Raw genomic sequence first — 72,089 nt, forward strand, 5'->3', positions numbered from 1 at the left:
GAGCTGCAGGAGAAAGCACACTCTCGCAAATACTTGTACATTTTGTTCTACCATAAGAAATCATTTTGGCCAAAGAAGAATCTGGAAATAGAGTGTTTCCTGGCTATTAAGAGTGTGATGGTGCTTAACCCTATGATAGACTGAAGTAATTTCAATTGCTGATATATTGTCCTGTTCCTCGGAAGATTTTTCACGAAAAAGCTCGAAACCGCTTGCGATGATTCTCTATTCAATATCAGCTTAAGTATTCTGAGTTAAATAGAAAGGAAACGAGTTCGAAGTGTGCTTTTCTTACTTCACGAGCGCGGAGGTGGCTAGTTAGAAATTGAAGAACCACGCGTTTCGGCTTGTGTGCTTGCCTCGGCAAAATTGTTAATCTTTCAACGTAATATTCAGAGTTTGCTGAATTAGCAGCGGTATTGTAAAACGTGGTGAGGTTAGTTACGTTTAGAGAGCCTCGTAGTTAGTTACTTGTTAGTATCTCTTTTTAGTTTCTTATTTTTATTTTACCGCCGGGTCAGTGTAGTTTGTGAGCATCAAGAGCACGCAATTGTAATTTCTAAAGTTGAATAAAAAGGGACTTAAACCCTTCTCAAGACTGTCTAATTTCCAGTTTCAGCAGTCACCACTTTGTTGCGTGCAGGTTGGAGGCGCGCAACTTTACAGCCTTTTCTCACTCATTACAGTTGAGTGTGGAAGGAATGTATTAAAAATGTAGTTCCATAGTAAAAAAAGGAATGTAGTTCCATAGTGCATGGAAGAAAGCTTTTGTCGTTCTGATGGCTAGGACAGAAAAAGACCAAAAGAATCCCTCCAACCACTGAATCTATTTCACATACAGTGTGTGTGTGTGAGACTTGTTTGAAAATGTTAAATTGGTGCCTAGTACATTATGTGGAGCAACATAATTTTGTCTTTTCAGAGTGATTTCTGTGAAGGTAAAAGACCTATTGATAATATGGTCCCTTTGGAATCTTCGATTTGTAAAGCTTTTATTAAAAGAAACTGTATGCCCCCAATTTTTAAACATAAAAAATGCATATGATTAAGCATGAAGATACAGCAGTTTTGGTGACCTTAATGCCAGTGGCTTATGCTATAACCTACTAGTTTTCATATAAAAAAAAAAAAAAATACATTTCAAGTAAAGGTATGTTTACAACATTGGGAATATGCAGAATTTGCCTATGATTTTGAAAACTACATGTTTCAGATGAAGAGTGAAAAATGACCTGCAGCATTTCTTCTGTAGGAGATTAAAAACAACGAAATGCAAATGTTTTATAACGGTGAATACAATGTCTCAGCAAGATGACTAAGCTCAGTCGGTAGCCTCGTGGGCCATCTGCCGATTAGAGGTGGGTCAAACACAGTCTGTTGCAGTGGAAGCATTAGGAGTTTCTTAAAGTGTCGTTTTCAGACTATGAAAATGGTTTTTAGAAACTAAAAATGTTCATCAAAAATCAGGACAAAGTTGTTCACCTGCAACAACACAAAATGAGGATTTGTATTTAATACCAACAGCCAAAAGAAACCACACTATGAATGCAACTTTCTTGCAACAGCACTTTCAGGGGCTACGAGTACCAGAGTTTTGTCTCGAACTGTTTGAAACAGACTTTACTATCTTGGTTTATATGCTCGCAGAACTGTGGCCTGTGTTTCGTTGACACAGGGCCACCATGCTACCTGCAGAAGGTGGGCACAAGAGCATCTCAACTGGGGATGTGTTGAGTGGAGCAATATGCTCTTCGTGAGTTCCACTTTAGTGTACAACTTGGCAATAGGTGTGTTCTCATCTGGAGAGAACCTGGTACAAGGAATACTGCATTTGTGCATGAAAGTGTCCGATTTAACAGAATGATGGTCTAGGCCAGTGTTTCTATAAATGGCTGCACCGACCTGCATATTAATCATGAATGGAGCAGTAATGGCTTAGTGATACAGGGGTGAGATCCTCAGATGTTTTGCGGTGCTTTGCAGTGCAGTAATCGAGGATAAATTCATTCTTATGGATGATACCTCCAGGCTACATTGTGCACAGCTGGTAGAGCCCTTGGCACCTAAATATTGCATATATGCATTTGCTATGGCAATGCTCATACTTAGCATTGCCATAGCAAAGCTCATTGCCATAGCTCATACTTAGCATTGCCATAGCAAAATCCGGAAAAGGGAAAAAAGATTCTGGGAGAAGGAAAAAAAGTTTTTTTTTCGGTCACAGGTAAAAAAAAAAACTCTGCCTCCTTAATCTCGTTTAAAAGTATTTTTTGAGCTGCAGGAGAAAGCACACTCTCGCAAATACTTGTACATTTTGTTCTACCATAAGAAATCATTTTGGCCAAAGAAGAATCTGGAAATAGAGTGTTTCCTGGCTATTAAGAGTGTGATGGTGCTTAACCCTATGATAGACTGAAGTAATTTCAATTGCTGATATATTGTCCTGTTCCTCGGAAGATTTTTCACGAAAAAGCTCGAAACCGCTTGCGATGATTCTCTATTCAATATTAACAACTGTTGTTTCTTGCTTTGGAATTGTACAGTTAAAGCTCTAACATCCTCGTGTTATTGCTATTAACCCTGCAATGGAGGAGCCGGTGTTCAGAGTATGCCAATGCCATCTTTTGGGCTGTAATTTTTAGACAACCTCTTCCTGAGCTTTCTCCCTTCCTCTAGCCTCCTAGAAACATTCCGTGAGTGCAATGCATCTGGTATTTCTGGTCAGTCTGGTTTTCGCCTTCCTTCCGAAAGCAGTTATTGTGAACATGTCGCATAGGTGAACGCAGTATGCCGCTCCTCCAAGTATGTACAGAAAGAATATTGTACCTCCTGAAGATTATTTGCAAGTTTTAGAAGAAGTCTCAGTTGATGAAGACTCCGACAATTTGGATAACGCATCTGATATCGATGAATCAGAAGTCATCGAACATTCTGATCATGAAAGTGACTCAGAAATTGAGGGAAATGTTTCTAAACATCCTCATTTTCCTTCCTCAAATGATGTTTCCCCAACAAATGACGATTTTAGTGATGTTGAAAATGACATGAGAGATTTAAAATATGAGGACTTTTTTGTAAAAACGATTTACAAAAAGAAGAAAGTTGGAGGAAAGTTCCTGAAAGAAGCAAAGGAAACTTATAAGTGGAATAAGTTCCTCTCAAGAGCAAATTCGCTAGAATGCCTTGGAAAAATTTGATAAAAAAAATATGCCCAAGTGCCGAAACTTGTGCCCGATATAAATGACGAACTTTCTGATTTCCAGAAAATCTTAAATACAAATATGATTGATGCTATCGTACAATATTCAAATATTTATCTGAAATGTAACAAGACTGTAGATGATCTCCAAAACATCTCAAAGAGAAGCATGTATGGTTCTAATAGAGCAGAAATGTTGGCCTTTTTAGGAATTTTATTCTTGGGGTGCAAAAAAATGTCAAAGCTCAATTTTGGAGGAAGCATGAGCAAAAGACAGTACTGCAATTGAAATTTTGCAAGGAGTCATGGATCTCAAGCGATTCAGAAACCTGTGTGCTGCTATTAGATTCGAGGATAAAGGCAGAAGGTACATGGGAAGAAAAACTGATAACCTTGGCTGCACTAAGAGCATTTTTTTCAATCTTTCGATCAGAGCTGTCAAAACCAGGTGATGAACTCTCAATCGACGAGAAGTTGGAACCCTTTCACGAGAGATGCTCTTTTATTCAATTCATCCCCAACAAGCTCGCAAAGTACGGTCTGAAAATTTTTGCAGTTGTTGACTCACGAACGTTTTATACATTGAAGCTTGAAATTTACTGTGGCAATCAAACTCCAGGACCTTACGAGGATTCTAATTCAAGTATTGACATTGTCAAAAGGCTAATTGGTGCGTACGAAGGTTCCAAACGTAACCTGACGACTGATAATTGGTATACAAGCTACCTGCTAGCTCAATATCTTTTTACCAAAGGCATAACACTTGTGGTCACGCTGAAAAAAATAAAAAGGAAATTCCAAATGAATTTCAGCCATCATTGAAGAGAAGTCGGCAATTCACTGTTTGGTTTTCAAAATGATATGACAATTGTTTCATGTGCAACGAAAAAATAAGTGTGTAATACTGCTCAGTACTTTACACGATGATGACAAAATTGACCAGGAAACGAATAAACCTCAAATAATCCTGGATTATAACAAATGTAAAGGTGGAATTGACACCGTATACCAACTTTGAAGTAATTTCACTGTTGCCCAAAAAACCAAGAGGTGGACAATGGCGATATTTTTTGCACTGCTAAACTAAGCGGGCATAAATTCGCAAGTGCTCTTGAACTTCGCCAAACCTGATGTAACCATCAAGTTTAGAAGATATTTTTTGAAAACTCTAGTTACATCTTTGATGAAACCACGTCTTCAGAATCGTCTGAAAATGCCATTTCTCCTGTCACATTCCAAAGCTATTATTAGAAGGCTGGTAACAACAGAAGCGGACAAGACGGCCGAAAGGGACGAGGAACCACCTGCAAAAAAAGATCAAAGAACGCTGCGCTAAATGCGGTAGAATGAATAATAATTACACTACCATAAAATGGTTCGAGTGTTTTAAGTTTACCTGCAAAAATCATCTGGGCAAGACAGTACAACTTTGCAAAACCTGCTGCAGTGAACAGGAACAATCTGAAGAGGATTAAAGTAGCAAAAGCTTTTCAATTTTTTCATTTGTGAAATTTATTTACTGAACTTTTCTTTTCAGAATATTTATAATTTGTAAATTTAATTTATGATTTTATAATTTTCATACAGAAAGTAATGCAGAATACTATTTAACTTTAAACTACATTTCAAGTGCATTCCACTTTTTGAATTAATTAAAAATTCGTAGTTTCCATCTTTACTGCTTTTTTTCCTGTTTTTCTTCTTCTTCTATCATTTTTACTATGACAAATCACCTTATTAATGCCATGTCTAAGATTAAATAGTTTCAAACACGAAGCAGAGGCTCGAAAAACGACCTGGTGTACTTCATACTCCGCCCCTCTAAAATTGTACCATACGCCAGCCCCTCCAGCTGAGGGTTAACCGTTTTCGGACATATTTTACATTCTGTGTTAAAGTTGTCTCTCTTCATAAGCTAATCAAATTGAGTTAACCACTTGTCTTGAAACGACGTCGAATATTTTGTCTTTTTTTGTTGCACTTGTTCATTTGCAGAATCAGAATCATTTTTCCCACTAGACAGTAGTATGAAAGCATTTAAATAATTTCAAAATATGCACTTGTTTGTGGATAGCTAGCTAATTGCAGACTAAATGAAAGAACGGATTGAAAATGAGCGAGTGAGAGGAGATGAGGGCGCTTGCACGAGATACGCCAGCATGAAACTGCTATTTATCCCTCAAGGCGCTTACTCACCGCTCACCGTAGATCACTGCTGCAAAGAATATGTATTGACATAGACGTTCTTTGGCTGCTGTGCACGGTTGTATGATTTTCGATGCTTTCAACCATTTCGTCCATGCACATTGTGTCATTATTTTCGAGAAGCTTGATATTCCGGCAGAGTAATATTTATTTTAAATTCCTTCCGGGAGCCAGGAGATTTTAATTTCCATGACTCAATTCTGGGAGAGGTGGAAACCCTACTGATACTCTGTGATATAGATAAGACGATTGTGTTAATGGCTGTTGTAATTAAGGGTTATAATGCAACAACTGAATTAGGTCTACCGAATTTTTTTTAATTTAATTTAAATGGACCTGAATTAATGTTATTGCTATTTCGTACTGAACATGAAAATTTTAATCCACAACTTAATTTTTTAAAGTATTTTGATGTAAAACAAACTAATTAAAATGGTGAATTTTTTTCCATAGTTATTTGTTTTATTGAAATATGTTAACGAATTTTGTTTCTAGGATAGGCTTGATTCATTGAGAGTGCTGAGAACCTATGGTATTCATATGAATATGTATGAATTAATTTTTATATTATTAAGTATTATGCAAATCTTGCTGATTTTGACATAACTAAATAAATTCATCACACTTTAAATAATGATTTAAACTGCTTTAGTATTCTTTCCACCAAAAAATTTTTAACATTAGTGAAAACTTGGGGAAAAATTAGGTATATTATGATTCCTGATTCTGAAATAAACATCTATAACATTCTTTCAAAATTATTTTCTTGCAAGTCACAAAATAACTTCTATTATTCTTGTATAAAATGTATTAGAGAACAACAGATGTAAAGGAGCACATCAGTTTTAAAATCAAAAAGAATTCCAGTCTAAAATATTTTATACTACCATTAATTTAAGGTAATTTCTCCATGCATTTTGAGATACTTGACGCAAGTCTCTTTTTCATAGAGTTGTTGCAAATGAATTATTTTTGTAAATTACATTTTTAACTTGATTAAGTATGTGGCTAAAAGGAACAGCTGAAGTAGTTCATTTTTTAAAACTCGGTGACTTTAAAATAAAATTGGCAAAACTTCTGTAAAGAATATTGAATTAAATTAGTACAGTCAAAAGTCGTTAACCCGGACTCGTCGGGACTTCGGCGATTCCGGATTATCGATTTTTCCGGATTATAGATCATCAGTTTAAATCTGGTAAGATGGCATGCAGAAATTATAAAATTAAAAATATGAAAACGTAATTTATGAAATAAAGAACAATTATGATCTAAAGGGTATCAAAATTTACAAAAAAAAAAAAAAAAAGAGATTTATAGTTATTTTTTTACTTTATTGAACATTTCTTTCAATGTAAGTTGTTTAAGTTGCTTTGTTTTTTATGTGATAATACTTTCTCTTTAATTGTATAAACAGACATAATTTCTTGTTCAGTTACAAAGTTCCGCTGTTCAAGTCCTATAATTGCTGTGTCGAGAATACTGACTAATTTGTCAATCGAAATTCTTTCATTTTCGAAGAAAGTGACCTCTGTGTCACTTTCTTCGCTGTATACTTGCCAACCTATGACAGTCAAAAATCAGGAGATTTTTCACAATGTTAAAAAGACTTAAAATGATAAAAAGGTGCTACTTTGGTAGACGGTTGCACGGATTTTGGCCATTTTTTTGGGGGGGGGCGAGCGATACGACTTATGGTAAATCCATTGCTAGACATGTTATTTATGGTAACCGATACTTTGTTGTCATTTTATTTACAAAATAATGCGTTTTATTATGCATAAATTCCGTGTTTTAAATTTTATTTATGACTTCTAAATAATAAAAATGAATTTAATTTTGCATTTTTATTTTAAATAAAAATTTTATTGTTTATGATATTTTATCGAATTTTATGTTGTGAATGATGTAATAAATGACGTCACATTATTTTAAAAGTAATTGGTCTTAATATCTATAAATTTAATCTAATGTTTTAAACATTATTTACGGCTGTTAAATATTAAAATACAATTTAATTTTGCATTTTTTAATATGATTTTATTATGAATGATTATTTAAATAATTTTAATTCTATGTTTAATAATTAGCTAGTAAGTTTTAATAATTAGCTATGCTATATTAAAGCCTGTCGAATGTCCTTCTAAAGTGGGGACAGAAAGTAAACTGCACAATTTCTGAAGACTCTGGATTAAAAAAAGAAACAACACTTGGATACAGTTTTGAATTGGTATTATTGCTTCCATCCGTAGAGAGGCAGAACGGAGCTGTTTTAATGCAATCAATAACTGAAGATTTATTTTTCAAACCTATTTCTTTAACAATTGAACCTGTTTTGGTCCTTGCACTTGAGTATTTCTTAGCGATTTCACTATCGGGAAACATTTTTCTAAATAAAGCTGCAGCGTGATCCGATGCATTCAGTGGCAAGTTGTGCTCCAGTAAAAAGGCCTGACATTCTGCATTAATCACTTTTTGGTCTTTTGTTTCCGAAGAAAAATTTAATTTTTCGTTTTCTTCAAAACAACTCATGTTGTCCTTGTGTTTTTGTGTACGCACATGTTTGAGAACATCTGCCCATCCACCATGTGAAATCGAAAACGACAGATGGTACACATCGCAAATTTATTACATTTCCTTGAGGAAATAATGGAAGGAAAGTCAACTGTGTACGATTTTTGAAACGTGCACGAGTATTTCACCTTTCTCGCAGACATAACAAAAGATGATAATTTCTAAAACTATTTCCTAAACGCATGTGTACTCACACAACTCAGGAAAAGATGAACGAAATAACATCCAAATAACGGCCAACGGCCTTGAGCTTGCCTTGTGCTCATTGGCTAATATATGCCAGATGACACGCAGTAGAGCTCGTTGCCCCATTGGAGAACTGGACAACGACGTTTCTGGATACGTATGCTGTTACTCACAAAGCAGAAATTCTCATCTGATTCACAAAGTTTTGTTTTAGATATAACCTAGAAAAAATTCAGTTGCTTTCAGACGTCCAAAATCACTTTTTTTTTTTTTTTTTTTGTTTATATAACGAAGTATTAAGCCAAGTTCCATAAAAATCGTGAGAAATATTAAGAATAAGAAAAAGTCGGGAGAAATATATTGTAAATCGGGTTGGCGGGAGAGCGGTCGAAAATTAGGAGTCTCCCGCTAAATCGGGAGAGTTGGGTCGGAAGCGAATTATAATGCTGAGGAATTTGATTTAAATCATGTCAAAGACGGAGTACATCGAGATGAAATACTACATTTAGTAAGGAATTATAAGCCAAATAAAATAAAAACATCTGCCCTGAAGATGAGGATAGTGCTGACAGATCAACTTCCAGTTCATTGCGCGCCGTGACATTTCCCCCCCCACACACACACACACGCAGAGCAGCGTGAAATTGATAAACAGATTTAGGAATGATTAGATAAACAAATCCATTATCCTTTATCCATTTTTTGCAGCAATTCCACTTTTTGTTTAATGGACTTCGAGACTTATGCTAGTATGAAACATACTTTCACTTTGTGGATAATTTACATATTAGTAAGTATATATCAGAAATTCTATTTGACATAATCGAAAGTTCAAGCTTTCTTTTATAAAATTGTTCTGACAGTCTGCAAAAAATAATAAGCCGGATCAAATTCGAAGATTAAGGAACAACGCAATCTGCAACATTAACTGAAATAGATAATTAGAGAATTTTAGCTTAGCTTATACCGTCTGTTATACATTAAACGCGCATTCGTAAACATATTTTGATACACACAATTTTATATACACAATGAGAGCTCCAGTCAATTAAAAATTACGAAGTAAATCTTAAACACTTAAGCATGATTTAATTCACAATAATAAAAGAAGGCATTATCTTTGTTGTTGTGAAGCTAAGTTTCTCTAGATTGGCAACAAATCCACTATTCTGCTGTTTCAAATGTAAACAAGCAATGGCCGCCATAAAAAAAATTATTAGGCTTAGCGACATTTAAACAACTTTAAAATTGTTGATAATTCTAAAACTATTACATACAGATTTACTAAAGGCATAAAAAAACTTAACTGGAAGATAAGAACAACATAATTCAATCATTTTTAAAGCAAAAAATGTACAATTTGCAAACATAAGAGTAAAGAAACTGAGATCACTGAGCCGGGTAACAGAGTGGATATATATGTATATAAATATATTTATATACGTTTGGTGTGGTCGATTGCAACCAAAATACGAGGTGTACATCTACATGTTATAGCAGTCTTATATACAAAATTTCAATGTTCTGAGGCTACTTGTTTTAGAGTTATACGTACATACTTTCATGCAGACGCCATGAAAAATTCTCTTCAGAATTCATTTTAAAGCAGTTTTATAATTTTTTGGAGGAAAAGATTCTTTTATTCTGTCTTTACGTACAGATACCAAGCAAAAACATCGTTAAATTGCATTCGATAGCGGTCAAAATTGATACTTTTGTTGAAATATACTGCCCGAAACTTTTCGCGATTACAATACTTCCTTTTTACTTTGAACCAGGAAGTAAAAATAGTGAAAAAAATGTCAAGATCAACTCTACATATTTTCTAAACACATTTTATACCCAATTTTCAAGAAATACGTTCTCTTCACACACAGTGTGATCAATCAGTAGAACTGCATCAAGACACAGCAAGCATCAACACATCAAAATCTACTGTTTATTTCTTGGAAAAAATGGAACAAGAAAGGGAATCAAGGCCACAACCTTCACTCAGTTTTCTACTAAATCTCCTGATCTGTCACCAATGCATTTTTGCACTTTTGGACTTTTAAAAAGCGAGTTGTCCAAATTTCAACCTACGACCTCCTTAGACTTTGGAAAGTTGTTTGTGAGCAATGGGATAAAATAAGTCTTTCGATACAATACATTTACTGTCCTTGAAATTAGTGTAGAAAGATAGTAAAGAATGAAGGTTATGAAATGGAACATTTAAAACATAAAAATTACAGGTAAAATATTTCTGTAATTATAATGAAAATCGTCTAAAAATGTCTAAACTGCCTCTGTACACCCCCCCCTAAAAGGACTGTTCATATCTTCAGAGCCTAGACTTGATAAGGCCCTAAGCTATTTGAGACACGGGGCCCTTTATCAGTCTGTTATATATTTTAATATTCTTTATACTATACTTTAATTTTGGGAGGGCTTCAAGAAAGTGAGGGCCCTAAACTATAGCTTGTGTAGCTTATATGTAAATCCGACTCTGCATATCTTAGTAACACAAGTCTTAAGTTTGACCAAATCTAGCATGATATGCCATCAATTTTATTATTTTATAAATACTATTTTTACTGAACACAAGTAGCCATTGTTTAGCCCTGAAAAACAGAATATCTTTTCATTTTCATCATCATTACTATTTTTCACTTGCTAAAGATTGTCTTCTTCTGGCTGCAGTCATAACTTACAAAACATTTCTTCAGTATCACATGAGGAACAATTATAGTGCAACTGTTATGGTTAAGTAACTGCCTTATGTATCTTCACATCTAGAACAGGAAGACTGTTGTACTGCAGAAGAAACAGATTTCCAAAATTTATGATAAAAGATTTTTCTTCAATCAAAGCTCAAACCTGAGCTACAAATATGACCAGTAACCCAACCAACTCCCTTACAAGTACAATGAATGAATGACTGATAAAATCCTCACATTTAAATTCTGCATAATGCCTATGGAAGGTCTGAGAATATGCACTACAAATTATCAGTTGTTTCCTTGTCATATATTCCAAATGCATATCATAATGCATTTGGAACATATGTAAAGGTTCAGAACTTCTTTACATATGTTCCAAATGCAGTTTAATTCTAAGCATTAAAGCTCCTTCACACTTTATATTAAAATACAGATAATCTTGATAAATATCAAGATATTTAAGTAAGAAAATTATGCTTTTTAGTATGTGAATGCACTCTTGAGAAATTCCATTTTCGGAAGTATAATTTTTTGTTATTTTCAACCAATAAGTATACAGTTTGAAATTTCAACCGAAAGACTATAAAATATTTATTCCAATTAAAACTTTATCATAAATTTAATGTGGGAGAATTTGTTTACATATAATAATATATATATAATATGTACAGTCAAAAGTCGTTAATTCGGACACCCATAATCCGGAATGATCTATAATCCGGACCTCAAAGGTACAAACTTTCTGCACATGCGTCGCGTAAGACCTTTACGGCTGCGAATATGCGTGTGCGTTTTTATGCCTTTAGTAAATCTGTATCAATAGTTTTAGAATTATCAACAATTTTAAAGTTGTTTAAATGTCGCTAAGCCTAATAATTTTTTTGATGGCGGCCATTGCTTGTTTACATTTGAAACAGCAGAATAGTGGATTTGTTGCCAATCTAGAGAAACTTAGCTTCACAACAACAAAGATAATACCTTCATTTGTTATTGCGAATTAAATCATGCTTAATCCTTTCTGGAATTTTTTCGAGGAAATAAGTGTTTAAGATTTACTTCGTAATTTTTAATACAGATATTTTGAGTTTTTATGCATTTTTGCCTTGTCGCAAAGTGAGAACTGAATTAATTGAATGAGAAATACTCAATTTTCTTTGAAAAACTGTTTCTTTTTTGTTTTGTTTACTTAATTTCTTTTATACATCATTCTAGCTTTATTATAGTATTTAAATAGAACATGTGGCAACAATTAGATAATTCTTTAAATGATATAGATTTTGTGCATTCTGAGTTATATGTCTGAATAATTACAAATGCGCCTTGGTTCGTACGAAACTGCACTCTTCACAATAACTTAAAAATTAAACCCACGGATTCTGAAATTCTAAAAGCTTCTCGTAACTTTTTTATGAAATGTGACAATCATCCTAAGAATATCATCAAAAAACTAGGAAATTATGATTTCACAGTTGAACAACGCCAAAAGAGGCCCCGCACTATTCACCATAATAGTCGGTGGTAATGTATATATTTTCGTTTTCTTCTTATTTAGCCAAGATTTTACTTCATTTTCTTTACATATTCATTACTTATCAAATTACAATGCGCTATGGACTTTGTTCCTGCCAAAGCAGGTAGACTTTGTATGTAAATAGTTTTTACGCTTGTGAAACATTTCAATGTACTGCAAATTGTGTTTTTCATCATTTCACTTTCCAATTATTGCTTATCAGAAGAATAATTTTTATGAAATTTTAAAAATGCCTTACAATACATCCTACAAGAGATGGCACAATGAGAGCTCCAGTCAACTAAAATGCTTTTCATCCCTACTAATAGATGGCGCCACATGAGCGCCTTATTTGTTCAAGTTTACTTATTCTACGGGCAGTGGCACAGGAGACTCCATCGCTAGTAATCTCTTGAGTTCTAGCACAGCATGTGCACAAGTACTTCCATATTATTGGATACATCTTACTTGATTCCTCAAGCATTTAAAAGTCAAGTATAATATATTGGTAAAGGCAGTTAATGGTCGATTGCCTCTTACTAAGTGATAAGACATAGTTATAATATGAACGAAATATAATACTGTTAAGTGAGCCTAGTGCCAGAGTGTCTCATGGTAAACAAATAGAGGGAATTTTAAAGAATGCATTTATTCTATTGTGGTTTATCCGCTGCCGGCAATGTAGAGTTAATTCAATCCAATAAGTTTAAATGAAATGCTTCAACATCTACTCAGCAGAAAACGAGAAAAAATGAGGTTCTGAATTGGAAAAACAAGGATATATGTTTGATGAATACAGTCCATAATAACTGGACGATTGATGTTGGAACACCGAAAAGAACTGTAAAAAAACCAATAATTGTAAGATTACAACAACAAAATGGGAGGAGTGGACTGCCTGGAACAGATGTTATCAAATTGTCCTGCAGTTAGAAATAAGCAGAGATGATATTATTTTTCCGTTAAGCTTTATTTCCTTATAATTTTACTTAATATTCATTGACATTCATCCACTACGAAAGTTATGTATGGGAAGTTATGATGTACAGAGAAAACAACATTACACGCTACCGAAAAACAAAACAGACGGCCGTCGGGGGAGGGGGATTTTCGCGGACAGGAGAGGACCGCAAAAGGGTTAATCAGGATCATTTTCATAAAATATCAAATTTTGCCTTCGTTGCTAAATACCAGTGCCTTTTCGGAGAATCATTATACTGAGGCGATTATTCTTTGATACTGTTTATGTGACTAAGTCAGGAAACTAGATCTTAAATAATAACAGTATTTTAAATGAGTATGGTATTTTAAATGTATATCCTGTTTAATGCATGTATTATGCTGTGTCTAATGTTGTGTAATGTGGAAAATATCTTAGAAATTTAATGAAAACATTGTAAGCATCGAAAAGCTAAAATATTGCTAAAAAGCTAGCATATTAGTTTTGTTTAAAAAAATGTATTGAAGTTGCATTTTGCTTTTTCAGACTTTCAAACATCCTGAAATTTAATATTGTAACTGTCAAGGAAAAGTGGAATTCTAATTTTAAATATAATTGAAAATATTAAAGTTTTAGAGCTTTTAATTTGAAAAGATTAATCTCTAAATTTCTTTTCAGCATTTTTAAGTGAACACTTATGTTTAATTTAATCTTAAAATAATCAGTGCAAACAAAATTTGTATATTAGTTGACTTAAAAGATATGTCACTTTTGCTTATGGCAACGATTCTCAACTGGTGGTATGCAATAGAAAAATAGGTGGTACACACACACACGCAAAATAAATAAATAAATAAAGTATTTTTAACTATTAAATTAAAAAATCTCGTGGAAAAAAAAGAACAATTGATAGAAATTTTCTGCGATCGAACTCTAACTGAAGATTTCAAAAATAACACGCTTTGAACTGAACTGAAAAAAAAAATTAAAGCCATTTCAATGAAAGCTATTAAATTTTTATTCCCTTTTTGAACAACCTATTTGTGTGAACAAGGATTTTTTTTCCATGTTATGTTAAAAAAAAAAAAAAAAAAAAAATACGGAACAAAATTAAAAGTGGACCCTAATTTACGGTTAAAGTTAAGTGAAAAAAATTTATCTCTCTTAAACACGTCCAAATTTCACATAAATTTTAGAATTAAAGTATTATAACTTAAATTTTGATGATTAAAATGGTAACTAATTTTTAATATAATATTTTTCATATGTGCATGTTTAAATACAAATAGCCACTAGATTGTGCAAATGGAAAACTATTTTTGTTTAGTATAGTTCAGATTTTGTTTAATATATTCAGAAATTGAAAAATAATCATTGTAAAATGTAGTGTTGCTACTAAAGCTCTTCAATTTTTATTTAGATGCTTCATGTTAGTCAAAAGGTTGAGAACCACTGGCTTATGATACAACTTTCATTCAGAATATTAAAGAATATCACTAGAGTGAAGAAAACCACATTTACCTAAATTATCAGTGCAGTAATATAAAACTAAATAAAATTTAATTTTTCGGAAAAGTTTGAATACTTTTTTATTTCCCATTAATACAAAGTAATTAAACGCGAAAAGTTAGCTTTCTTCAGTAGAAATTTCGTTTTAGGGTATGCCATCCCCCTTTTATAGTTGGTTTATATACCTGGACATCATGTCTTTTTATGCATTTATTAGTTTATATTAATTCATTTTATCGTATAAAAAGCATTTTATGATGTAAACGCGTGTGTTCTTTATCGCAATTGATGTTATTTTAAATCTCGTTCGTAGCTTTCGTCATTTCATTCTGGAATAATGATCTTTGGTCCCCCAGAAAAATTTCTCTTCATGTTTGTCCTGGCTTTCTTTCATTCCCGAAATGCGATAGAGTCGCGAATCGGGGAACTTCCCCTTTAATTTTATTCTCCATCCTGTCTTTTTAATTTTTTTCTTTTTTTGGTTATTTCCTATACGTGGGGTCGCCAGATGGTTTTCTGCTGGCAGCTGTTCTTTCATATGGGCCTCTCTCTTCGGTGTTGTGTGTAAAGTTTTAGATGCTTGCTTGTTTGCGGCTGAAAAAATAACATAAAAGAATTTATAATTACTCATTTTATAATTTTTGTCGAGAGAAGTATTGCTAGAAATAATGGATCTGAGGTAATTTAATTTATACTTTATTTGTAAAAGTTTTAGCGGCTAAAATTGATCATTGCTTATTTGATGTGATTCCCGAGCTATTTTGAAAATAATTCGATTTCTATAATTATTCTACAAAGTCCAGCTTGTGGATTTTATTAAATAGTATTTAATTCTTTTAATAATAAGTTTGTCTTAAATTATGAGGTAGTTTTGTGATCAAATTAAATTTAAAAATTTAAGATGGTTAAAACTGAAAATAATTTCATTAATTTAAAAATGTAATGCATGTCTTGGTTTTACTGAATAAAATAGTATATATCTGTTATTACTTGTATTAATTATGACATGCTGGGTTAATGATAAGATGAATTAATAATGCATCTCAGAGTTTAGAGCTTTTTCCAAACATATTTTATTTTTGTAGATTTATTTTTAATCATATGCATTGCAAAGCTATACTGAATTGTGAGACCTTTTCAATTTATGTTGTATTATATATTTTAATCTCCTCTAGTATACTTTTTTGTTGGAAGAAATTTGAGGCTTATTCATGAATGAATGCTAGAAGTAAGATATTAATTTAAATACTTAACCCCTTAGTCATCACACCCATCTCTTATATGGGCAGCCAGTTCGAATAACTTTTGTTACTCTGTTATCTCATGCGGGCTGTGCTTTTGCAATAAAAGGTAATGAGAATTCCAAATTTTGTCATGCCCATTATCAGTTCTATTTACAAAGTAGATGGCAGCAGAGTACTTGTAATATGACTAAATAGCAGTATTGTGTAGATTTAGAAAAATTTTGTCATAGAAGATCATTTTGTTCCTCTGAATCTTTGCTGACCAATGAACTTAATTATTTGAGAGCAGTTGCAATTTACCGTGGATTTTCTCCCGTGATTATTGATAAAGCGGTTAAAAAATTTTTGGATTCCCATCAAATAAGACATTCCACTGCTAGAAATAATATTAATGACCTTGTTGTGCTTCCATTTTATCCTTCTGTTAGCGATAAAATTGCACAGATTCTCCAGAAATTCAATTTTCAAGTCGGTTTCTCCCCTATTAAAAAAAATTCATCCTTCGATTCTAAAAGATTGCGTTTCTGTCTTGAATTCTTGGGGAATTTATAGTATATCGTGTCAGTGTGGTTTAAGATATATTGGCCAAACAAAAAGAGCGTTGAAGTTTCGTATCAAGGAACATGAATCTTATGTCAGAAAAGGTGAAATTAACAAGTCTTCAATAGCATATCATAGTTGGACATTTAATCATAATTTTGACTTTGGGTCTGCAAAAATTATCCAAAAGGCTTCTTCCATAGGTGTATTGGATTTTCTTGAGGCTTTTTATATTCACAAAGATATTTAGCATGTTTAGTTAATGATTTGAAGTCCAATCCAGTTCTTCCTAATGCCTTTAAAAATTCTACTTTCTTAATTCAGTTATTTTTGCCGATAGATGGCGTTACCTCCTCGCGTTCGGTACTACCAGAGGGTATAAAAATCCGTTCAGTGGTTGCTTTCCATTATTCGAAGTTCAGATTTTGAGCGTGATGGTGCAGTTGCCCTTCGCTCCCTATTTTTAACTTCGCTAATTTTTCTTGTCCTTTGTGTTACATGTTTGATCAGATAGCCTGGCTCAGTAAAAGTAGGCGGCCAGTGTAACTCTGATTAAAAATCTAGTTATAACCATGTGCAGTGCTGATAAGGACCACGTGTTTCTGAGACTCCTTTCCCTTTATTTTTCTTCTTTCTAGGTATTTCTTTCTCCTGATGAGGAGAGATCTTTAGCTGCCCTCGAAATCGATTGAGTGTTTCAATATACTTACGCTAAATACAAGGTTGTTTTTACGATTTTGATTAGATGTTTTGAAAGGATGCAGTTTCAGTGCTCATCATTTTTTCATGTTTAATATTTATAAAATGAGTAGCTCAAGTGAACAAGAGTATTTGTCTTGAAGATTTGGGTGTCTTTTTTTTTTCAGATGCTTTTGATTCTGAAGTATCAGAATTTGAAAAGAGTTTTAATAATGATGATCAGGGCTGTATAGTGTAATAGGGAAAATGACTGACTCCGACGCCTGGAATTTTATGGTTTGTGTATTTAATTACGGCAAAGCACACTAGGGCTATCTGCCTAAGGGAAGGGATGCCTTTGTGGAGGACTTTCTAAGGAAAACTGGCTCGTATACACGTTACACATGGGGAAAACGACGAAAACAGCCATGCAGCCAACCCAGTTCGCGTGATTCGAACCTCGGACCGAACTACCAGTGTTCGGCGACTTTACTGCTCGGCCGCTGGTGGGGCCGGAATTTTAATGACTCCGACTCCCTCATATATATATATATATGTAAACATATATACATGGGTTACAGCTTATTTTTTTAATATAAAAGAAGTAATAGGTGCTGCAGGAAAAAAAATTGATGGCATAGCAAATTATTTATATTAATTAGCATTTATTATGAAATGGAAAAATTGGCATTAGTTATTTCTAAGAAATGGTATAGCTTCAGTAAAATTTTCTTTGTTGGAGGGCCATAGATCCAATTTGATAAACTTCAGAGCTGAGGAGTCTTTCCACACTAACTTGAGTCGGAGGAAGAGCTCTTACTGTTAGGGCTACTTCTTTTAACTTTTCAGGATAGATTTTTATAACTTCTAAAAGAGGTGTCTTGCAAGTGCAATCATATTTCTCTATTTCTTTATAGGCCATGTAGAAATCTTGTTTGTATTTTTTCATTTTTATATTTAAAGACTTGTTTTTTATTTGCTTTGCCTTAGCCTTTTCAATATTATCCAAAAATATTTCTCAAAATCTAATTGATCAAGGGAAAAGGATGATAGAGACTCACTTGCAATGTCTGCAGTTTGACTGTCATGATTCGAATTTTCCAATTGTTCTGAGAATAATTTCATTCTTAATGAAAGTTCATAGATGACTTTCTTTGCCTTTTTAATTTGTTCATCATCCAAGAAAATTCGGTGTTTTGGATCTCCATATATTGAACCCAGCAAGATCTCATTGTCTAGCAAACTAATTTCTCTTTTTTCATTGAAGAAGTGATTCCTTCTACAATAAACCCTCCATTTCAGAAAGAACAAACATCCCATTCCCGCCTCCTGTCAATTCTTCAGATTGTAGCTTTTTTGTGGCCATATATATGGTATAGAAAGAAGAGTTTCCAATTCTGCAAGATCATCCCACAGTCTTTCTGTTAGTAAAAGTTTTTAGTTCTAAAAACCTCTTTATCATCAAATATGTACTTCCGTATTGCATTGCTTGATCAATAATTTCTCCTTTTCCTGCTCGCTAAGAATGGCATCAATTTTAGGAGTTCTTGCTGCTATTTCTGCTTACCTAAATTTACCACTGAAATGAAGTAGCTAAATGAATCAGTTTAATCATTAATGGCAAATATCACATCCATCCTCCTCCCTTATATTTATTTATTAATAGGTCAATAAAATAGAAAATAATTATTAATTAATGTATGCAGTCCATCTATAAAAATAATAACTCAGCTTGTCATTAATTTTTTTCAATTTATTTTAATTTCATTTCAAATTCAAACTGCCCTCGGAGTCAAGAGTCGACCTGTTTTTAGTGACTCCAGCTCTGACTTCAACCCAAAATCTGCCCGACTCCGACTGCACAGCCCTGATGATGATGATCCTGTGCAACATTTACTAGTGCTGCAATGGAACGAAATTATGCTGGCTGCCTCAGATATTTGTCATATAATCAATATTGTGAATTCAAAAAATACCTGCGTATTCTGAACAATGATTCTATGATACAGAAAATCATTGTAACCCAAAACTTCACAAAATTTAGCCTATGTGTGAGCATTTGAGTAAAGTATATCAAATAACAATTAATCCTTAAAGAGCTATTACCAATAGATGAAACTTTGATGTTGTTCAAGGGACGTTTATCTTGGGTCCAGTATAATATACCCTTGAATAAAGCAAAATTTGGTATCAAAACATGCATGCTAAGCGAATCTAGTACTGGTTATGTATGGTCATTTATTATGTATACTAGGAAATTATTTAAACCTAAATTCCAATCTATCTCGGTACTTTCACAAGTTGTTATGACTTTGATGCCATTAGTGAAACAAGACTACTGCATCACCTTAGAGAGTTATTATACTTCACTAGAATTAGCTGATATCCCTTTGACTTATCAAACAGATGTGTTTGGAATTGTTAGACAAAACAAAAAGGATTTACCTTTAGCATTTAAAAATAGAAACTTAAAATCTGATGAAGTTATATCATTTAGATGTGAAAAATTCCTCCCTTTGAAATATAAGGACAAAATAGGAAGTGACAATGTTATCATTTTGTGATTCTAAAACTGTTGAGGTAATCACAAAGAGTGAAAAATTGAAAACAATGGGAGGTGTGAACCTTGTAGATCAATACCTTTCTAGTTAACATGTAACCAGAAATAGTGGAAAAAATATAAAAAAATATATTGTTTCACTTTTTTTTTTTTTTTTTTAAGACCAAACTGTTTTCAATGTTTTTCAAGTTTATAAAAAGAAGGTTAGAAAAAATTCACAAAGTTTAAACTGGGTTTAGTCAATGAAATAATTGATAAGTATAATACTTTTATCCATTTTTTAAATGAGGATGCCCATCAAATGAAGTGTTACAAAGTCGTTATTTGAACACTATTTTTTTTGGAACTTATGTCATATACAGAGAAAAAAGAAAACCCTGCGTGAGAATGTAAATGGAAAATTAATTAGGAGAGAAACGAGATATTAATTTAAAGATTTTAATGTAGGACTCTACATACCATGTTTCAAACATTAGCACACACCTAGAAAAATTAAATTTTTAAAAAAAGTATTATAGATAATAGCAGCTTCGCTGCCAGCCTTCGTCTGACTTTTAAATGTACCGGAAAAATGGCTGAAGGGAACACCAAATGTTAAATTTAAAAACTGCATAGAATTTTACTCTGCAGAACAACTTCGTTAAAAAAAGTTATTACGTATAACAAAATTATGGTGAAATAAGCAATATCCTTTAATACGAATATTAATTATCCTAATAAATAAATTAACCAACTTCCCTTTGCAAAATCTTAGGAACTCAAATGGTATAAAGGAGGTTAAGAACTTTCTTTCCTAAAACAAATCACTCAAAACTTTTCAATATCTTCAAAACAGTGAAATGAGCAATAAATAACATAAAAGAATACAAAAAACAAAAAATTCTGAAATGCAAAGTATAATTAATGATATTTTATCTTGTGTTTTCAAGAGGAAAAAAATACAATGAAATAAGCTATATCCCTTAAAAGAAAATATTAATTATCCTAATAAAAAAATTAACCAACTTTCCGTTGAAGAAAAAAAATCATGCAAAACTTTTCAATCTCTCTCTCTCTATATATAAAAATGACAATGAAATATGCCAATCTCTTAAAAATAATGACATAAGAAATATGATGAAAAATTGTTGCCAAACCTATATTTCTAAAAGAATGAAACTATTCAAAATGATGCTATTTCATCAGAAATCTATCAGCAACAATAAGAAAAGAAAATTGTTGCCAAAATCACGAGTAAAGATGCGAAAAGTGTACTCGGAAGCTTAATTTAAAATTTTTTTAAAAAGTATATTATCATTTTTCCAAAATTCTTTTCATAAAAGCAGTCGCAAGGATGAAAGTTTAACGTGTCCAAAAATCAAAGAAAAATAAACTGTACATTTTTAAAAATAAACTTTTTTAGAAAAAATCCCATTGAAAAGGTGTTAAGCTCCATTTCTTAAATAAATTCGTATTTAATCAATTTATTGAAACACAGAATTTATTTTAAGTTCGTAAAATAGCTAAGTGCCTACGTTTCATGACAATGTGAAAATGGAGTGTGTAGAGTAAAATCTTGCTTTCCTATAGTCCATTACATCTCAAAATGACGCGATTTTGTCACAAAACATAAAATAAAAAAAAATCTAATTCGAATTTTAAAAAAAAAAAATTGCTTTGAGGTGCACTGGCTCTTGTCAAGATGCACCTATATACCAAATTTCGTAGCCGTGGGTCTATTAGCTTACGCTCAGCACGAAGAAAAGACACACACACACACAGACTCTTTCTTTTATTATATGTAGAGATTACTAATGTTGCATAAAAGCATCATAATTTCAGATAACAATGTCCATTATGTAAAGTGTACATAACTTTTCTTTCTCCAAAAATTACATATACTTCTTAAATTCCTGCGCTGAAACTTTTCCGTTAAACTTAGGTGTGTAAATAAAAGCCAGATATAAGGTAATTTAATAAAAAAAATTATATATTTAAAAAACCTTTAAATTTAAGGAAAAATAGTGTTATTTGTATGTATTTTTAATTTTAGTAACTTTAAAAACATCTAAAAATATTGTTCAGTCATCAGCATAAAAAAAATTAGATGATTTTGAGCAAATTTTGTCAGAATTGTGCAATAAGTGAGGGGGTTAATACATTTTTAGACAAATGATAATTGTATAGTTAATTTTTTATCAGTGCAATGTGATTAAGTTTTCATAAATGATTTCATAAGTGCATGGTTTCATAAATTATAACATTTTCTGTATAATAGCACAATTTCAACCATGTACAAAGGATTCTCGACTTCCACTGAATCGTCTGCGTATTTTGTTACCCTTTAGTGGAGGCCATTCAGCTTTCCTAAAACAAAGTTTTATGACTGAAATAACGTGATTAGTGCATGAATTACTATAATTTAATGAAGTTAAGTATTATATATATATATATATATATATGCAATTGAAAAATTAATGTGAAAAAATATTTTCCTTATTTTTGTTTATCTTTTGCAGGCATAAGCAGTCTCATTGGGACTTTCGCAGATATTCAAGCACGGCTTCTTTCAGTTTGCCTATTTCAAACTACCCTGGCTATGGGCTGTTTGTTCATGAAGACTGGATCCTGAGATTTAACAGAAGGCACCAAGTTCTGGGCCGTCCAATAAAAGCATCAGCATCGAAACCAAAACAAAGATTCTGGATCTACAGACCTCTGCCTGTATCTGTATTGCCTCAGCTGTGCTCCACAGTTCATTCATTTTATGCCAATTATTCGCAAGTGGTTTTCCCCCCTTATTGGCCAATGAACATGGGGCAGAAAGCTTCAGGTGGTATCAAGACTGTCTCAATATCCAGAGTTTCATCGGCAACCATACATAGGCCAATGGCTAAAGAACTAGCCATCAATCCTGATTTACAAAGGCCTGGTCGCCTAGATGTGCTCTTGGATATGCCTCCAGCAAGTCGAGAACAGCAGTTAAAACATGCTTGGAATCCTGATGACCGTTCTTTAAATATATTTGTCAAAGAAGATGACAAATTAACTTTTCACCGACATCCAGTTGCTCAGAGTACTGACTGTATAAGAGGTAAAGTAGGATACACAAGAGGTCTCCATGCATGGGAAATTCATTGGAACATGAGACAAAGAGGAACTCATGCAGTTGTGGGAGTTTCAACTCGCGATGCTCCCTTGCATTCTGTAGGTTATCAATCTCTTGTCGGAAGCAATGCCGAATCATGGGGATGGGATTTGGGTCGAAACAAACTTTATCACGATGTAAAAAATAATCCTGGTGTTACTTATCCTAGCCTTTTAAATTCAGATGAACCTTTTGTTGTTCCTGACAGTTTACTTGTAGTTTTGGACATGGATGAAGGTACTTTATCCTTTGTTGTTGATGGACAATATTTAGGTGTAGCATTCCGTGGCTTAAAAGGAAAGAAGTTGTATCCTGTAGTTAGTGCAGTATGGGGACACTGCGAAATTACAATTAAATATTTTGGTGGACTTGATCGTAAGTATTTTGGTTTCATGTTTTATGCATATGATTGGAAGTTATTAACGAGATTTTTTGTCACTTGTTAAATATTAGCATATAATTTAAAATATTTTGCTTTCTTTCTTTCCTTAATAATATAAATGTTATCTTAATAAATGTAAGTTTTTTAAAATGGAGACTAAAATAAGTAAATATACAAATTTAGCTGATAAAGGCTGTTTAAATGCAGGTCTTCAATGACAGATCCAAAAACCTGTGCTGCTCAGAGGGTTAAAAGAGTTGATTGTTTTTTTCTTTTTTTATGTTTAAAAACTCTCTCTTTTATGAAATGTAAGTTTTTTAAAATGGAGACTAAAATAAGTAAATATACAAATTTAGCTGGTAAAGGCTGTTTAAATACAGGTCTTCAATGACAGATCCAAAAACCTGTGCTGCTCAGAGGGTTAAAAGAGTTGATTTTTTTTTTTTTTTTTCTCTTTTTTTTTTTTTTTTTTTTTTTTTTTATGTTTAAAAAAATCTCTCTTTTATGTTTATACTGTTAAGTTCTATTTCTGGCTACAGTTTTTATGTTTCTACTTTATGAAATCTTTATATTGCCTATTTCTCTTGTTCGTTAGTATATTTAGAGTTTAATCAAATCAAAATGAAGAATTTTGGCTTGTATATTAGAGCTTTGTACTGAAATGTTTGATAAAAGTCTTTCACAGTGGGAAGTGTTCATACTGAACCTGTTTCCCATTTGATATTTTTGCCATCATACTGATTTGCTCATTGGTTTTATGAGTTATCAAAGCTCAGGATTTGTTGCTTATGGATTGAAGAGTTGGATTGGGTAAATATTGTATGTAACGAGCATGAGAAAACTCATACCTTTCTCTCCATTAACTTAGTCCTTTACGTGATTTGGGTGGTGGATCATTTGCTTGTATCAAATTGTTTCTGCCCATTGACCACTCTATAAAATAAGACAGAAGCACAAAATGCTATGGATTTTATAATCCGTATCTCCATCAGTCACAAAAAAATTAATAAGCAGAGATAATTTTTTGACAACTGTTATAAAAATTAAACATTCTTTTCTTATTTCTGACTGTGAGAGAAGGATGTAAAAACAATCATACTTTGTCCTGAAAGTTAAAAAATCCTTTGATAGGTTATTTTCACCTGACAATTTATTCACAAATTCAGATGTTTGAATAATGTTTAATATGTAAAAATGAAGGTTTTTAACATTAAAAATAACATACTTGTGTAATTATATCTCTAAATAAATATTTATAGTCATGCGTAACTATGATCATGTTAAAACTATTTAGAATGGTACTTCTGTTAAAACTGTTTAATAGTTAGTTATCTTGTCTTCTGTTCAGATTTCATCTTTTTAAGCTTTAAAAAGAATGACTCTGTAATTATTAGATTTTAACTTCTAAAAATACCATGTTTTTGCAAAATGAAATTAGTTTGAATGTGAATTATTTTTTTAATTACAGGAACTCGTAAGTTATAGGTTAAAATATATGTGGTCGGGGTGGTAGGGATTGTGTTGGATGGGGTCATAAGAGTTCTTTGTAGTGTAACAATAATTTATTAACAGGTTTAAGTTACATGCAGATATCACATTTAATTTTAAGAATATTACAGAGCAAGAGTCTGATACAACCTAACAGGTTCATCACTTGGTCTTTCTTTGGCTACTTCACCAGAGGGCACCCTTGTTACTAGACTCAGTCCAACATAATTTATATTAAAGGATTGTTAACAAACTCCCCTTCTGGTTCTGCTGACATCCTAGCAAGGAGACAGAACTGGAAAATTTGGGAGCTCTGGTAATCTCTGGTTTTTTAGTTTCCTGACCAAGGGGATCTCTCTTTGAAGCACTGTTTGGAACTTTTAAGTTCTTGATTAGTTTGGAGGGTCAACCTTTCTTGAGCAAAACAATTGCAGAAGTGTACATGTCTTTGAAAAGTATTAGTGCAGGTGTGTGGTACGTCCCGATGGTTCTGATGGTTTATGAAGGCTTGAAATGACATGCGAACTAGGTGATTTCTGTGTCATTACCAAGTATGGACCGTCACATTTTGGTATGAACTTTGAAGACTCTTTGTTTTTTCCATTAACTAATGAAATGTAAATTGACCCACACTTTATCACTTGGTAAATAAAACACTTGTCTTCTTTTGTCATATTGCTTTTTACATTGAGCTTACTTCATTTCAATACATTCTAACCTGTCCTTTGTAATAGTTACGAATCGTTTAAGAAAAGAGGTGATTTCAGGAACAAAGTTATCATTTTCAATAACAGCTTTGAAATCATGGACAGCATCGTCGACAATCTTCAGCTCTTTTCCAAACATTAGGAATGCTGGTATGTATGGCCTGTAGTGTGATAGATGGCCACATTCATAGCGAAGCAAATAACTGGGAGTTTCGAATGCCAGTTGTCATGGGCATCTCCTACAAGGATTGCAAGATGAGCCTTTAAGTCTCTTAATTTTCCATTCCACAGGAGTTGATTCAGGAAAGTAAACTGGTATCAAGTTTTGATTTATATTTAATGTGCAGCAAACTTATTGCATGATGTCACTGGGTTTCGTTCTTGCTCATGATTCTTCGTGGTATACCATGGTGCGTGATGCTTCTTCAATGAGGGTTATAGTGCAGTCACGTGCTGTTGCTTGAGTAAGAAGAATCAATCCACAGTCTTTGACAATGAATATCCATTGTTTTCCGGTATCTTCGTAGCAGTCCAGCTGGCTTTTGGTTGGTAGCCTTGTAGCGGCTGCATTCAGGAGGGCTTTTCACGTAGTCAGATATGTACTTTTTCGTACCAGTCCAATAATAGCGTCTAGCAATTCTTTCGAATGTTCCTTCCTTTCCATGATGTCCAGCCATCAGGTCATCATGGTGCTTTCGCATGATGGATTCACGCTTGGCAGTTGGAATGACTAACTGGGCCTCTTTTGAATCAGAGTCAGGGACTTATTGGTCGAGAACACCTTAATTCATTAAGAATTCCTGTTCAGCCCCTTTGGCACATTCTTCAATTTTCTGAGTGGATTCAAAACTTTCTGTAATCTTTTTTAAATTTTCATCTTTAAGTTGGGATTCATGCATGTCTTTTGGACCTCTAGTGGGCATGTTCACTATAGATAAATTTGAAATCTCGCAATGCAAAACTTTAAGTTTGGAGCTTGAACGGGACAGCATGTCAGCGATGATGTTTGCCTTTCCAGTAATGTATTGTACTTTCAGGTTGAAAGACTGAATTTCAAGTGCCCAAGTCATCCAGTTGAAGACTTGAGGTTCAAAAGCCATTTTAAAGGTTGATGATCATCAGGTCCAACAGTTACTTCGACGTAACCACGGAATTTCTTCAGGGGCCCTGACGACAGCGAGGGCTTCTCTTTCAGTCATTGAATAATTTTGCTTAGCCAAAGAAAGCAGTCTACTGGCATATTTGATAGGGCATTCTTTTGATCCATCCTCTTGAAGCAAAATGGCTCCAAGAGCATAATTGCTTGCATCAGTGTGAAGAATACAAGGTTGAGTTCTATTTGCTTGTTTCAACACGGGAGGTATTATGAAGCCGTTTTTTAGAGTTTCAAATGCTTTTTGCTGGTTGAAACCCTTATTCCCATTGGACTTTCTTTTTCGTTAAATCACTAAGAGTTCTTGATATTTTTGCAAAGTTTTGCATGCAGTCTAACCGCAAAGTTTCCGCAAAGTTTTGTATACAGTTTTGTATACATCGTCTAAACCAAGAACACGTTTGAAGGAAGGATTGGAGTTCCTTGATGTTTTTAGGAGGTGGAATTCTCTGGATAGAAGAAACTTTTTCTGGAGCAACTTCAATCCCTTTTTGTGTGATCCAAAATCCCAAATATTTCACATGAGAGAAAGTGAAGTGGCACTTCTCTCTGTTTGCGTGCACTCTGAAGAGCAAAAGCCTTTCGAAAACAGCTTTGAGATCGGAATATCTCGAATGATTCTGACAACACAATTATGTCGTCCAGATAGGTGAGGGTTAGGATGACAAGTCCATTGCGAAAATGGTCTATCAATCTTTGGAATGTTGCTGGGGCATTCCGAAGACCAAAAGGCATTTGTAAGAAACGATATGTTCAGAAGGGACACACAAATGCTGTTTGTCTTGATCAACAGTATGAACCTTTACTTGGTGATAAACTGCACGAAGATCAAGGGTGAGCATGAAAGGAGTAGGTTTTGCCTCATGTAACAGGTCATCCATTTGCGGAAGTGGGTAGGAATTTGGAATTGTGAACGCATTCAGTTTTAGGCAATCTATGCAGAGGTGTACTGTTCCCATTAGCTTTCGGTATTAAAACAACTGGGGATGCATAAGGTGACTCGCATTCTTTAGTTATTCCTTCGGACAAGAGCTTGCCAATTTCTTGCTTTAAAATTTCTTTTCTAGCAGGATTTGTCCTGTATGGTGGTACAGCTACTGAGGAATGGTTTCCATTTTTAATTCAGTGTTCTAATGAAAGGTGTTGTTTCTCCCCCTGGTTTGAAGATAGTTGAATATTAACTCAGTAATTCATTTAATTGTGATCTTTGATGAGGCAATAGATGTTTTCCTTCATCTTCTCTTAACAGTACAGTGTCAACTTACCATGTACATCTGGTTCGCTCATCGAGTTAGTTTAAAATCATCATCAATAAACTTAAATATTTGTTTTGGATTATTGTAATAAAACCACCAATGATTTCGTAGGTCTAAAACAATTCCAGTGCTTGACCCTAGGTCATGTGGACCTCGCTGTCCCTTTGAATATTGTCAGTGAGAGTGACCTTCATAGTAGTTTTCTTAAATTTTGTTCCATGTTTGCCCATCTTCCCAAGAGGAACAAAACTTGAGAATAAATAACGACAACCTATTATCTTTCTTTTACTTATTAGATTTTTCTATGACACAAAACAGAAATTTTTATGTAGATTATAACCTTCGTTTTTTACTACGCCTTTCAGCTACAACACTTCATGAAGTTTCTAATCTTGGAAATTACTAAAATGTATCATCACAAATTGTAGATATTCATCAGCAGTATGGTTCTTTTCATAGACATACTAATTTTCATGTATGAAAAAACTGTTCTCATGTAAATGTACTCAAAAACAAAGCAAGTATTGTAAATTGTAGATATTCATCAGCAGTATGGTTCTTTTCATAGACATACTAATTTTCATGTATGAAAAAACTGTTCTCATGTAAATGTACTCAAAAACAAAGCAAGTATCTTAAAAATTCATAACTTAAGATATTTATCTTTTCACAAGTGCTAATAAAAATTAATCAAATTTGTCTGTTAAAATCTTTGAACAAGATATATATCACAATGAAAATAATGTAAAATTGGACTCCAAACCATTAAATCTTAAACTTTTCCCTCAAATTCTGCTCATAATAATGCTAATTAATTTACTGGAAATGTATTCGCAGGCAGTAATAAAATTACTTCGAGGGCCCTATGACCTAAGGGCCATCAGTTTGACACTGTATTACTGAATAATATACAGGGTGATTAATGTTGTGGTTTCAGAGCATTCTAGCTTTAAAATTACCTGTCAAAATGACTTGATATTTTACCAGAACATTTGTTAGGGAATGGAATTTTGTTTGACAAAAAAAAAAAAAAAAAAGTATAATTCCAAAATGTGGCGATAAATGGTGCTGTCAGGTTTTACATTGCTTTTGTGGAGGTATACAGATTACTTAAGGTGTGACATGCACATTGCAGATATAGCTGTGATAATAATGCAGAGCACTAGTGGGAAATGTAACACTTTATTGGAGAGCTTCATCATGGCTTTGACAGAGAAGGATCGTGCTCTGCTCGTGAAGATTTTCTATCAGAACGGTGACTGTGCATTAACAGCTATCAAGAAGTTCTGGACATTAAAAGGCATAAAATCTGGCCCTGCTGCCACATATCGATTTCAGAAAATGATAAGTAAATTTGAAGAGACTGGTTCATTTGATGTGAAATGAGGTAGAGGACGAAAACCAATTTCGGCAGTGGAAGATTATGGTTATAGTGTTACAAGAAGAGACGAACAGTGATGTAGGAATAAGCACTGCATAAGGAATTGGCTGAATGTTGGATATGCCTATCAGCATGGTATGCAGAGTTCTCTGGAACATCTTGTACTGTTATGTGTAGAAGATAACAACTACGTGCAGCAATTGCTACCTGCTGACCTGGAAACATGTGAATTGTTTGCATTATGATTTCTTGTCCACATGGAAAAGGACAGTGGGTAGCCATGGAACATTCAGTGGTCTGATGAAGGGTATTTTTATTTGCAAAGTTCTGTAAGTTGCAGGATATGAACGATTTAGAATCCATTCTTGCTACAGCCGTTACCTCTTCAGTCTGAAAAGGTCACTATGTGGTGCAGAATAAGGGCAGTGTTTGTCGACGTTCCCTTCTTTGAAGAGATTGCACCTGCGGGCCACATTACCTACACCATTACTGGGAAGTGTGTGAAGCAATTTTTCATAACCATGTCCTTCCGATGCTTCAGCAGCATCAGTGTGTGGATCGCAAAATGTTCATGCAAGATGGCGATCCTCCATACATTGCTACTCGTGTGAAGTAGCTGCTGATTGATTGCTCATTTCAGAGATGATACGAGGGTAAGGTGAAAAGTTCTTAGCCTGACAATGAAAGACTGTAACTTTCAGTTAAAAAATTATGTTATTTTTGTACATAATCTCCCTTAGCTTCAACACACTTGGTCAACCGTTTCTCCAACATTAGTATTCCTTCCTAGAAGTGAGAGTTTGGAAGGTTGTGAAAATATTCATCTACGACCCTCTCAGCTTCTTCATTGGATGCGAAGCACTTCCCAAAAACAAATTTCTTCAAGTTTGTGAACAGTTGAAAGTGAGGATTCCAAATCAGGAGAATAGGGCGGATGGTAGAGCAAATCGTACCCCAAATCCTGCAATTTTCCTGTCACATGTGCATTGTCCTGGTGAATGATTTTTTTTTCTTCTTCAAGCCAGGCCTTTTCTTGCAAATTTTGGCATTGGAGTAATATTCGCCTGTAATTGTTCTCCCGTTTGCAAGGTAATCAGTCAATTAATAGGATCCCTTTCGCATTCCAAAGCGTACTGGCCATAACCTTTCCAGTAGGTGCAATTGACTTGCTTTCATTGATGCTGAACCACAAACTTCCACCCACTGCTTGGACTTCTGTTTCGTTTTTGGCGTGTAGTGATGGACCAATGTCTCATCCATAGTGACAAATCACCACACACATCACCACACATCTGCAGGATCCCTGTTGAATCTGTCCAGAGATTGCTGCAAAAATTGTGTGCTTTTGATTGGCATCCATCTTGCACAGAGATTTTGCATCCCCAATTCTTTATGCAAGATGTTTCGCACCCTTTCTTCCGATATCCCCACAGCTTCAGCTATCTCGCACACCTTCACTTGCCTATCGTCCAACACAATATCATGCACTTTTTTGTAGTTGTGGGTTTTGGCCTTCATGTGGGTCATCTTTGAGGTATGTGCGACTACATTTAAATTCAGCTGCCTATTTTTTAACAGTTGACGTGGAAGGAGCAGAGTCCCCGTAAACTTTTGTCAACTTCGGATGAATTTTCTTAGGGCTTAATCCATCCAAAACGAAAAATTTTATGACTGCACGTCATTCAAGTTTATCCATTTTTAACGAATAACGCGCAAGACATCTAATGTAAAAATTCATGTAAGCAAACTGCTTGAGAGAACAAGTTAAAACTTGTCATACTAATCAATGACACCTGTACCCAGGCAGGAAACATAAATTTTTGCTGATTGGAGTGCCATCTCTTAGACAGGTTGAGAACTTTTGACCTTACCCTCGTAGAAACAAAAGCCGCCATTTTCCAACAGTATGGCCACTGCATTTTTCCCGACTTAACCCCATGGGATTTTTTGCTTTGGCGATACCCGCAGAATATCATTAACAACAGGTGGATTGCAAATCTGGCTGACTTGAAGGCAAGCATTACGTACAACATTAATAACATCAGCACTGACCCTTCGATCTGTTGTGGAAAGTGTTGTTTTGCACTTCCAGCTAGTAGTGGACAAGGGGGAGAGTATATCAAACAGTTTTGATCATCCATAAGGTGTTTTTTTCATAAAGCTCCTCTTTTTCTCTTGTCAGTTTTCGCTGTAAATATGTATTCTTGTCTTTTCGCTAATAAATTTGTCATAAACCCTTGGAGTTTATTACTTCATTTTGGCCATTTAGGCCTTTTCGCTGACATTACCTTGGATTAAATTACCTTATTATTGAAACATTTTGAAACTTTTTTTTTTTTTTTTTTTTCCCCACTGGTCAAACAAAATTCCATTCCCTAGCGATTGTTCTGGTAAAATATCATGTCATTCTGACCGGTAGTTTTAAAATGAGGGCATTTTGAAATAGTAACTTTAATTGTAATCACCCTGTATATGTCATTACAATTAATTTGGAATGTCAACTATTTCCTGTTACCCCCTACAAGGATTGTGTCAGCAGGGAGTCGCACAAAGAAATGAGCTAGTCCTGTTTATTCTTGTAAAAGCTATCATATGCATTTGCCTGTAGAAAAGGCTCAGTACAAAGTCTGAGATCCGAACGTCCAGTATCCTAAATGGTCTAAAATCCAAACTTCAAAGCCACCAATAGCCTCTTAAAAAAAAAAAAAAAAAAAAAAAATGCTTTATTCATGCACATTTGATTTCAGCTGTCTCATAAAACAGGTATAGAACTTGGATTCTTAATTTCACTTTGGCACTAAATAAAATACCTCATTACTTAAGAAACGATCATTTTAGCATAAATTTGCATGATCAATAATTTGGCTCCGTAGCTGCATATCTGCTTCGTATGTGTCTCAAACCGAAACACTTCTACATAGAAACATTATTGATTTTACACCTACTAGTATTTCATGTTCCTGACGCCAACCTGGCAAATCATTATTTATTGTATTTTGCGTTCATGACTGCATGTTTTTAAACACATGACAACTTGAGTAATGACTCATGCAGCAATGCCTAAACGTTTTTTTTTAATATTAGTAATTGAGTAACAAAGAATATGGTAACCTTTTATGTTGACATTATGCTTGGCAATGATTACAGATTTAAGTTAAATGTGGCTACGAAATGTTGGCGAATAAAAATTTAACAAAAATTTCCTACAATATGCTAAGAATAGACTTTGTTAACCCTTTGATGCGTGCTATATTATTTTTATAATTTTTTTAACTGAAAACTCTAGAAATTGAATATTATGATCCTAGAGACAAGTAATATATGAATTTTAAAAAATCTACTCTTGCCCATCGTTCTGTGGGTGGTGGTCGCACTGTTAAACCAGCACGCATCTAGGACTTACTGAAGTAGTAGGGAAAAAAAATTACCTTTTTCTCTGCGTGTTGTTATAAAATTATCAAACAGAGTGATGGCTAATTAAATTTTGGACTTTATTAACAAAAAAAGTAAAGAGAACTTACGTATGTCTTATTGTTTACATGACAACTTTTAAAATGACGAAAATAATAGTGATGCCAGATGCATAAAACATATTAAAAGAATAAAACAATGATGCCACTGAAATTGCACATAATATTAATTAAACGCTTGATTCTCAACAGCCTCCTTCGAGCATGAAAATAGTTATTGTTCATATAGATTAACCTTTACTTATTAACTGTTTTTACACCAACCAACTTCTGGAAATGAAACTGAGGTGCTGGAAGTGCCTTTGTCAGAATGTCTGCTCGTTGTTCATTACTTCTGACATAGCCTAATTGAAAACGTCCCTTCGAGAACTCATCTTGCACAAACTTGTACCTTTGGTCAATGTGCTTTGTGCGTGCATGGAACATTGGATTTTTGATGTACTTGATGGTACTCTAGTTATCAATTTGTAGGATAGGCAATGAGACATTATTAGCTATCTCACTGAACAAGCTCTTCAACCATATCAGGTCTTTTGTGGCATCAGCTGCTGCCATGAACTCTGCCTCTGTCGTCGAATTGGATATGGCCTCCTGTAGCTTGCTTCATCACCTAATTACACCTCCACCATAGAAAGAAATAACACCTGTTCGAGACCTACATGTTTCTGCACAGCTGTTTTTATCTGCGTCACTAAACAACATCAAACTTCTATCATCTTCATTATTGTACACGATGCCATGTCCTTTGGTATTGCGAAGGTACCTTAATGTTGTCTGTATGATTTCCCAATCAATCTCTGTAGGATTGTCCAGCTTTCGAGACATTAAACTCACTGCGTAAGCAATATCCGGTCGGGTCCTCATCGCCAAGTACAGCAAACTGCCAACTACTGATTGGTATGGAATTTCACTGCTGAGAGGCTTTGCCTCCTTGATCTCGATCATGCCATCGTCATTCGGTTGACCGTAGTCGACCTTGAGACTCGACTTCTTTACTGGGATGTGTGATGTCTTAGCATCTCCATATCGCTCTAATATCTTTCTTATAAATGCTTCTTGGTGCAGGAAGAGTGAGCCATTTTTCAAACATTCAACTTGAAGACCAAGGAAATTTAACGTCATTACTCGAATTTTAAAGTGCTGCTTGATAAATAATGTAAAGAATAAATGTAAAGAATGCTGCTTTGTCCTGAACAGCGACAATGCCATCATCAAAATAAATCGCCATCAGCATCTCCATAATCATTTAGTATGAACAGGCAATTGTATTTACTTTGTATCATGCTATATTTCTTCAGCACGCCAGTAAACTTGGCATTCCAACATCGTCCAGTTTGTTTCAAGCCATATGAAGGTCGGAGCGTGTTGCATACTCACTTACTTCCATCGTTATAGCCTTCGGGTTGATACATGTAGATCTCCTCAATTAGATCACCTTAAAGGAATGCCATCTCCACGTCAATTTGATATAAGTTGAGATTCTCCTTGGCTGCTGTTGCAATTAGAGCTCGAATAGCATCATAGCAATACACCATCCTAAATGTGCATTCGTAGTCGATATTCACCGTCTGGGTGTACCCTTTTGCTACTAAACGGGCCTTGAATCTCTCGATTGAGCCTTCGAGATTTGTCTTCACTCTGTAAAACCAGCGATTGTCGAGGATTTTACGTCCGTTAGGTGGCTCAACAAGTTCTTATGTTCCATGTTTGGCATGCAAAGCCATTTCTTTGTACATGGCTCGTTTCCAGTCTGCGTATTAAGGAGATTTCGTTGCTTCGTCATATGTTTTAGGCTCTTCCAACTTCAGAATGCTGTTGTACACGTCGTAGTCATTAAATCTGACAGGCTGTTGGATAGCTGAATGCACCTTCCAAAATAAACTTCATACCACTTGATGCCACTGAAACTGCACATAATATTAATTAAATGCTCGATTCTCAACATGTGTTTCCAATAAATGACGAGATTTACGAATCTTAAAAAAAAATAAGTAAGTATTGCATTATATGTAAATTTTTTGTATTATTTTACGAAGTAAATCGTCAGAAAAAATTAATAAACATTTATGTAATTTTTCTATAGCGATGAAAATATAAATCCTGCATAATAGAGACGTTTATATAAATGGATAAACTCAGTAAAAGTAAGGAAGTAAAAAAAGGGGGGGTAAGTTTATTTTTTTTTTTTTTTTTTTTTTAAATTTCAAAGAAGACATTTTTTTTTTGTGACACTGTTCAAAGCATGTTTTGTCTTTTTGGTACATGCATAGACCCACACTACACATTTCGCATATGTATTTTATTCCATCAGGTTTCCGTGTGCTACAAAATGTACACTGCCCGGATATTCTAAATTTCACTGGTATATGTTCAGTGTTATTTAGTTTCTTTTCATTTGGCACATGAAATTTGTGGTTATGTTTATGGAGGGGGGGGGCTTGCTCTTTTTTGGTTTTGGTACAGATCATTTGTTTCCCATTCATATTTATTTTATTCGTATTTTGTCCCAATATATTTTTAATTTAAATAAAACTTTTACACGATTTCTATTTTTAATTATAGCAAAGTATATTTACATTAAATTTAAACCACACCAAATAATTTATAAAATCACAATACTAGCTTGAGAAGCAAGTGTGTTGACGTCAGAGAAAAGTCTCTGGAAAAGAAAGACCTTTTCATTTGGCAGGTGCATGTATTGTTTAGTAATAAAATAACTCTGTGGTTTCAAAGCCCTTATCTATATCCAGGTGAAAATAAACATTCCTATTTGAAAAGCAAGCAAACGCCATTGTGGAGAGCAGTGGTTTCAAGGTGCGACCATCGAGCCTCTAGAGAAGTGTGAGTATTGTGACACAGTGCTCTAGTAGAGCAGTGGTCGTGCCCTGAAACCACCAAGCAAACGTCATAAATATAGATAGGGTTTTTTTTTATTTATGCAGTTGAATTATTGCAATTTTTTATTGTTCATGATAGAAATCATGATGTGCGATGAATAACTTTTGAAATTTAAGTTGTTTTTATTAATAAAAGGAAGTTATTTTGTCTCATTGAATTTTAAAAGGCAGTCGATTTGAAGAACTAAGACTTAAAGCATGTATTATTCTGAGTCATTTTGTGTTATTTAGAGGTAAAAAATGAGTAATCAATCGATTTTCACTCAAAGATTTCGGAAAGAAACGGAGGAAAAAAATTCGAAAATTGGTGGTTTCAAAACGCGACCAACTGCGCGTCAAAGGTTTAATGATACCCATAGGCCAGAAGATTACATTTAGTGCTGTTTGAATTAAAAATAACAGATTTGTTATTCACATAAACCCAGAACCAGCTCAGAGCTTGTATGGGCGCACTGGGTGCCAGAATTTAGGGAAGACAGAATTTTTGAAATTTAGAAAAGCACCAAGCAACAAAATTTTTACTAGAGGTGGCAAAAATTTATAACATAGGGAGGTGCTTGGTAGCAGAATTTAGGACTTGCTGAGACTGCATCAGGCGGTAAGATCCCTTGATAAGTATATATGGGAATTTATATATTTGGGACTCGGATAAACCTTAAGCATGTGCAAGAAATAGACGCAAGTATAATAAATAACTAATACAATTTCAGGCTTAATTGTTCAGATAAAAGCATGGCAAAGTGTAACGAAACAACTTGTCTTTCATCGCCAGTTTCATGATACATAGCCAGTAATGTATAGCGGGTGCTATTAAGCTAGGCTAAAATTAAACTTTACTTATTTTAAGCAATTTAAGTTAATATAGCAGATTGCACTATTTTTTAAAAATTAAATTTTGAACTTTCAATTATGTCGAAAAGAGTTTCTAATTCTGGAGCTGCAACAGGATCTACAAAGAAAAATCATGTTTTTATGTCCATTCAACAAATAGGGGAATTGCAAAAAAATGCATAAATATATATCCATCTCAAAATTATGCGAGGAGTGAGGCATTGAAAAGTTAACTGTACATGACAAAGGAAACAAAAAATGGAACTTTTAAAATTTTCTGTGGATTCCAACACCCCACTCGCGATGAGTAACAGACAAATTATGTGTTATGCTAAAAGTGACAGTCGTGACAAAGTGATGAATAAATCAGTTAGACAGTGTTGCGGCAAGGGTTTGCCATTGATAGGTCCAGTGCTAATGGCTCAGGCCAAAATATTTTGTGCAGAAATAAACTTGAAAACTGAGTTCACATATTTAACAGGTTGGTTAACCAAATTAAAAAATTTCAGGAGAAAAAGCTTCAGCTGATACTGAAGCTGCTGAACTGTTTGCAGATGAATTCATTGAACTCATTATTAGTGAAAAGTTATCTTCAGAACAAATTTACAGTGCTAATGAAACTGGTCTTTTCTGGCAATATGTACCACGAAATACCTTGGCAACCTTTACAGAAAAGGCTCCAGCTGGTGTCAAAGATTACAAAGTGAGGCTAACAATTTTAGCATGCGCAAGTGTAAGCTTTTCGTAATCGGAAAAAATGCACAACCTCGAGCATTTAAAGGAATAAAGATTTTCCTTTATATATCATGCAAATAAAAGAGCATGGATGACACAAGCCTTAATGAGTGATTGATTTGAAAATCATTTCATACTCGTCGAATCATACTTTGAATTCGGTTGGTTTACCTGATGCTATAAAAATTGTCATGATTGGAGACAACTATTTGGCTTGTAGTTCACTTAATATTTTAGTGAAAAGATAATATATCTGTATTATTCTTTCTTCCAAGTTGTATCTTCGTCTTTCAGCCTCTGGATATTGGAATAGTGTGCGTGCTGAAATGCAAATATAAAGCAGCGTTTTTAAAATCCCTGTTAAATTTCTTGAACAATGGCAAAAATATTCAATATTTTTTAAAGTATTTTAGCATAAAATATGCTGTGTGGAGCATTGCATGGATGTGTCTCCAGATTTTTTTTAAATGCTTTGCGTAATTTATGGCCAACTACCATTTTTCATAGTGAGGATGATGAAGATGACAGCCATGAATTTGAAAGTTTTCAGATATCACAAACCAAAGGTGATATTTTCCAGTTAATAGATTTTGTAAAGAAATGTGGAGAAGTGGTAATAAATGAAAATGATACAACAGAAATTTTTCATTGTGATGACAATGTCGCAATCATCAATCTAACAGACGGCAAAATCTGTAGTATGTTCTAGATTCAGAAAGTACCACTACTGATAGTGAAGAAAGTGGTAGAAAGGTTTCTTAAAATGAAAAAATTTCAATTGACAAGTTGGTTCAAATTCTCAACACAGCAGTTAATAAAGCAATATGTAATAAAGGTAAATGCATGGAATTTACTAAATTGCAATTTATCTCAAAATTATATATACCGTATTTATGCGAATCTAATGTGTATCCCCATTTTAAAACTTTAAATAATAAAAAAATTGTTTGTCGGCGAATGTAATGCGCATCAATGGTATGAGAAATTTATTGAATCTTATTTTATACAACAATAGATTTGTATATAAACTATCAATCAATGGTATGATAATTTTATTTAAATTTAGATACCATATTTTATACAACAATAGATTTATACATAAAGTAGCAGAACATAGAATTAACCTATTAGTGGGCTATTGTTATGTGAAACAATCATTGTTAATTACCACTACCGTATATGGTACATATCGTAAAGTATGAACATGAAATAAATCGTAACATTTCTATCTAGCTAACAGTTTCTACAATCAGTGATTAATAGTAAACGTCTTTATTCACTATTTTGATGATGTCCCCTTCTCCGTAATGGTGTAGTTACGAGGCATATCAAACCAAATTGCTGTCTCGTCAGCGATGTCAATTTGCCCCATTGAAAAATTCTTTTCCTTCTGAAGTGTGATGACATACCGCTAAAATGTTAGTAGTTTTCCCTCAAAATCTGCAGGAAGCTTTTGGCATATTGTTGTACGGCGTCTTAGAGCCCATTCGCTTCATAAACCGATCCACCCATCCACGGCTAGCTTTAAACTCTGGTTTCGGTATTCCAAGAACTTCAGCCTCCTCTTTTGCTTTATTTCTTATAGTGTCACTAGTCACAGGTTGTCCATTCTTCCTCCTTTCACGTACAAATTCCAAAACCGTTTCTTCAATTTTAGGGTGTGCGAGGGCCAGCGAATTTCTTTCTACTAGTTTTAGTTGCAAACAGTGCCAATTTCTGTTGCCGCCACAAGCGAACATTGCTCTCAGCTACGTTTAACTCTCTCCCAGCCTTTCTATTGCCATTTCTTTCAGGATAAAGAATTACTTTATGTTTGAAAGTAGCATCATATGACATTCTTCTCTGCTTGCCCTCCATTCGTGACTACGTACTCTGCAGTTTGTATTCTCTGTGCAATAATGTGTCAACCATAAATGTAATGGTAAATGTAGTCGAGAAATACAGTAATCCATTGTTACGATTTAAATTCGGTTGACGTCATCGGCGAACTTTGCACTCGAATCTAATGCGCCATCGAATCTAATGCGCATCCCAATTTTGAGTACTACATTTGGCCAAAAACGATGCGCATTAGATTCGCGTAAATACGGTATGTAGAATTTTACCATAATGTTTTTGAAGTCATATACCTGTTAGGATCAGCAGCTTTAAGCAAATGAAACTCAAGTTGCAGAATGAGACAAGGTGTTCTTAAAACATTAATAAAAATTTTAAATGCTGCTAAAATTGATAATTTAGTTTTTATGACTAAGAAAAAATAACACACACCAGCAATCAGCCAGTAACAATGTATAGTTACTTATGCATATGAAATATTTCCTATACTTTCACAGATAGATCTGGCTGTGTGCAGTGGATTGTGCTGTTTCATTTTCACAGCATTTCAAATATTAAAAAATTACATTTATATTTTTATGTAACAAGGTGAAATGTATAACTGGGATTCAGAATAAAGCAGAAAAATAAGTTCCATGTTGAGTTTCAGTTATTTTCATTTTGGCAGGGAATGGCTTAATTAGCACCATCATATATAGTTAATTTATTATTATTAACTACATTTAATGGGCATGTTAATTGTAAATATTTTTCTACCCATTTAGTTCCCATTAAGCCTAGTACTTCAGACAGGTACATGTATATATAACCTGGCTTTTACAGCATTCATTCATCTGTATTTATTAATTCAGTATTCATGGTGTACTGTTATCCAAAACAAGTTTTGAAAATTTAAAAATTAACTATTCATAGCATGTTGAACAAAGACTGAACATAATGTGGCTAAACAAACACCAAGATATACCCAGTACTACCTGGCAAAACAAATACTGGTAATTATATTTAATCTTTGCATGATTCGTTACACAGTGCAAAGTCCAAGATCCGGACCCGCTGGAATTTTTCCGAATATTAGATCATCAGTTTAAATCTAGTAAGATGGCATGTAGAAAGTATTAAATTAAAAATATGAAATCATCATTTATGAAATAATGAAGCATTTATGATCTAAAGGGTATCCAAATTTATAAAAAAAAAGCTTAATATTTATTAATTTACTTTATTAATAATTTTTTTGAATGTAAATTGTTTAAACTGCTTTGTTTTTTATGCTAAGACTTTCTCTTCAGTTCTATGGACAGACATAATTTCTTATTCAGTTACAAAGTTCCACTGTTCAAGTCCTGTAGTTACTGTGATCATCGAACTTGTCAGTAGAAATTTTTTCGTTTCCAATAACCTCTCTGTCACTTCTTCACTATTGGTAGCAGTATATCCTGGATCTAGAACCATACTATAGATTTTGCCATCCATTAATTGATTGATGATTGGAGTATTGTCATCTCAATGAAAAATGTTTCTTATACCATGTTCATATATTATCGCTTCTTCACATTTCTTTACAAAATCCATTAATTGGAAAATTTCACCTGTGGTTTGCGATATCTGAAAGCCTTCAAATTCACAGTTCTCATCTTCATAATCCTCACCATGAATTATGGTAGCTGGCCATAAATTATGCCAAGCATATTTAACGTGTCTGGAGATACATCCTCCCACGATCTTGCAATGCTCCACACAGCAAATTTTATGCTAAAATATTTTTTTAATTCTTGAATACTCTTCGCATTATTAAAGAAATTCAACATGAATTTTAAAAATGCTACTTTATATTTGCATTTTAGCTTGCGCACTATTCCGAATACATAGACTGAATTATGGACGGACAGTTTGGAGGAAAGAATAACACAGATACATTATCTTTCATTAAAACATTAAGTGAAATATGAGCCGAACATTTATCTACAATCAGGACAATTTTTGCGTCACTCGGTAAACTAACCAAATTACAATTTTTCCGAGCCTCGGACATGAAATAAATTTTCAAATCAATCATACATCTATTAATGCTTGTGTCATCCGTGCTCTTTTATTTGCATTATATATAACGGAAAAATCTTTACTCTTTTAAATCCTTGAGTTTTTCCCGATTCCAAAAAGTTTACACTTTTGCATTCCTGCAGCATTTGCGTATGCTGAAATTGCTAGTCAGGCTTTTAAATCTTTGGCACCAGTTGGATCCTTTACTGTAGAGCTTACCAAGGTATTTCACGGTACATATTGCCCCCCCCCCCAAAGTTTCATTTGTTTTGGGGTAAATTTCTGTAAATTCCGTTGTAAATTTCTCCTCGAGATAATGTTTCGCTACTAATGAGTTCAATGAATTCATCTGCAAATAGTTCAGAAGCTTCAGTATCAACTGAAGTTTTTAATGGCATTATTCTGCAGCGATTTTAAAATTTCCAATCTGTCAAATATGTGCACTCAGTTTTTCAGTTTATTTCTTCATGAAATATTTTGGCTTGAGCCACTAGCATTGGACTCCTTGATGGCACACCATTGCTATGTCTCTTGCTGACCATTCAAATCATCACTTTGTCATGATCGTCACTTTTAACATAGCGAATAATTTTCTGTTATTCATTGCGAGTGGGGTGTCGGAATCCACAAAAAGTTCCTTTTTCTTTTATGTCATATACAGTTGATGATTTCCAGTGCTATACTCTTTGCATAATTTTGAATAGAATATACCTATATCCATTTCTTGCAGCAATTCCACTTTTTGTTTAATGGGCATCGAAACATGCTTTTCACTTTGCAGATTCTGTTGCAGCTCCAGAATTATTTATTATACTTATGTCTTTTTCCGAGTCCTGAATAAATAAATTCCCACATCCACTTAAACTTACTGAGGGCTGGTGCTAGATATTTTGCCACCTGATGCAGTCTCTGCGGGTCCTGAATTATGCTTCCGAGCATCTTCCTAGGTTCTAAATTTCTGCTACTCCTTAATTTTGGGTCCCAGTGCTTTTCCTAAATTTTAAACATTTTATCATCTTTTAATTTTGTGACTCGGTGCTTCTCTGAATTCCGAAAATTTTGTCTTTCCTAAATTCTGCCGCCTGATGCCAGTTCTTCCTTTATGTGAATTAAATATCAGTTATTCTTAATTCAAATAGCACTAATTATAACCTTTTAGCTTATATCATTAACAAAATCAAATTTTAGCGTATAAAAAGAAATTTTTGTTAAATTTTTCCTTTTCAACATTTAGTGCATATAACTTATATCTGTAATCACCGCCAAGCATAATGTCAACATAAAAGGTTTCCATACTCTTTATTATTCAAGTACTAATGTAACAAAAAATTTGTTTGGGTATTGCTGCATGAGTCATTACTAAAGTTGTCATGTGTTGATAAACATATGGTAATGAAAGCCAAATATAATGATGATTCACCAAGTTGGCATCAGGGATATAGAATGTTAGTTGTGTAAAATCAACGATGTTTCTATATAGAATGTTTTGGTTTGAGTTTATGCCAAGCAGATACAGTATTTTATTAAATGCAGAAGGGAAATTAAGAATTGGGATTCTCCACATGTTTTCTTGTTGGGAAAAATCAACTGTACATGCATAAAGCATAAAAAACAAATTTTTTTTTCGTGGCCTGTAAAGTCCGGAATTTAGATCATTCAGGATATTGGACGTCAGGATCTTAGACTTTGTTCTGCATTGACTTTTCTTTGTTTACTCTATAGTTTAATACAAATTATAATTTTTTTTTTTCTGTTATTGTTAATATTACACATGATAACAACACAGATACAAAATTGAACAGTTTCAACTTGCTCTGTTATATAACAATTATACTGAAACATAAAAATCCTTTATAATTTCATAATTATGAAAAAGTAATATATATATGGGTTCTTTAGTTTCGAAATCACAATTCATGTTCAAACAAAACACTTTTAATAAAACATTAACATATCTATAATATAGTTCATCTATTAATACAACATCTGTAACATCGTATTTCTATTACCACAACATCTATAACATCTTATATCTATTAACATGACATCTATAACATCTTACATCTATTAATACAACATGTATATCATCTTACATCTCCTCTCATGAAACAAAGTGGCGAGAGTTCTGTCAATTTCACTCATGCAGTTAACAGTTAAAAATTAGACAGCGCGCGAGGAAACATATTAAGCTATGGATTTAAAATCCCACATTCAGCCTTCCTGCTATGTTTCGACCTCAACGACATTATTCTACTCTTGACATCATAAATCATTGGTTGTCTTCGATAAAAGAACCATCATCAAGATTAAGCCGAAACCTGAAAAGAAATATGAAGGGAGAGGGGAAGATTGTGTGCTAAGGACAAAATTGAAAGGAAACATCTTAATTGTCCTTCATCTTTGCAACAATAACATTGTCAACAGTCCCTTCTATTTTTCAGAAATTTCATGTAAATCGAAAAGTGTCTTCAATCTTTAACATTTTTGGAAACGTTTATCTCATCTTAAAAATAACATTAACTAAAATCAAAGTCATTATTAGGTGAAAAATCACAGTTCGGTTATCAGCTGTATCACTCCAGGTTAAAACATCATAATCAGTATTATTTTTTACATCTGCTTGGGTCCATTGTTTTATGTACTCAGCATATGTAGTTGTTTTGTGGGTCCTTCATGATCTTCTTTTACAACATCATAGGTGTCATTGTCTTTTATTTTTACAATTTTGTATGGGCCTAAATACTTTGATTTTAACTTAAGGTTTGGTCCAAATTGAGTTCTTCTTTATAACATTTTGGGAAATGTCTTCGAAGGTTATATGCCTTCTTATTTTCTTCCTGTACCTTAAATATTTGTTTCTTCACATCTTTTCAAAGTTCTTCTCAGTAAGTTTCAAAATTATTTTGAATTTTTGCATCAATTGTTTCTTTAATGTTTTCTTTTCCACAAGTATCTGCTTGAAAATTAGAAGCATTCTGTCTGCTTACTCCAGATATAAAATTAACAGCTGATATTGCTTTAGGAAATCTTCTTTTTGGGACAGAAGGTTCTTCAAGGGAAGATTTACGCCTTTTATATAACCTTGTCTTAGGTTTAGTTGATTTGTAAGTTGAAGTCACACTAGATGGTGTTTGAACAGCAGCAGCATCCCACAGATTTCCATAATGTTCCCAGTCATCAGCATTAAGAATTTCTCACAACTTACGAAATTTTTCATCAGCGATACATATTTTTCTTTTCAATTCTGCTTGCTTCATAAATAATCTCTTCTCCATAATTTTTCTCATGCGATCCTTTTCAAAAGGTAGCTTTTCTTGCATTTTCAGTTTAACGTGTTGAACTTAAAACAGTTTTTCTTTCTCAGACAGGATTTTATCTTCGGTTCTCATCCGAAATTTTGCAGTTTCTACTTCATTCTTGGCATCTAACAATTGTTTCTGTAACATTTCTGCAGTCTGTTCTGATACGGAAACTTTTCTTTCCAAAGATCTAACTTGTTGTTCAGGAGCATCCAAATCCATTTGTAAAATAGTTTTTTCCTGCTTTAATTGTTCTTTACCTATAATTGATCTCAAAGAAATAAGTTGGTCATCTTTTAAAATAATATGCATTTTGGTATTAATAGATTTTCTTTTGGCTTGTGTTCCTTTAAGTTTTTCAGACATACCAGGATCCAGTTCTTTAGCTGGAAATTTCACTTGCTGTTTACTTTTTCTTACTGTTGATATTCCTGTTTCACCAGAATTATCTTCAACTAGTTTCTCAAATTTTGAATTCTTACTTTTCCTAGAACTCTTTGGCCCTGAAGTGGCTATTTTGGAATCGTTAATTTTTTCACTAATCTGTTTGATTTCTTGAACCTTCTTAGGTGGAATTTTTCTTCCTTTCCTCTGCGTTTTGAAGTTTTCTTTTTCCACTTTTAGCATCACTTTTTTCTTCCTGAGACTCGTTTTCCTTTAATTCATCTTATATGTTTCTTCTACAGGGTTTTTGGTTTTATTAGGAATATAACTTTCATTTAAGTATTTTACTTTGGACTTGCATGCTTTATTATCCTAACAATTATCTAATCCATTTTCTTCACCAACAATTATATACATTAAATTCGATTTATTTTTGTCTTCATTTTCAACTTCTGCTACTTTCATAGATATGCCATTCTTGTTCATAATAATTTCCATTTGTGAAAGCAATTCATTTCCAATAACAGCATTTTCTTTCATTGTTCTTTGAGGCACAACATAAATATTTGATTTAATTTCTCAATCATCAATTCGTATGGAACCTTTAAAATAACCAATAGGCTTTACTTTATTGTTACCAAAGCCTGCTAGAATTGGAAGAATTAATATTAGGTGAACCAATTACTTTATAAATGTTTTCCGATACTATATTTATATCACTTCTTGTATCAATGAGAGCTTTTACTTCTACATTATCTATTGATACAATTTTATGCATATCATTTAACTGCTTCTTTACGAATACAGTCAAAAGTGGTTAATTCGGACTCGTCTGGACTTCGGCGATTCCGGATTATCGATTTTTCCGGATTATAGATGATCAGTTTAAATCTGGCAAGATGGCATGCAGAAATTATAAAATTAAAAATATGAAACCATAATTTATGAAATAAAGAACAATTATGATCTAAAGGGTATCAAAATTTACAAAAAAAAAAAAAAAAAAAAAAAAAAGCTTAATATTTATTTGTTTACTTTATTAAACATTTCTTTCAATTAATCTAAAATCTAAAGGGTATCAACATTTACACAAACAAAAAAAAAAAGCTTGATATTTATTTGTTTACTTTATTAAACCTTTCAATGTAAGTTGTTTAAGTTGCTTCGTTTTATGTGATAATACTTTCTCTTTAATTCTATAAACAGATATAATTTCTTGTTCAATTACAAAATTCTGCTGTTCAAGTCCTATAATTGCTGTGTTGAGAATACCGACTAATTTGTCAATCGAAATTTTTTCGTTTTCAATAACCTCTGTGTCACTTTCTTCACTATCGAAAGCAGATAATAATGATGAGGAATTTGATTTAAATCATATCAAAGACGGAGTACATCGAGATGAAATACTACATTTAGTAAGGAATTGTAAGCCAAATAAAATAAAAACATCTGCCCTGAAGATAAGGATAGTGTTGACAGATCAACTTCCAATTCATTGTGCACCGCGGCGTTCCTCCATCCCCGAATATCAGATTCTGTAATTCATTTAGTTTTAACAAATTCGATACATCCTCAAAGTTTTCAATAAATTTGTCAACCAAATTTTAGATTACCATAAAATTTAGGAATCAAGCTTTTCAGTATCATTAAAATTTATATACACATTTGAAAACTGTGAAAATGGAAATTGAACTGATGACTTACTAATATTTTGTTTTAGCTCATGATCTTCGTCAACAGCAGCAAAAGGAAAGTCGTTGACAATTCAAGCAGTTGATGCAGCGATTTCACTATTAACAGAAGTATTTCTTCTTTCATCCAATCTTGCTTCATATTCTTCTATTTGTTGTTTGTAATTTGATCTTGATTGTGACACCAATTTTGTGGGTTCTTTAGTTTCGAAATCACAATTCATGTTCAAACAAAACACATTTAATAAAACATTAATACAACATCTATAACATCGTATATCTATTACCACGGCATCTATAACAACTTATATCTATTAACATGACATCTATTAATACAACATCTATATCATCTTACATCTCCTCTCATAAAACAAAGTGGCAAGAGTTCTATCAATTTCACTCGTGCAGTTAGCAGCTAAAAATTAGACAGCGCGCAAGAAAAAATATTAAGTTATGGATTTAAAATCCCACATATATACATATGTGTGTGTAATTTAATGCGTAGTAGGAATTCGGTATTTTAATTGGTTGTAGACACGGCTGGGTGGAAAGGCATGAATAAGAGGTTGAGAAAATTGAATTGAAGAATCATCATCTTTATTTTTATACATGTCAAATCATCACTTTGGCAGAGAAAATTTTACGTTTAAATTTCAGGCAGGTTATGTAATTTGGAATAATCTCGAATATGGGACAACACCAAATTTAGAATAGTTAATTTTGAGGTCGCTGATTATTTTTAAAACAACCATCGTATTTTGTTATATCTTACATATACATATAATGCAGTATTTAGTACATTTAATTATTAATTTACAATATCTGTTTACCATTTTTTTTTTCCTTCAAAATCAAAGCATATCTACTTGTAAATGAAATTATCATTGTTTGCAAAGTAGTAACTGTTGTGTGAAATATTTGTCACCTGCAGTATTAGTACTTTGTACATATAATTCTGTGAATACAGTATTTCATGCACATTATATGGGTTTTTATTCTAACATTTGTAAATAATTTAATAAATTTAATTCTAAGTTCAAGTAATAGTATTATGTTAATCTATTTTTATTCATTTTAGCTGGACCCTTGCCTTTGAAAGATATATGCCGAAGAGTCATTAGGCAACAAATTAACAAGAAGCGCTTAGGAAGAGTTCATGAACTCAGCTTACCTAAAGCTTTGAAAAGTTATCTCTTGTATCAAGATTGAAAAATAGGTCAAGCATAGTATTAATCCATTTTGGGACCACCTACAACTCAAGATTTCTTCACATAAATATATGTGTGATGCTGGTCCAGGTCATTCTTGTGCCATACAGTAAATATTCTCCCACTGTAGTGATTGTGCATTTTATGGATGGCAAACCTTTGTTTGGTTTGTTAATTTATCAATTAATAATCTTTGTTAGTTATAAGATGGAATGATGCTTCTGGCCATTCTATTTGGTTTGTATATGAAGTACTTAATTTATGTCTGCATTCGGATATAAATTTGTAGATGTAAGAGCAGCTCCTAAATAGGTTTGATGGTTTTGAAATGTTGGGATGAATCTAACAAATCTGGCAGCTACCTACCTCGATATGCTAGAAGTAAATGGTAATAAGTGAACTATATGAAAGTTTCTTCAGATATGGTTTTGGAGTGCTATTGTGTTTCGTCTTTATATGTATTTTGTAATTTTTTATTAAATTTCAAATCTAATTATGATTTTATATAATTTTGTTTCAAACTTGTAAATTTTTAAATAAAATTATTTCTTTTTGAGCTTGTATTAATAATGATTTATCTTGTAGATCTAATCTTCTCTCTACATTTAATTTCATGTCTTGAAATTGATTCCATGCAGTAACTAATGCCAAGTTACAAATAACCATTTTAAGTAAAAATATTTCTTGGCATATTAATATCAGACAAAATTAACATTGAAAAAATATTTCACACATATTAGTTTTCTTCAGTTTTTAATCGCTTATTAATGTATTTGAATATACCAAGTCTGGTTAGAAATGAAAATCATTGACATAAAAATGTGATTGTATAATGAAATTCCAATCTTGACAATCAAGATTTTCTTCTGCTTGACATAACTGTATAGCAAATAATAATAATTGCATTTTAAAACATTTATATGGTTCCCCCCACCTTTTATTTCTTGTTATCCAGAATCAGATAATGTTGTGTGCATAATCAGATATGTTGTGTGCAAATATTCAAGTACTGATATTATATTTCTTTGCTGTAAAGTGCATGTAATTATTTTCACACTTAAGGCAATAATTTTATCAACTTTATATATATAAAATCATTTGAAGGTACATATAAGCATTTGAAAAGAAGCATTGTTTCATGCCAAACTTATCTTTCAGCTTTCTTCTATATAATAATAGGCATACATTTTTCAAATGTATTTATGTTATACGTATTTTATTTAGAAATTTGTGAGTTTAATTAAAAATTAGATAAAACAGCAACTTAAGTATAGATTTTGAACAACGATCAGATATAGGTTTTTCTTTTTCAGGAAAGGGGAAAAAAATATGCCCCCCCCCCCTTTTTTTTTTTTTTTTTTTTTTTTTTTTTTTTTTTTGGCTTCTGAGGGACTGTGTCTGATCACTCTCGAACTTGATAGAGTTTTATTCAAAATGTATTCCAAACTAAAGTTGTGCCTAATTTAATTTTACATGGCATGGTTTCTTTTCTGATTTTGAAAGAACAGGAGATTGATAGCACATATTAATAATGATTTTGACTGTAGAAAATGAATAAATAAATTTAAGTCCATAGTTGTTGAATTTAACACGTTCTCTCTGAAACCTCGATTTTTAAGTGTAACCCTGCAGTAAACTTTTCTGTAAAATACCAGAATTTCAACTGTTGTCAAATAATATCACTAACAAAATGTTCTTAAATAATCTGATTTTGTGAATAGCTTTTTTCAAAATTTTTCGACAGGCAATAAATAAATAAATAAATAAATTTAAAAAAATTTAAAAATAATAATAATAAAGTTGTATAAATAAATGATGTAACATTTATTTGAAAGCTTTTGTAATTTTTTAGTTGTTTACCATAATGTGTGGCTAAAGACTGTGTCATAATGAAGCCAGAATTATATCAGTCATAACCAAATAATGTTAACATATTAAGCCCTAAGATATTGCCTTATCATTTCAATAGGCTGAATGAATTACTGTTATTATTTTAGATTAACTTTTTAAAGTGTAAATTTGCCGCTACATCAAAAATCTTTGTTACTACTATTACCTTTCAATTTTTCCTCTTGTCAGAACCAGTTTGAAGGTTTTCATTTCCCTTTGATTTTTAAGAAATAATTGTATTTCTGTGAAAGTTTAATAACAAACCCATGCCATAATATAACTACATCAGTTAATGTTTCATGGAGGCTTCCATAATTGATCTTCCTTTCAGATCCATACTAAAGCAATGAATGCAAAATTTGAAGGTTAGGATTTTAATATATTAGAGTATAGTTCACTGTAATATTTAATGAATTTTTAATATGTCTTGGAGTTAAAAAAATTCTTTAAAACCATTTCATTGTTTTTAATATTGGACTGAATGGACATTTTAACTATTGGACTTACTATATATTTCTATTTGTCAAGACTTTTTTGTTGTTAATTTATAGATGACATTCATTTCTTTTGCTTGTCATTTTGCCATAGCATGTCTTCCAATGTAATTTTTTTTTTGATTGGTGCATATTTATTATTTCAGAATTTAAAATGCTTGACAGTACCTAATTGTAAAGTTTGGGTTGTTGATTTTAGATAATGTAGGTCATTAGAGTTATCTCATGTTCTTTTAAAGCATAGCTGTTAATGCTGCAAACTAATTCCTCAACTGTAACATGGATATGATCCATTCCCTTTAGAAAGTCCTCTATGGAGGCATCCCTTCCCTTAGCCAGATATCCCTTGTGTACTTTTTTGTAACTCAAATGATCCAATCTCTTGCCATCTGTTTGGTATTATGTTTATTCCAAACCAATAAAGTTCTCTATTTTTGCGTAACAAATGTCTTGTGATGCTGTTTACACATCCACCTAATCTTCCAAGATTTAAAGAATGATGCTCTGAAATAATTGAATGATATGGTAGGGAGGGATCAAGGACCGATTAAAGCAGCATGAAGTCTGCCATTATCATGATGAAAACTAAAGGCCTTAGTGACTGCTGGACACTTAAATGTCAGTCCGCAGTCTGTTAGCAGAGATTGGCATTTATCATTTTGTTACATTTGTCATTTGTAGATTATTCTCTGGATATCCCATCATACACTTAGCAGAAAGAAGTGAAAATACCGATTCTTTTCTGTTGATGCTTTGAAGAAAATGGGCACTTAATCCACTGATCAAACTTCTTTTTGAACCTGATATATATATATACAGTATAAAGTCCGTAATCCAGACGTCCCATTATTCGGAATGATCTATAATCCAGACCTCAAAGCCACAGACTTTTTTTTTTATGCTTTACACATGCACGTTTAATATATAACGGATGGTATAAGCTAGGCTAAAATTACCTTTACTGATTCTAAGGCATTTCAATTAATGTTGCAGATTGCACTGTTCCTTAATCTTAAGTTAATGTTGCAGATTGCGCTGTTCCTTTGGCTTATTATTTTTTTGCAGACTGTTAGAGCAATTTTATAAAAATTAAGCTTGAACGATGAAGATGATAGCCGTGAATTTGAAGGTTTTCGGACATCACAAATTAAAGGTGAAATTTTCCATTTATTAGATTATGTAAAGAAATGTGGAGAAGCGGTAATAAATGAAGATGATATAACAGAAGTTTTTCATTGCAATGACAATGCCCCAATCATCAATCAATTAATGGACGGTGAAACATGTAGTATGGTTCTAGATGCAGAAAATACTGCTTCTGATAGCAAAGAAAGTGACAGAGAGGTTATTGGAAATGAAAAAATATTGATTGACAAGTTAGTCTGTATTTTCGACACAGTAATTACAGGACTTGAACAGTGGAACTTTGTAACTGAACAAGAAATTGTCTTGTTTATGGAATTAAAGAGAAAGTTATTAAGTGGCTGAGTTTAATAAACTGCAATTTGTGCATTGCAAGCTGTGATATCAGTTTTAAACTTTTCAAGTAAAATAATAACTAACAAGTAATCCATAAATTAATTCTAAGATAGTAATTAAAAATAAAAATTAAATTACGAGGGCTATCCAGAAAGTAGATTACGTTTTGGAATAAAAAAATAAACAAAGTATAGGAAACAAATTTTATTATATACAGATGAAAGCCACACTCAAATACTACTTTTCTACATAGTCACCATACAAATTAAGGCATTTATCGTAGCGATGTACGAGCTTGGAAATTCCTTCGTCGAAAAATTCGGCCGCCTGCGCCTTCAACCACTTCGTTACCTCTTCTTGCAGCTGTGCGTCGTCATCAAAACGCTGCATAGCCAGCCACTTCTTCATTGCTGGGAATAGGTGGAAGTCGCTCGGTGCCAGGTCGGGACTGTACGGCGGATGAGGAAACAACTCCCACTTAAAAGATTCAAGAACTTTACGAGTGACATTTGCCGTGTGGGGCCGGGCGTTGTCGTGAATCAACAAGATCTTAGAGCTCAACATTCCTCTGCGCTTGTTTTGAATTGCTCTTCTGAGTTTTTGGAGAGTTTGGCAATACCTTTGAGAGTTTATTGTAGTGCCTCTTTCCAGGAAGTCCACCAAAATTACACCTTTTCTGTCCCAAAAAACAGTCGCCGACATTGTTTGCATGCATTTCTTGGGTTTTTGGGGAGAACTTGTGTGCCCCCACTGCATTGATTGCAATTTCGTTTCACAGTTCACATGTTTCACCCATGTTTCGTCACCAGTAACGATGCGATCGAGTAAAGAGTCACCATCCTTATGGTAAGCGTCCAAAAAGTTCAACGCTGCAGCCATTCGCTGATTTTTGTGGTCCTCTGTCAAGATTTTTGGAATCCATCTTGCACAAAACTTGTGGTAACCAAGCTTTTCGCTGATGATTTCGTGCAACAAACTTCGCGAAATTTGTGGAAAACTCAAAGAAAGTTCCGTTATTGTGAAATTTCGATTTTCACGGATTTTAGCATCGACTTTTTCGAGAAGTTCGGCGGTCACTATGCTGGGTCTCCCACTTCGATCTTCGTCGTGAACATTGGTTCGGCCATTTTGAAATCTTATGACCCACTGACGCACTCCACCTTCAGTGATAATGTTGTCCCCATACACTTCACGAAGCTGCCGATAGATTTCTATCGGTTTACAGTTTTTTGCAGTCAGAAACCTTATTACTGAGCGCACCTCGCAGCTCGCGGGATTTTCAATTAACGCAGACATTTCAAATTGTCACAGTATCTGAACGGAGCACAGCACGAACCTCTCACTAGCACGGCTAGATGCAGACTGAGCTGCGCAACGCTCTGACCCCAAGATGGCCGCGCTATCCCCGCCCCTAGTGGACACAGACGGAAACGTAATCTACTTCCTGGATGGCCCTCGTATTTATCCTCTTTTGAAATTTTTTATAAACATTTTTATAATTATATTATTGATGAAATTTTGTCTTTTACAAACTATTCTATCTGTAATTTTTCATAGTACTCAACAACAGTGTTTCGGTTGTATTTTCAATTTCGAAAAACTGATGATAGCTTTCTCGATCAGCACATTTCAGTTTAAGAATTTTTCTCAGAACTTGCAGTTGATGATGGCATGTCATCACTTTTTATCCGTATAGCTTTCGCAGTCCGTTTTTGTGGTTATTTTCATACATTGTCAGTTTTTTTATACATGTTGTCTCAATATTGTTTTGAATTAATATATATTTTAAAAATGAACCCTTATAACGTCCTTGACTGATATTTGAAACATTAGCTATAGTTTGTGATTCCTTTGAAGCTTCTCTTACATAAAAGCCACAATGTTTAAAATAGTTTTTAATTGATATTGCATGTGGAAATTTTAAAAGAAGGGATACAAAAATTCTACCTCCTATCATCTAGTATTCGAGAAGGAATTCAGTGCCTTACTCTAGGAGGTTGTTTTTGTTAAAGAAATTCTACCCCTCTGAAATCGATTACTGACAAAGAAATCTGAAAACAGTGTTTCACAGGTACAGGGAGGTAAGAAAGTTTTGGTCAACCCCTCCCCCCCCCCATTTTATTGAAGCACTATATACCTGAGCAGCCGCAGTACATTAAAATGCACAAATTGAAATGCTGTGGCACATACAAGTAGGATATTCTGGTGCTGAAGAGCAGCGTTCTCAACCTTTTGACTAACATGTACCATCTAAACAAAAATTGAAAACCTTTAGTACCACCATTACAAAGTACTACTATGACCGCCACTTCTGAACAAAGCTCAGATTGCATAATTTTACGAGTGTTAGAGAAAAACCTCAATCAGGATGTTGGAGTTTTAATTTTTGAATTTAATAGTTAAAAATATTTTGCTTCTTTGCATACCACCAATTAAGAGCCCTGCTCTAGAGGCTCGGTGGCCGCGCCTTGAAACCACTGCTCTTCGCAATGGCGTTTGCTGCTTTTCAAGTAGGGAATGTTTGTTTTTACCCGGATTTAGATAAGGAGCTTTGAAACCGCAGAGTTATTTTATTACTAAACAATACATGCACCTGCTCAGTGAAAAAGCCTTTCTTTTCCAGAGGTTTTTCTCTAACTTCTACATGCTTGCTTTTCATGCTAGTATTGTAATTTTATAAATTATTAAATAATAATTTATAAGAGTTTTAAGTTATTTTCTATAATTAAAAATAAAAATCGCATAAAAATTTTATTTAAATTAAAAATATTTTGGAATGAAATACAAATAAAATAAATATGAATGGGCAGTGAAAGATCCGTACCAAAGCCAAAAGACCACCCCCCCCCCATTAACATAAAAAACCACAAATTTCATGTACCAGATGAAAAGAGACTAAATAACACTGGACTGGACATATACCAGTAAATTGTAGAGCCAGGCAGTGTACATTTTGTAGAGCAAGGAAGAAACCTCACATGTGCGAAATATGGGTCTGTGCACGTACCAGAAAGACAAAACATGCTTTGAAGAGTGTCACCAAAAAAAAAAAAAAAAAAAAAAATTGTTCTTTGACATTTAAAAAAAAAACCTTCAGTTTTTTATCCTTACTTTACGGAGTTTTTTATCCACTTATTCGAACGTCTTTATTATATAGGTTCTTATGGTTTTACTGCTATAGAAAAATTACATAAATGCTTATTTTATAATTTTTTCTGACAATGTATAAAATAATGTAAAAAATTTACATATAATGCAATTTTTACATAATTTTTTTTTAATTCACAAATTTCGTCATTTATTGGAAATGTGCACAGAAATATGCAAGTTTTTTCCCCTACTACAGTAAGTTTCTAAGTCCTAGACGTGTGCTGGTTTCACAGTGCGATCACCGCCCACAGATCAGTGGGCAAGAGTAGATTTTTTAAATTCATATATTTGTTTCTAGGATCATAATATTAAATTTCTAGAGTTTTTAGTTTAAAATTATAAAAATAATACCATGCGTGTAAAAGGGTTAATAAGTGGTGGGGTTGAGTTAAATAAATAGCGGTTTTTCTATTCATTAGTATATATTTGTTTTGCTTCATAGAAATTTGAACATAGCAAACGACAGGTATTATAGTTTGTGAATTGTTGGCTATTGTTAATTTCATATGGCATGGTTCAGAACTTCATCAGAAACCATTGATAGATATCCAAAATGTAACTAATTTGTTTCGAGTCCTGGAATTTTTGAAACCATTCATAATGTGTTGTTGTCAACTGAATTGTCTCGATGTACTTGTCAAATGCTGCAACATATTGTGGCTGTAGTTTGTGCATAAACACTATCTGATGTGCTCTTTAAGGCCTGCTATTTTCAATGTTAGATGCATCAGTTACATTGCCACCCTACTGACATGGTGATAGGGAAGCTAATTCCCATACCTGGGCCCAAAGATTTGCCATAGGTTTGAGTCCTGGAAAAAGCATTGAGTTTATATGTGGTATAGGGTACTTAAATTTTGGCACTTTTGTTGAGCCCTCTTGAGAATGGCATTTTCGGTAAAAGGTTAGGACACTCTTTAGATCTGTCTCTTTAGGGACTCTTGCTTCAAAATCGGCACAAATCATAATCTAGTGGTTGTGCTTAACAGCCAGCATAAAACCCCAACTGACCAGCTGCTTTTCATCAATGTAAAAGTTACTTAGACAAATCCAGTGCTTTTATTATGCTGTTTTGTCACACTGTGTGCTATTAAAGATTCTAGTCATTCATTGACATCTGTGACATAAGTTATCATAGTTTGCATCTACAAAATGGGAAGAACTTTTGCAGGCACTAAAGCCTAGATTAAGACTTTTAAAGGTCCTAAGTACTTTAAAAACTTTGGTGCCCTAACATACATTTACAGGATACTCCCTATAATTATTCCTTTGCTATTTGCTACACATTCCATAGTAAAATTGGCAATGAGAACTTTTTTGGTGTACCCTTTTTCAGTTTGTCACTTTTTTGTGGTCCTCTTTCCATTGATGCCTAAGTATGAGCTAATTGCTCTAGTTCTGCTTGCACATAAGATTTGAAACTATCAGCTTTCATTTAAAAAATTCTACCACTTCATATGGTATCTGAAGATACTATCAACCTTCTGTATGTAACAAAAATATTTCCACTTTATGTTCACTTAAACTCAGAATTATATTTAGTAAGTGGTTGCATTTTCTAAACAAATATGTTGGACAGATTTTTAAAAAAGATTTCTTTATTTATTTAAAGAATGGGGAAAAGAAACAATCCAGTTTCTACACAAATGGATAGTAGCAAAAGAGAGAAGAAATGAAATAAAACCAACTTTGGAAGATAACGAATAATCTAAATTGAAAAAAATTATATTCCCTCTGTCATAGGCATGTAGATTTAATAATCTCAAATTTAAGCACACTCTTTAAATACTGAAAATATCTGTTTGTATTTCCTGTGTGAAATTAAATTCTATCTTTTGTCCATTGGACCTTCACTGAAGTTCATCATAAGTGGCATAAATTTACTGAAGCATAAAATTAATGCTTCATTCCCTCTATACTTATACTGAAAGGATATCTTCCTAGTTCTAATATTCTCTATGTTACAGTTTTTGTTTTATTTATTTATTTATTTATTTGTTAAACATTTGATATCTGCTTGTAATTCCTTTATTCTTGTTTAAGTACAGTTTCATATATGTGATGAAGAAAGTCAATACATTATATATAAAAGGTAGGAAATCCATCAGTTTGCAGGTTATGAAATAAATCTTTCCATCTTTAAAATGGAGAAGCAAAGTTATACATTCTTGATTGACATTATTTTAAGTATTTGAAACTACATGATACTTTAGCTAATTATCTATACCAACATTTTCTTAATATGTTTTAGATATAATTTCTTAATGTGAGATTTAGTAGAGAAAGAAATGGTTGTCAGCTTATTATTTTGTTTTAAAGTTAAACTGAACATGGAGATAGTCTGGTTTGATTTAGTTTATTATGCATATGAGAGCTATCTGAGGGTAGGGTGCGTTCATGAAGGACTTTCTGGAAACTGGCTATTATTCACATTACATGTAGAAAAACATCATGCAAATATCTATGCATCCAGCCTGCTTGCCAAGATTTAAACACACATTGAATTGCTAATGTTGAATGGTTTTAACCACTTGGCCATTGATTGGCCTACATAAAGCAAAAATATAGATGTAAATTACGATTTCTTATTAACTTAGTTTGTTTTCTTATCATAACAAGCTTCAAAAATAAATTAGATGGGGAAATTTAGTGATCCTTGGTGGATATGCATGATAAAGAATGGTGTTATAATATTTTTTGTTAATTTGAATGTATTGGTCCATCTATAGAAATATTTTCTGTATTTACTTGTGTAATCCCCCCTTTTTTCCTATTAATTTTACTGCTCGAAAATCGGGAGGGGCGAATATCCAATGCTTACTGTATTGAAGTCTTAAATGATGCACATAACACATCAAAAAGCCCACAAACACGCACTATTGTAGTTACATTATGTATTTCAAACGATTTATGAATTTTAATAATATTCTTTTTATTTACATAAAATTTCTATTTGTGCATATATTTTACAGTATCCTAAATCAAAAATTTCGAAATCCTATGCTGAAAAGACTTATGTGGATGGATGGTTCAGAAATAGATGTCTATTTTTTCCTAATAAAAGTCCTCGGTCAAATCTTAATATAAAATTACCATTTAGTTTGTAAATGTAAAATGTGATAGTCTAAGTACTAGAAGTATGTTTGTTTATGTATTTCAAGATATATTTTTAGAGTTCCTTGAGTACAAAAAACAACAGCCAGACCTATTTAAATTGATTAAAAATAAGTAATTATTTCTTTCAAGAAGTTTTGTGAGACAGTTATCTGAAAGTATTCATGAAAAGAGGTACAGATTTTATTTATAGTTACAGTACTCTAAATACATACATCTAAAAGAGTTTTCATAACATTATGTTGAAATATTTTCTTGTTAGAAGTACTAGAATCAATATTTAGACCCCCCCCCAAAAAAATTTTTTTTTTTTTATACCATGCACTTTTCTTACTTTTAAATGTTTATTTTCTGAAAACGTTACATCTCAAGATCATTATCTTTTTCAATGACAGTACATGTACAGTCTGTGGATTTCGTCAAACTCATCTATATTCAAGACTTTCTTTTTAATAGTTATTGTTTGTGGCATATTTCTGTATATACTCTCCTTTGAAAGTAATTTAGCTCCTAAATATGAGCTTGTCAATTTTTTGATGCATTTAAGAATAAAAAAACTGATTGATGATTTAAAATGATAAAAGGTGATCCTGCTGTAATTTGATATCCTGAATATTTGTTATGAAGAAGGCTGGATTTGTTTAGATGAAAGAGAATAATCTTTTTAAGAAGTTTGCTTGAATGGTTTTATGTTGGGTTTTTGTTTTTTTCACTGAAGATTTCTCTAAATAAAAAATATTTAAAAAAATGTCAGCATATTGATTGTTGTATTTTTTTTATTTATTTAAATGCATTTATGTAGTATATATATAAACCAAAATATTTTGTGACATAATTTTGTAATTCTAATTCTTAGAAAATATTTTGATAAAATTGATGAGTGTCTGTCTAAGATAGTAAAATCAAGACTGTGTTTCTAAATCATTTTTATGTTTTTAAATATTTTATTGAACACTTCTTATTATAAATGCTGATAATGCTGTACCATGTACAGAAAAAGAAATTCTCTTAACAGTAAAGAAGTATGATGTAGCACAATATTGGTTGAATTATTGAATTGAATATGTATGTGCACAGAAAAATAAGTGTATATTTTATAGAAATAATCATTCTGTCCAATATTCAAAGAAATCCATTTGTGAATTCTTATAGTTTATTTTAAAGATTTTATTCGATTTCACATAATTAGTAAAAGAACCAAACAATTATGTGTCAAGTATATAGTATCAAAAAAATTTTAAAATGGGTTCTAAATTTTGTACTTTTTACATATGACATTATAAATATCTTTAATTCATTACAATAATCTTGCAAAGGGAAAAAATAATTCATAAAATAATTTTGTAAAAATAATCAGTTTGATGTATTATAAATTAAATGGATTTTGATTTATATTAGCTATATTACATAAAAAATATATATGTGAATTGCATTTATTGTTTTTATCTCATTTGGTTTGAAAAGCAATTATAAATGGATTAAATTTGAATAGTAAATTAAAGACTTTATGGCAACATGTTAAGAAATGGTTACTCTCAAGGCTGAATGAAAGATAAATTATGTTTCACGTAATGGCTACACTTATTAAGGCACATGTGTGGTAAATAGATGACAGCACTATGTAACTTTAGTAGCTTGATTGTTTATCTTGGTGTAATGATCAGCCATCCCTCAGTAATTAAGCTTAATTGAAAATATGTTGAAAATGAATTTTTTTTTTTATAGACATGTAAATTCGTAAAATAATTTACAAAGGTTGACTGAGTTTTGAAAATATTTTACTCTCTTGAGAAATTAACAGCTTTAACACTAGAACAGCCGATTTTCAGACTAACCGAAAACTGCCATTGAGGGTCAATTTAACCCTCATAAGAAATGTAAGTGGAAACACAGTAAATAATTGAAATGATGCTGAAATGACCACATAAAAGAGTTTTTAGAGGTTTTTATTTATTTTTTATACTTTAGAATTTTTTCATGCAATAAGTGCAAATTAGCACACATCTTTTAATGTAAGATTACAAAAACAAAATCTATGAAAAACAAACAAAAGATACAAATGCAAAAAGTGGAAAATAGAACATATGCAAAAAATTACAAAAAAAAAAAAAAAAAAAAAAAAAAAACCGTAAATTGGGAATAAACACACAGTGTTTTCTAAAGTTTGTTATACATTACCGCAGGTGATACAATATGAACGCTTGACAGTGACAGCAACACATTTACCACAAATTGGTTTTTGGCATCCCTCACAGTTGACAACAGTCTTGTTTTGTCCCTTGCAACTTTGAAATGCACATTTCTTTCGTTTAAGTGCAGGGGCGTAGCTAGAGTTTCCAGCGCCCGGGGACAATTGAAGAATTTGCGCCCCTTTCTGTGTGCCAAGAATATAAAACGCTTCATTAAAGAATTTTGTAGCATGAATTTGGCGCCCCTTTGGACGCTGCGCACGGGAACAGATGTCCCCCCTTGCCCCACCCTAGCTACGCCACTGTTTAAGTGTCTGTATTTGAGCAATTGGGGGCATCTGCTGCGTAGTGCACCAACTCGTAGTTCGTCCACGAGTGCAAGAATAAATTCTCGACGGGAAATAGAGGTGCCCAAGGACTGTTTTAATATAATCCAAGCATTGAGTGCAGCAATGTCAAGGTCGTTGTAAAAAACATGTACAGGCCACCTGCGACTTCCACTACTTGTACTATATTTCTTCAGCATCTGATCTGCGACGTCAACGCCACATTTCGTACTGTTGTAGTAAGTGACAGTGTTCGGTTTTTTCTTTATGCTGTCGTCAACAAACACATTACTGTGCATCGTGCTCAGAATCACATTCTTTTTGCTCTTGCACCTATATATTGTGAGTGTTTTGCCTCCATTTTTCAGTGTAAAAGATGAATATCGTGCCGAAGAAATGTCACGAGCAATAGGGGGTAATTCTCGCTTATTCAGGCGCATCGTCCCGACAATTGTGGTTTTTTTTTCGCAGAAAGTTCTGCAAGTTTCACAGAAGTAAAAAAATTGTCAGTTGTGACATTGAGTCCGAAGTTTAGATGTGGTTGCAGTAATTTGAGAACTACACTTTCCCCAAGTTGTAAATTAGTTGGTCGTTCTTCATCCTTGCCCAGATAAGGATAACCATTCAAAACATATTTGGATTTTACATCTGTTGCTAGCCAGAATTTGATGACAAACTTGTCCAGTTTATTCGCCATGTACTGGATAAATCTACATCTTGATTTACAAGGTAACAATTGTTCATCAACGGTTATTTCTGGTCCAGGATTATAGCATAAATAACAGTTTTTCATTAGCTTGCACCAGGTTTCAGAAGCGAGAGCAAATTTGTTAGTGGCGAGACGATCAGCTCTGGTGCTTCGGACATCGAATCTGAGATACCGCATTATTTCACGGAACCGATTGCGTGATATTGTTTCTTTGAACACAGGTGGTCCCCAATTCTTGTTCCACAAATCATCTGCACAAAGTTTTGAATGGCCTAGTGCTCCACGGGCATATAGAAGGGCAAAAAAGGCATCAAGTTCTTGCAGAGTAACATGCCAGTTACTATCATCTCTAAGTTGGCGTTGTGCCTCAGCAACTGTACATAATTGAATGTGCTTCACCACTGATTCACTCGCCATCATACGCCACGCTGAAGCAGAATTTATTCTTATATTATTATAGGAGCAAACGACGTTGGTCCACTTGCAGTGGTTACAATATTTTGAGCTGGTGTGCGACCTGAAGTGGAAGGGGTGCTGCTAAGGTTCATAGGGGTCCAGAGAATACCTCTGGATGAGATATACTTCTCATTACTGCTGGCAGCAACGTTGTTGCCTCATCCTTGACCACGACCACGTCCACGTGAGCTTCCGGCTTCCCGCATAGGGATCACATTTCCAGAATTGTCCTCGACATCACTATCGCTGCTTTCAAAAAGCGACGCATTCTGTAAGTTCACATCAACATTAAAATCTTCATCACTGCTATCATCACCACTTAGTATATCTGATTCCAGCTGTTCAAGGAAGGCAAGGCACTCTTGTGTATTCAATCTGCTTCCTCTCGGCTTTGCAATGGAGAGAGAATGTGCTCCGTTCTGGATTTTATTTTTCTCCCCTGAGTCATCGTGATAAGAGCTGCGTGTTTCCCAATGCGCAGAAAACGAAAATGTGGCATCGGGAATTCGAAAATGGACATTCGCTTAAAAATATGTCGTTTTTCTTATGAGGGTCAAAATGACTCCAGTTGGTTGTTTTAGGTATATCTGCGATTGTTTATTTAAATAATTAACGTAGAAATATGAAAAATTGGCATAGTATACTTGGAAACATTTTAGAAAAGTAAAAAAATATCAGCTTCAAAGCTCAGCTGTATGTTAAAAAAAAAACACGGAAAATTGGAAAAAAAGGTCAAAATGACCCCAACGGCACTTCTGGTGTTAAAAAACTAAAATCTAGCACATGTTGCCTTTTTTCTTATTATTATTGATCAGTTTTGCAGCAAGCTATTACAGAGTTAATGATTATAAAAGTTATTTACTTTACAATCAAATATTAAGAGATGATAATGTGAAACTACTTGAAGGGAGGGATGCTTCTTTAAAAAACTTTGCGTGACAGCTTGGTTTCTGTTTATTTTATACAGGACAGAAAAATAAAGAAACTATGAGGCTAGCTTATTCATTTATTAGGAATAAAATGCATAAAATAATTACTTGCATTTCATCTCTTCAGTAGTTCATCTTCGATACACCCAAAATATAAGAGAAGATTATCTTCAGTGCAGGATATTTTAGATATCAGGTTCAAGCTGAACACATTCTGAATGATATTCATTATATTCAGTGGTTTCAAACACTGCTACTAATGGACAGCAATTTTACTTTTTCACATGAAGACGTTCTACTTGAATTTTCCTTTTATTCTTAAAAAAGCTAGATAACATTTTGTTGTATATGAATATTACCAATTAATTTTTTAATTCACCAATGTAAAAAAAAAAAAAAAATATTGAATTTTTTTGGGTGTGATTAAATTACCTTTTTTTTTTTTTTTTTTTTTTTTTTTTTTGATTGTTTTGTTTACCCATTTCATGTATTTGTATTTTCTTTTAAAAATATTTTTAACAATTTAGAAAACTGTATGTACATACGGCAGAACAACTATTGTAAACAAAATGCTGCATTATTAACTTTATAGATTATTTGATAAGTGTAAATAAAAAGGTTCTTGTTTTACAGGGCATAATTCAGGTTCCTTCCTTATCATAAAAATTAAACAGAAATTTCATGCATGCTTAGAAATGTTTTACTTTATTAATTTGTAAAAATTTCACTCAGTGGTTAGATAAAATGCTGGTAGTTTGTATTAGATTAAGCTTTTATACAAATGAACAGGCAAATGAATGCTTAGAAGTACGATTGGCATATGAAAATTGATAAAGACCCTTAAAAAGGCATCCTTGTTAAAGTAGATAGCTTTAAATGTTTTTCCCTGTCCTGCTATTTTAACCTATTATTTAAACTTATTTATAAATTGAGGGATGACTGTATACTAATGTTGCATTTTCTGTGTGCATATGCAAAATCAGAAACCTTTAATGTATGAATATTGTAGCAAGTGTAAATGAAAGTTTTATATTTATATCATCTCAATTGATATTCTGGAGTATTAGTAAAATTTCGTGAATATAAAGGTGAACAAATTTTATAATTTTTATTGAATGAGACTATCATCAAATAAAGTGTTTGCATTTTTTTTTTTTTTTTTTTTTTTTTTTTTTTTTTTTTTGAAGACATTGTTTCCCAGCTAAGTTTTCTGAAATCATATAATAGTTCTCCATTAAATGCATTTTAAGGTTCCATGGAAATATATGCATTAAGAAAGAGCCAAAACTATTAGATGTTTTGTTTTAACGATATTCAACATTATTTTAAGCGTATAACTGCCAACTCTGTTCTTAATCACATCTTGGGTCTTTTGATTTTTAATTTTTAGCTTTTACAAGGGAAATATTTTCCAGCAATTAATGAAACTTATATTCTACAAATTACATTTTCAAACAATACTTTTTATATAAATTTTCTTATCAGTTATTTGATCTGATCATCTTAATGTGTTGAAGACATTTGCAGACTCAAACTATATTAGTATTTAATTTTATTTTCCATTAATATAGAGTACATTATTGTGTTTATCCACCCAATAGTATGTACATTAACCCTTTGTCAGCTGCAAGATTAAGCAATTCTTTCTTTCCAAATCTGTCCTAAATCTGTTAGTCGTAAATTTGTAGTACAAGCTGCATTCTTTTGTGCTTACTGCGCTGTGTAACTGGAATGTGAGCTAAGCTTATTGATGACCATCGAAAGCTTAATTGTTAATTTTATTTTTCTCTTATTTAAAACTCATTGATGAATAAAAGCCTTTTTCTCTTATTCAGGCTTTCGTCAGGATAAAATTTTTAAAAAATTACAAAATGAAATTAACTTGGTCGAAAAACATAAAAGTTTAGAAAATCTAATTAATTATTAATGTATTTTGCATGGTACTCATATTTAAGTAGTTCAGTAACTTGAATAATGCATTATAATGTCAGTTTAAGTGAATTTAGAATTCTGTTGAAATGCTGCACGTCATGAAAACTTCCTGAAGATGTAAATAATACATTGTTAAAATCTAAATGTGATTTTAAAGTTCCTGAAATTCTGTATCTCTTTAACTGAAACACTTAATACAAATATTCTCTAACTGAAATGACAACACAGTGTTATTGAATTGCAAACCTACTTAAAAGGAAAACCAACCAAATCAAATGAGTTGCCTATCTTATCATGAGCAGGAGCTATATTTTTTTAGCAGGTGATGTAGTGATTTACTAATGTGTGTGAAACATATGCAAGTCTAATAATACAATAGATAATTTATTCAGTGTTGTTAGATAGCTGACAATAGACAAGTTGGCTGACTCTGATTTTTTAGACAGAAAGCGAAAATTTCTATGCAATGAATTTTAGTGTCAAAAGTGTGAATACAAAAGGTATTTTTTGCTTTATTGGTATGTGTGTGTGCTTATGTGAAACTGATTTTTTTTTAAATATATAGATAGCAAAATTAATGTAGGTTTTACTTCAACTATGTATGTAAATTTTTGTTTAGATTTTCCACTTGAATTAAAATAGGAAACATCTACATTATATAATTTACAGCATAAAAATTTTTATATCGTCTTAATTTCATAATTTTTGTAAATATGACTATATTGCAAATTTTATGCATTCCATTATGTCACCAATATGAGACATTCTACCTTAAATTTTCATGATACTGATTTCTATTAAAATATGTTCTTATTTTCTGCAAAATTCATCTTACAAAAAATGAACTACTTTTTTTCCACCTTCTTTTTTGATATACAAGGTGTGAGTGAATTTTATTATTTTCCTAAAATTGATTTGAATTTCTTTCAGTGTCATAGGAACTAAGAATTATGAGGCTTCATGTCACAGTATATTATTTAATTGGTTATTTTGTGTAATAAGATTGGCAGCTTTTGTGTATTTTTTGGCACATGTTATGTTACATTATTTTGTAAAACATTTAATTCTTTCTATTACAAAACAAAACACTGATGAAATACATATGCTGTTGCCTAAAATAGCATGATGTAAATAATTCTCTAAAGAATGAGAAGTACATAATAAATATTATTTGAATTATTTCATATACAGTGTATATCGTTTGCTTTCCTTTTCTTGTGGATCAATAACCAACTAATTAGCACTGTGCAAAGAGAATTTGTATGGGGAAGTACAGTTCAAAATATGGAGGCTGTACGCACATTTTTTTAGATTATTTTAAATCATTATATAAGAAAATATTGTCTGCTAGGAATTTTTTTAAATTGCAACTCTATTTTTCAAAGTATAAATAATAATTTGCTACTTGACAATTTTGTTTTCATACAAAATGGCATTTTTTGAAAAGCAATGGATGGACAGTAGGTATATGCTTTTACAAAAGAAAAATTATTCATATCTAGTTATAAAAAAATGCTGTGAAAGCTATGGTTTTTTCATACCTAAAGCTGCATTAGGAAATATTATCAAAAAGAAAGGGAAAAACTTCAAAGTTTGGCATCAAGTGGAAAAACTGTACCAAATACATATCTAAGGAAAATACGGAATGTGTCGATTGTTGAAAGATAAGATCTTGAATGTTAAAACAAAATCCGACGAATCAAATGTCAGTTGCCAAAATCATTAAATGATGAGTGTCAGCTGTAAAGGGATTAATGCTCATTTGAATCTCAAAAGGCAAAAGAAAACGTAATGTACTTCAAGGATGTCAAACTCGCGGCATGCGGCCCACAACAAATATTTTTTCAGCCCGGCCAATATATCGGCAAATAATAATATATAATAATAAAATAACATATCGACGAATAAAAAAATGAAATATTTTCTGCTAAGTAATTAACGATAATTTATTCAGTGTTGTTAGATTACTCACAGTGAGCTGACTAGAGCTGGAGCAAACCGCATGTATTCGTTACCGAGTAACGGGTACATCGGTTGACTCGAAGTACCGATTCGGTACTCACAAATCAATTTCGTTACTCGCATCCATTTCGTTACTCATACGATGCGAGTAGGAATGATGCGGTTTCTACTCGAATACGAATGATGCGGTTGTTCGAATACGAATGCGGTTGCTGTTCGAATACGAATGATGAGGTTGCTAACAATACCTGTGCGTCACAATGCGCGCATATTTTTTTTATTGATAATTTCGTACTTTTTTGTGTAATTCATCGGGTAAACTCTTATTTATATTATGTGTTTGTATTTTAGTTGAAATAATATTTAGTTGATGATATTTAATAAGATGAGCCATTTTGACAGCGTGAAGCGTTATTTTGTACTTACATTAAGATTTATAGTGCATATTATGTTTGTAATTTGAAAATTTGGATAATTTAAATAATTATTGATTTTCTCTTGAGGGTGCCATTGGGATATTTTTATTGATTTAAAATATTTATATACTGCACTTAGGTATTGTTTATATAAGAATATGTAGGTCAATATACGTTCTTTACTTACTTGTACGAAGTAAAAGGGAAGTAAGTACTGTAATCGCGAAAAATATTGGGCATCATATTTCTACGGAAACATCCATTTTTGACCATTACATAATCCATGTGGATAATGTTTTTGGGTGACGTATGTACGTACGGACACAATGAAGGACTCTTTCTTCCCAAAACGGATTGCTAAGTAGGATTAAAGGGATATGATTCTAAGCTGATACTTAAAAGGGATTTTTTTCATGACGTGTACGTATGTATGTATACATTTCTCATAACTCCAAAATGATTACTTGTAGAACGTTGAAAATTTGTATATGGGACCGCTGTAACATCTAGATGTGCACCACCCATTTTTATTGCAATCGCCGATACTATCAAACGTAAATATATATATTAAATAAATTATAATTAAATGCAAAAGTATATATATATATATATAAATATAAACTATAGGAATATAGTCTATATATCATATATAATATTATATCCATCTTCCTTATATGGCTTTTATTTTCGCAATCGTTGGCTGCAGTCAGGGTTTAATTTTTAAAATTAGAAATGATGGAGCCTACGGAAGGCTATCAGGAGAGATGAAAATAAATAAAAAAGTTAAATAAAAAAATCTGAAAGGTTTTAGATTTTAAATTACGTCCAAAGAGGCCTTTTTTTAACGTTTTGCGTGCTACCTTTGTTTATTAAATATCATGTTCTACGTACTCAAACCATAAAATTCAGTTCAACAGCAATATCGCAAAATAATTTTAAAATGAACAAATTTCCGATACACAGTCTCGCGCGCTGGAGATAAAAATATTTTTTTTCGTACATTGTTGCCACTCTTCACTTTGAAATCTCTAAGTTTGTTAATCAAAAATTCAGTGAAGTGTTACAAAATATGAAATCGATAATAAAACAAATTGCAAATTCAAATTAGGACTTATACATACCCATATTCTATGGAAGATTACGTTATTCGAATTTCGATGGCTCTAGGTGCCGCTGTTTTATCACAATGCGAGAAAAATACTTACGTTCATACAGATTCTTCATTATTTAATTTCTTTAAATATAGTACAGGGAGTTAATATTTGGTGGCGAAAATTTGAAAATTGAAACAACGCTTATCGTGAAGCGGTGAAAAATGTCAAAACGAAATTAATAGTTCTTCTGGGTAAATTGATCCTTTGGACTAAAAAAATCTGAAAGATTTCAGATTTTAAATTACTTTCACAAGGGCGTCGTTTTAACATTTTGTGTGTTACCTTTACCAAGTTCTTCGCACTTAAACCATAAAATTCAGTTCAAGAGCTATTTTGCAAAATAACTTTAAATTGAGCATATTTTTAGAAATTCCGATACATATTTTCGTACACTGGAGATAATTTTTTTTTATTTTATTTTTTGTTTTTCTGTACAGCGTTCCCATTGCTCGCTTTGAAATCCTTGAGTTTGTTAATAAAAAATTCGTTAAAGTTTTACCAAAATATGAAATCGATAATAAAACAAATTCCAAATTTGCACTTCTAGATGCCCATATTCTCAAGAGGATTACGTTATTCAAAATTTGATGTCTTTAGGTACTTATATACTATGCGAGAAACTTACATGCACATTCTTCATTACTTAATTTCTTTAAATATAATACAGGGTGATAATACTTGTGTTTGGTGACAACAATTTTAAAAGTGAAACAACGCATGTGAATCAACGCAAAATACCAAAACGAAATGAATAGTCCTTCTGGGAAAATTGCCTCTTTGGACTAATAAATAATAATTAAAAAAATCTGAAAAGTTTCAGATTTATATTACGTCCAAAGAGGCGTTTTTTGAACATTTTGGGTCAACAATATCGCAAAATAATTTTAAAATGAGCATATCTTTATAAGGTATTTCTCCCGCTTTCTTGGCATGCCTTCGTAATGCAGTGGTCCGCACTCTCGGCGTGTATTCGAGAGGTCCGTAGTTACGAGTCCCGGCGAAGGCATTGCTCATTTTTCATCTCGCTTCGAAACAACCTGATGTTTATACAATGGCGCCCGAACTAAAAAAGATGGTAAATGATGATTGTTGCGTTGAATCTACCTGAATATTGTTTCATTCAGTCGTTCTTGCCTTTAAATTAAATTTGACTCCATTCTATAACACGTGAGAAGAAATATTTTAAATAAACAATTACGTTTTCTTGCTTAAGAAAGCCAAACTTTATTTTCTTACACACTTAAGGAAATCAAAACATTATTCCAAGCTTTCTTACCGTTGCCAAACTGAAAAAAAAAATAAAAATAAAAAAATAACTGTCTAAGGAACACAACGGCTGATGAATGTCATTACCAAATATAAATCATGGAGCTCACAACAATGATTCTCCACCACCATGATTTGGCAACTGGGTCGCCTAATCCCCAGTCGCCCTTTAAAAGGGTGAGAATATAAGGTATTTCTCCCTCCTTCTTAGCAGGCTTTCGTAGTATAGTGGTCAGGACGCTCGGCGCGTATTCGAGAGGTGGGTAATACAATTTCCGGCGAGGATATTGCTTATTTTTCACATCGCTTACATCGAAGTAACCTAATGTTTCTACATCTTTAGAATTTTCGATAGAAAGTCTCGCGCGCTGGAGATTTTTTTTTTTTTTTTTTTTTTTTTTTTTTTTTTTACCCGTACAGTATTTGCCATTGCTCACTTTGAAATCGTTTAGTTTGTTAATAAAAAATTCTTTGAAGTGTTACAAAATACGAATTGGATAATAAAACGAATTTCGAATTCAAACTAGAAGCTTCCAAATGCCTATATTCTATGGAAAATTATATTATCCAAATTTTGATGGCGCTAGGTACCGTTGTTTTAACACAATGCGAGGAACATACACGCATTCATGTAGATTCTTCATTATATAATTTCTTTAAATATAAGACAGAGCGATAATATATGGTGGCAACGATTTGAAAAGTGATGCACCCTTTTAAAGTTTCCAACGCAAAATCCAAAACGAAATTAATAGTCTTTCAGGGCAAACTGTCCCTTTGGATCTTAAAAAAAATTTAAAATCTGAAAGGTTTCAAATATTAAATTACGTCCAAAGGGGCCTTTTTTTTTAAGTTTTGTGTGTTGTCATCTTTTATTAAATATCATGTTCTTCGCACTTAAACCATAAAATTCAGTTCTACAGTAATATCGCAAAATAATTTTAAAATGAGAATATCTTTAGAATTTCTGATACACAGTTTCGCGCGCTGGTGATAAAAAGGTCCCCTATTGCCATTGCTCGCTTTTTAAATCTTTGAGTTTGTTAATCAAAAATTCGTTAAATTTTTTACAAAATATGAAATAGAAAATAAAAGAACTTCCAAATTCCAAATTTGGGACCCACCAGCGGCCGAGCGGTAAAGACGCTGAACACTGGTAGTTCGGTCTGAGGTTCGGATCCTGCGAATGGGCTGGCTGCATGCGTGTTTTCGTGGTTTTCCCCCATGTGTAACGTGTATACGAGCCAGTTTCCCTTAGAAAGCCCTAAACGAAGGCATCCCTCGCTTTAGGCAGATACCCTCGTGTGCTTTGCCATAATTAAATAATCCAATCCAAATTTGGGCTTCCAGATGCCCATATTCGGGTGGAGACGTACCTTATTCAAAATCGGATGGCTCTAGGTACCGTTGTTTTAACACAATGCGAGAAACATACATATATGTGTACATGTATGCAAAAAGATTTCGAAAAAGAGAATTTTGATTTTGAATTTTTTTCAAAAAGAGACATCATATTCATTTCCAAAATAATTTAAATCTGCTGTGGTGAAATAAAAATGTAATAGAGAATATTCTTTGGATTTTTTTATTGTAAATATAGGATTTATTATTATTACGTGTGTGTGTGTGTGTGCCTGTCTCAAAGTAAATATTTCAGTTATGTACAATAAATGGTATAAGAAAACAATTAAGCTTACATAACAGTTAATTGCGAAAGAAATATTAGAGCCATAAATCTGTCTTAATACAAAGGTACACTTTTTAAATTGACATTAAATTACATTCATTCCATTATCTTGTAGAGACATTAGGATTTTTTGAAAGCAAGGAGATTGAAAAATTAGAAACCGCTTTCGCTGGGAATGGAACCACGGACTTATGGAATACCGGTTCAGCGTGCAGAACCACTACACCACGAATACATGCTAGGAAGGCGGGAGAAATACCTTATAATCTATTAGAAAATATTTATAAAAATATCTATTAACGTGTGGTAGTGGTGTATTTAATTATGGGAAATCACACTAGGGCTATCTGCCTAAGAGTAGGTATGCCTTTCGTGGAGGACTTTCTAAGGGAAATGGGCTCGTATACACGTTACACATGGGGAAAACCACGAAAACACCCATGCAGCCATCCCGTTCGCGGGATTCGAACCTCGGACCGAACTACCAGTGTTCAGCGACTTTACCGCTCGGCCGCTGGTAGGCTATCTATTAACGACATCAAGAGAAGAGGTCATCTATTAACGACATCAGAGACATCAAGATAACGAAGAGGTCACTTTCTAAAAGAGATCTGCATATTTGAGAACATAAACATACATTGGTAGTGAACATCACCTTTTTAAGATCATCACATGAATTTCTCTAAAAGCATGAAGATTTGCATTTAAAGACAACCCATTACTTTTAATAAAGAATGTAACATGAATCTTAATTGCACATTTTTTTTTCTTTTTTTTTTGTGTGTGTGTGTGTATGTGTGTGTGTATGTGTGCGTGCATGTCAAAATAGTGATACCGGGGTTCTGCTGCTTTAGAAATGCGTGAAATTAAAAAAAATGGATACTATATATAAAAAATGTTATTATATTCACATACACACCTTTTGAACACGTCTGAAATTCATTATTCTGCTCAGCATAATTTGTTTGCGTAAAATATTAAATAGTATTAGAAATGAAAAGCTAAGTCAAAGTAGAAATAGTTATCTCCTGGAAACCATTTTAATTAAAGTAAACAGACGTTCGCCTTATTGTAAAGTGAACACCTGTTTTTCGAACAGCCGATGGATTGAATTGGATTATTTAATTGTGGCAAAGCACACGAGGGCTATCTGCCTAAATGGAAGGATACCTTCCTGGAGGACGGAAAGAGGGAATTGGGGAGAAAGCAG

The 72,089-nt window shown here is 32.8% G+C and overlaps 1 protein-coding gene across 1 annotated transcript; it reads left to right on the forward strand.

The window, feature by feature from the left end:
* Window positions 1-15,349: 15,349 nt before the first annotated feature.
* gus (splA/ryanodine receptor domain and SOCS box containing gustavus) lies at window positions 15,350-48,282 on the forward strand. The gene is made up of 3 exons (XM_035378021.2): window positions 15,350-15,498; window positions 22,340-23,343; window positions 47,597-48,282. Exons 1-3 carry the CDS (start codon window positions 15,488-15,490, stop codon window positions 47,725-47,727), a joined length of 1,146 nt encoding a protein of 381 aa, XP_035233912.1. The 5' UTR covers window positions 15,350-15,487; the 3' UTR covers window positions 47,728-48,282.
* The last annotated feature ends 23,807 nt before the right edge of the window (window positions 48,283-72,089 follow it).

The sequence above is a fragment of the Stegodyphus dumicola genome, chromosome 7 (genome assembly GCF_044657685.1).
Source record: "Stegodyphus dumicola isolate Sdum_Otavi_A_Nest chromosome 7, ASM4465768v1".
NCBI classification, from domain to species: domain Eukaryota; kingdom Metazoa; phylum Arthropoda; class Arachnida; order Araneae; family Eresidae; genus Stegodyphus; species Stegodyphus dumicola.

Coding starts and splice junctions, on each gene's coding strand:
- gus (XM_035378021.2), top strand. Junction 23,344..47,596: donor ATATTTTGGTGGACTTGATC/GTAAGTATTTTG, acceptor TATTCATTTTAG/CTGGACCCTTGCCTTTGAAA.